Below are 69,448 nucleotides of genomic sequence, written 5' to 3'. Positions count from 1 at the left end.
ATGATGACAATAAAAACTGATCACAATCTATCTGAAGTTTGCATGAACGATTGGGCAGATCTTATTAAAGAGTATTTGCCAGATGATAATTTGGCTGCTGAAACGTATTATGAAATTCAGAAGCTGGTTTTTAGTCTTGGATTGCCTTCTGAGATGATTGATGTTTGTGTTGATAATTGTATGCTTTTTTGGAGAGATGATGAGAAGCTTGAAGAATGTCGTTTCTGCCAAAAGCCAAGATATAGACCGCAAATTGCTGGACGTAAGAAGATTCCTTACCAACGAATGTGGTATCTTCCTATCACTGATAGGTTAAAAAGACTATATCAATCTGAACGATCGATGAGATGGCATGCGGAACATTCACAAACAGATGGCAAAATGACTCACCCGTCTGACGGGAAATCTTGGAAACATTTTAACACCGTACATCCAGACTTTGCTAGGTCTAAGCGAAATGTTTATCTTGGTCTTTGCACTGACGGGTTTAGTCCATTTGGTATGTCTGGTAGGCAATATTCATTATGGTCTGTGATTCTTACGCCATATAACCTTCCTCCAGATATGTGCATGCAAAGAGAGTTTTTGTTTCTAAGTATATTAGTCCCTGGTCCAAATCACCCGAAGCGGGCCCTTGATGTGTTTTTGCAACCACTCATACATGAGTTAAACCAGTTGTGGCATGTTGGAGTACGAACATATGACTGTTCGAGTGGTAAAAATTTTACGATGCGAGCGGTGCTTATGTGGACAACAAGCGATTTCCCGGCATACGGAATGCTATCAGGTTGGACAACGCATGGGAGGTTATCATGTCCTTATTGTCTTCATAGGACTGATGCATTTCAGCTTAAACATGGTAGGAAAACCTGTTGGTTTGATTGCCACCGTCGGTTTTTACCACCAAACCATCAATATAGAAGAAATAGGCGTTTGTTTATAAAGAACAAATTGGTTCGTCTCCCTCCACCAGTGTACCTAACTGGAGTAGAGCTTGAAGCGCAAATAGATCATTGGGGTGGACTTGAAACGGTCCCCCTTGGAGGAAATTGGCACACTCCTGCGAATATGCCTGAAGGATATGGGGTTCATCACAATTGGCACAAGAAAAGTATATTTTGGGATCTGCCTTACTGGAAAGATCATTTGCTTAGACATAAACTTGATGTTATGCACATTGAGAAGAATTTTTTCGATAACATAATGCATACTGTTTTGAACGTCCAAGGAAGAACCAAAGACAGCGTTAAATCACGGATGGACTTACCCGATATATGTAACAGAATTGAGTTGCATATGGTGAGTAATGGGAAAGCACATGTTCCTATATTTCGGTTGGGTGCTGAACAAAAAACAGCATTGTTTAATTGGGTATCATCAGCCGTGAAATTTCCTGATGGATATGTATCTAATCTGGCTAAATCTGTGGATAAGGGACAAAAGTTTTCAGGGATGAAAAGTCATGATTGTCATGTGTTTATGCAACGGTTACTTCCTTTTGCGTTTGCTGAACTCCTACCGGGACATGTCCATGAGGCACTAGGAGGCATTGGAGCTTTCTTTCGTGATCTAAGTACAAGGACATTATCAGAAGATGTAGTTGCACAACTGTCTACAAATATTCCAATATTGTTGTGCAATTTAGAGAAAATATTCCCACCTGCTTTCTTCGATGTTATGGAACATTTACCTATACACCTCCCTCATGAAGCAGAGTTGGGAGGACCTGTTCAGTTTAGGTGGATGTATCCGTTTGAACGATTTATGAAGCATTTAAAGGGTAAGGCCAAAAACTTAGCAAAAGTTGAAGGGTCTATCGTGGCGGGAAGTTTGACAGAAGAAACTTCTCATTTCACGTCTTATTATTTTGCTCCGAAGGTTCGTACACGCAAACGGGCTACAAGACGTTACGACGATGGGGGTGTAGGACAAAGTTACGCAGTAGAAGGTGTGCCTGATATATTCTCACCAATTGGACGTCTAAGTGGGAAACTAAAAGAAACTTGTTGGTCAAACGAACAAGACTACCACAGCGCACATACATATATACTTCTGAATTGCGAGGAATTGGCACCTTACGAGAGGTACATAATTATAACCATGCATGATTAAAATTTGATTGAACAGACGAAATGTCCTTAACAATGTTTTAAAATTTCAGCACTTTCGTCAGTCAAGTCCGAGAATGCATTGACGGTGTTTCAGAAGATGAAATTAACAAGCGGAAAGACCAACATTATGCATTGTGGTTAAAAGAATGCATTGACGGTGTTTGGGCAACTACAAACTATGGAGTTTGTGTACGAGGTGAAGTAGACTTTTATGGGATCATCAAAGAGATAATTGAAGTGGAATACCCCGGATTAGTCAGAATGAAAACTGTTCTATTCAAATGTGATTGGTTTGATCCTACGGTAGGTCGTGGAGTGCGAATTAACAAATTCGGAGTGGTAGATGTAAACGCATCTCGGCGATACAATAAGTTCGAGATTTATACTTGCATCTCAAGCAGAACAAGTCATCTTTGTTCCATATCCTTGAGTTCGGAATACGGGAATTTCATGGCTGGCGGTTGTCAAAGTTGCTCCAAGGGATATAATTGATGGTGTAGATCTCCCGCCAATGCAATAAGATGATTGTGTGGACATTACAGAACCGGATGTTGAAGAAAATGTTCTTTTAATTGATCCACGTAATCGACAAGTTGAAGATCTACATGGGACGAAACTGAAGAAGGTGCTGACGAATTTCAAACAAGCAGTGATGATGATGACAATGATGATGAGGACACCGAGGAAAATGTTGATGAAGACTAATTAAATATGTTGACATTTAATTGCATGCTTTGAACGTTTCAATGTAATATTTGTCAAAATTAAATTGTTGAAAAATTAAAGCCAATTACTGAAAACTAATTAAATGTTGATGAAAATTTGTTAAAGTGTTGACTTGGACATATGTTGACTTTTACGACGAATTTACGACGATTATTTGGAATTCGTCGTAAATTCGTCGTAAAATGCAAACCCTAAACCCTATAGGGTTTAGCTTTCCCAACTTACAGAATGGTTTTTGGGTTTATTTTCCTAAGTAAACTGATGTATTATATAAGGGTCTGTAGTATAAGGTTTAGGAACTTGTAGAAATGTGGTTTTTATTACGACGAATTTACGACGAATGGGAGTGATCGTCGTAAATTCGTCGTAATATACCATCGAGATTACGATGAAATGTAACCCCTAAATCTTATAATCAATCTTTTATGGGGTTCAGGGGGGATTTTGATGAAGAGAATGAAATGGCTTACCATCTCATTAGGTAAAACAACTTTCTAAACAAAAAAAAAAAAATTTCAAAATTTGACATATATGTGTTTATCAAGTAATCTTAAGGTGTTATATACATTTACACAAGATGTATGGATTTATCTTACATCTTACTAAATTTTTCATTAAGTTATGTAAACATGCTAGAAAGTTATACAGACCACATTTATCATGAATAGACATACTTGTATGTGCTTATGGATGTTTTAATTTTTGAATTTCATCAGTTTTGGTATAATTCGTCGTAAATTCGTCGTAATATTACGACGAATTTACGACGATTTGTGGATACACAGCCGTCTTAATTTTTATGATTTATACGATTCTTCGTAAAATCGTCGTAACATTACGACGATTTTACGACGAATAACACGGATCATCGTAAAATCGTCGCAAAGCCCAGATACAGCCACGTGTGTTTGTCTTATTCGCTTTGTTATACGGTGGGACCTTTGCGACGAATTTACGACGAATTCGTCGTAAATTCGTCGTAATCGTTACGTCGAATTTACGACGAATATAAATTCTATATATAATACCTCACCCCTTCCTCATTTCGCCGCTTATCTCTCCTTCCTCTCTCTCTGCTTCCTCCTCTCTTGCATTCCTCCTCTTTTTGACGCAAAAAAGGTAATTATTTTTTTTTAATTACTTTAAATTATTTTATTATTAAATAGTTTAGAAATTCAAACGGTTTAAGTCGGGAATTAGTTTAGGCTCGGAATTTGTTAGATTTAGGATCGGAATTTCTTAGATTTAGGATTGTAATTAAAAATTACTTGTAATTAACTTGAAAAATAAAATTTTATCGGTTTTGCAGACGATGACTCGACGGAGGACGCATTACATCAATTTCATGGCGGATGGACACTCTTCCCGGGCGTCTGCCTCGGGAAACACCGGGACCGATGTCCCTTCATCTTCCGGAGCCTCCCAGGTTCCGAATACCGCGGAGCCGTCTCCACCACCGCCTCCATCACCGCCTCCACCACCACCTCCACCGCCGGCTGCCGAACCGGTACCCGCCCCTCCTCATCCGTATGCCCAGTTTACGGTTGAGGATTTACTAGCCCTACCGGGACGGGGGGCTTTACGACGTCTGGTTCCCGGAAAAGCGGAATCAGGCTCTTATTGGTAAGTAAACTTTTTAGTTTTTTATATTTTTTTAAATTAATGCTTTAATTTACTTAAATATTAATGTAATAAGTTTTTTTTTTGTTTCATAGGTTTAATTTGGATAATTGTGTCGATCGGAGCGTTTCCGACACAACTAAGAGTCATTTCGTGGAGCCGCACTACAATTGGAGCAAGGTGTCGCAAGAGACGTTCGACACCTAGTACAAATGCTTTGTGGTAATATTTTTTAAATATTATTTATATCATTTTAAATTATAGTAAAATTCAATTAATCTTACTTTTATATTATTTATCTAATTTTTTGTTTTCTTTTGCAGCAACGGTGGAACTGGGACATTGGGATCAACGAGACGGTCCGCGAAGCTTTCCGGCTGAAGGCGCAGAAACGCCTAGTCAACACCGTTTCCGATTGGAAGCGGAAATGGGAGACCGACGGCGACGACGCAAAGCCGAGCTCCATGTCCACTACCTGTTGGAACGGGTTGAAGGCGTACTGGCTGGACCCGCATGCCCAAACCACCGCTGCTAAGTGTTCGGCCGTCCGAAACCGGGTCGATCCGATGACTGGTGAGAAGTTAGTGACCCCGCACACTTCTGGCCAAATATCTTTTGCGAGAAGACGTCTCATGATGGTAAGTAATTATTATTTTAATTTAATTTTATTTATTGCTATAATTTATTAAATATTTTTGACTAATGTTTACTAATTCGTAGGTCGAGGAGAACGGAGGAGAACTACCTCCAATGACGAAGCTCTTCGAGACCATTCACCGGAAGAGGGACGGGAGCTTTGTCGACGCTCGGTCCGAGGAGATCTACAATGCCGCTATGCAGCAGATCGCCGAGCGGGAGACCCAGGCCACACCTGACGGTACTATCCAAGTACCGTTGACCGTCGCTGAGCAAGACCAGATTTTCGAAGAGGTATGATCTATTTCAATTTTTTTAAAATTTATTATATTTATTACTTAATAAATAATTAACGTTTTTATTTTCCATTTGTAGGTTGCTCCGAAGAAGAAGGGCCGAATCTTAGGAATGGGCTCTATTAGAGACTGTCCTGCCGCCTCGGCTTCCGGATTCCGCACGCAGGAGGATCCGAGTCAGCTTCGCCAGGAGCTTGCTACGGCCAATGCTGAGATCACCACTCTCAGGCATGAGCAAGTGGCCCAGAAGCAGGAGCTCACCGAGATACATGATCTCTTCGACATCGTTGCAGAAGCGGTTCCGCAGTTGGCCACCGCAATCCGAGCGAGGCAACAGCGAGCACGAAGGGTTTTTGAGACCGGTGGTACTTCCGGTACTGGACCATCGGACCAGCAGACGCAGGGCGGTCAGTCTTCGGTTCCGGTAGTGCAGACGGGAAACGACGGCCCAGCAGCGACGGGCGGCCAAGAGGGAGAGCCTCCTCGTGACGTCGATATGAACCTCGACGATTACGAAATCACATTGTAGATTAGGTTTTTTTGTAAAAAACAATTTGTATTAAATTTTTTTTTTTATAAATTATTTTTGAATTTAAATTTCAATTTAAATTGTTTTTTTCTATTTTTAATTTTTTATTATTTTCAAAATTCATTAATTAAATTAAAATCGAATTAAATAATTAATTTATAAATCGACGTAAATTCGTCGTAAATTTACGTCGATCTAACGTCGAATATTTAACGACGAATTTACGTCGAATAAGTTTACGTCGGATTTACGTCGAAAATTTACGACGATTTAACATCGACAATTAAAAAATTAGTTTCCCTTAATTGAAATTGTTCGTCTCCTAATCGTTGTTAAATCGATGTAATTTTACATCGATTTTACGTCGTTCTTATGATGGAGTTCTTTCGTTGTACTTCCGTTGGAAATTTTACGTCGCATTTACGACGAATAGTTTCCGACGATTTTACGACGATTTTCCGGAGTTGGTAATTTTACGACGATTTTACGACGATTTCGGTTTTACGACGATCGTTTTACGACGATTTTTTTTTCGTCGTTAATTCGACGTAAATGCTCTTTTACGTCGATTTTACGTCGATATATGCCGACGTAAAACCCGATCTTTCTTGTAGTGCCTCCAAACAAATGTATCAAATGCAGTTCACACCTTACACAGCTTCAGATTCAAGTCATTCCAACAAATCTCCACTTTGACTTTAATCTTCCAACATATGTACCAGATGCACCTTTACGATGCCAGATTTCTCCTTTGCCCCAGACGTTCCAAAATGCACTCTTACTGTGCCAGAAATACCAGACGTCCCTTGTATCTGATGTACCTGATGCAAGCTTACTGTGCCAGATGTACCAAACGCACCATTATTGTGCCAGATGTACCAGATGCACTCTTCGTGTGCTAAATCTACTTGGTGTTAAGTAGAAACAGATGTATCTACAGACCAGATGTCCCTTTGGACCAAATATCCCGTTGGACCAGACACCCTTGCGGACTAGACGTTATTTCAGACCATACGCCTCTTTGGATTAGACGTTCTTTCAGATCAGACGTCCTTTCGGACCAGACACCCTTTACCAGGCTCAGATGCTCCTTCGGAGTCAGATGCTCCTCCAGAGCCAGATACTCCTCATCGGGCTCAGATGCTCCTCACCGGGCTCAGATACTCCTTCAAGCCAAACAACCCTCATCGGGTTCAGACGCTTCTTCGAGCCAATTTTCACCTGCAATGCATAATTCACCATATCTTTGGAACCATATACCTCTGTTGATCCAACCTCATTCCTTGTAAGTTGATCATGACTGGTACTATGGTGTGTAATCTTAGATGGTGTCAGTTTTGATAGATCAACTTCTGTCTGTAGCTCTTGACTCTCTTCGTGTAGCTCCAAATCAGTCTCGTCACGACCTATATGCAGCTCCACCTGCATCTGTAGCTTCACCCGCTTGTCAAAGCTACTGTTCTCTGTAGCAGCTGTGGTTAAAGGTTCATCTTGGAACCTTATTTTTGAATCAACATTAGAGAACATGCACTTCGCTCTCTGCAGCAGCTTCTGATTCATCTGCTCAGATACATCATTCGATTGTGATGTATCTATAACTACATGATGTCGGACAACTCCTTCATCCTTGTATAGCTGACTGAGCTCTGATGAACAGAATTTCTCACTTTTCTCTGACAGAATTCGCTATACAACCAAAGCTCTTATGCCACAGCTTTTTCATATCTTTCTGGTGAATTTCTGAAGATGCAGCATTCACAGATCATGTAGCTGTGGAACCTTGCAGCAGATACAAGGTACCACGTTTGACACCTTTCAGAATCACATCTGAACCCTTGTAGACATTTAAAGCTCCACCTTCACCTGAGTACTTGAAACATTTTTTGTCTAATAGACTCAAAGATATCAAGTTTTTCGTCATTGATGAAACATGTCTAACTTTGTTAAATGTGCAGATACTGCCATTATATGTCCTGAGCTTAACCAAACCTATTCCAGCAACCTTACAAGTAAGACCATTGGCCATCTCAATGCTGCTATAAGCTACGTTCTCATAAGTCGAAAACAACTCCCTCCTTAGACATATATGATAAGACGCTCCAGTATCTAGCACTCACACCTCAGAAGAACAGGTGTGTCCTTCAGCAACTAGAGCAACGTCTTCTTCGGACCTTGTGTCAGCTACTGCTACAGCAGCAGATTCAGATTGCTTCTTCTTCTTTGGACATTCTGATTTCTAGTGTCCTATGTCCTTACAGTAATTACAGACATCACCTGGTTTATGACCTTTTGCAAGCGACTTCTTCTTGTTCTTCACATATATATTACCACTGCTGACAAATAGTCCAAAGTCTTGACTGTCCGTACCTGTACCAGATGCTCATAACAGCTCCCTACTGTGAAGAGACTACCTAATTTCCTCTAGTGAAACTGTATTTCTACCGACTATGAACGATTGCACGAAAGTTCTCGTATGATAACAGCAGAGATACCAACAGAAGCAAAGCAGCATCCTCATCCTCCACCTTAACATCGATATTACGCAGTTCTAGTAATAACGTGTTCAACTGATCTAAGTGATCTCTGAGTTGCGTACCTTCCTGCATTCTTAATGCGAATAGGCGTTGTTTCAGAAGCAATTTGTTTGTTATAGACTTTGTCATATACAACGTCTCCAACCCCCCCCCCCCCCATAGATCAGCTGCAGTCTTTTCGTTTGCAACCTCGATGATGATATCATCTGCAAGACATAGCAAAATCGTTGAGTATGCTTTGTCCTCCAGATTTGTCATTGCAGTAACGTCGTCCTTGTTGTCTTTCGACAGCGCCGCCCACAAGCCTTATTGCTTCAGCAACGCTTGCACCTAGATTTGCCAGAGACTGAAGATGTTCCTCCCTGTGAACTTGTCGATACTCACGTTTAACCCAAACATCTTCTCACCAGATGCAGAAACTCCCAGAACCTGGAGCTCTGATACCAGTTTGTTATAAACGGATGCGAAAATATAAAGCTATAAACGTAAAGAATACGACACAGAATTAACGTGGTTCATCAACGATGTGTTGGCTACCTCCACGGACAAAAAGAAATCGATTTATTAAGGGAGTCAGAAGGTTCAGAAAACCCTGATGGAGGTTCTAAATCAGAATCGGAATACATCAGAATTAGGTATAACATAGATATTTATAACTACCTAGTTAACCCTAACCATATTTGTACCTTTCGCTCAGGCCCACGTAACGTCCTTAAGCTGATAGCTTCAGCCCATTACTCAAACTGATAATCTGCTTCCGAAGCTCACATGCATCTCCTCTGACAGGTACGCAGCTTACACCTCTTGAAAACAGCTATGCAGCTTACACCTCTTGTGATCAGTTGTGTATCTGCACCTTCTGCAGGTCGTACATTCCGCAGGTCGCACTTTCTGCAGATCGAACCTTCTGCAGATCGCACCTTCTGCAGGTCTCACATTCCGCAGATCGCACCTTCTGCATGTCGCACCTTCCGCAGGTTGCACCTTCTGCAGGTCTGCTCTGTAAGTTCGCGCCTTCTCACACTTTGTGCAACTTGCACTTTCTGCAGCTTGTACCTTCCACGATTTCAGATTCAAGACATATTAACAAATCTCAATCTTGACTTGAATCCTCTAAACAAATGTATCAGATGCAGTTCATACCTTACACAGTTTCAGATTCAAATCATCCCAACATAGATAATATATAATTTATCTTTTTATATATTGTATATCTTATCTTATTATATAAAGCCAATTTTGTCAACGATAGCATGATACGTTAGATCATTCTTATTCAAGAAATCATAAGATCGTGACATAGTGATATGTATGTAGTTGTTATATAAAGTTAGGACATGTGTTAAATGTAATAATATAAACTTTTCTAATAGGTAATAGAAAAAATAGAAAAAAGAAAAAGAAAAGAAAAATTGTATTTAAAAGGAAATGAAAACTAATTAAATTGAAAAAATAAAGTACAAGAAAAAGTAGAAACTATATATAAAAAAATAATAATAAAGAACTGTAAACTATGAAAAATATATAAAATTCATAATATATAAAATTAGATTTAGATTGAGACAGACGATTTTCTTTTAATAAATATAATTCAAGAAATCATATAGGGTTATATTACAATTATTCGATGAATTTTTTTTTCCTCTCTCACACTGTAATCGGTAAACCTAACCGCCCAAACAATCCCCTTCTGATCCAGATGATTTCAATACTTAATTGAAGAATTGAAGGATTGTTATGCTTAAAAGATACTCACTCTGTTTCAAACTTTCAATATACAATTTGTTTTGATTAAAAGCTCAAAGATGAAGAAAAAGTACTTCTCTTCAAAAAGTATAAATTAATATAATTTAGCCAATTAAAAAGAAATTTAAAATATAATTGATCATACATTTTTTCATAAAAGTAAAAGTTGCGTAAAATTTTTAAACAACTTATATTCTGAAACAACAAAAAAAACAAAAAATTCAAAACAACTTATATATTGAAATCAGAGGGAGTATGTACTGAAGACCAGCTGCTGAAGACTAATGCTTTAAAATATTTATAATAATAATAATAAAGATCTTTTCGTTGATTTCAGATTCTCAGACAAACCCAAGAACCCTAATCGTACAAATCCACCAAATTAGTAATTAACATGACTTGTATAATGAAAAAAGAATAAAAGAATCAATCGAGAAAAAAAGGGACTATCTTTTCTTTCTTTTTTTGAACATTTTTAAAGGGACGATCAATTATAATGAATCAAGAAGTTTTCATTACTACATCAATTATACATTGATACTGAAACTAAACAGACTTGAATCTTATTTCTTACAACTTTAAAACTAATCAGCAAACTCATAATGTGATTCAAAAGACTTTATCAAATCAGTCATACACAAAACCATTATGGAACTACTCAACCTCAAAATCGAAAAAGGGATGGTTAATGAGTGAACCGATCCCGCACCTCAAAGCAGGCTCCTTAACCAAGCATTTTCTCAGTAAATCTTGTGCTTTAAAAGACATCCAACCCGGTATGTAAGGAATGAAATTGCTTTGACCGATGAGTTTCGGTAAATCTTTAGAAACAACAAGACCACTATATTCTCCCCAAGGATCTCTGCCGGTCAACATCTCCAAAACCGTGCATCCAAAAGCCCACGTGTCGACACCATAATCCACAATGCCATGGTTCATAAGCTCCGGAGCCATGTAGCTGGTGGTGCCTCTCTTATGACCCCAACCGTTCCTGTACTCGATCGAACCTTTCTCCATTGCTAAACCAAAATCCCCGATTTTGGCCAAATACACGTTTGTACTTAACCGGTTAACGACAGGGGTCAAAAAGATATTATCCGGTTTAATGTCGCAGTGAATGATTCTCTGCCCGTGGATATAGTGGAGACCATAGAGTATATCTCTAGCGAAAACTTTAACATTCTTCTCCGACAATACACCGTTAGTCTTGATTAACTTGGCGAGGCTTTGACCGGAGCAATACTCTAGAACCAGATTGTAACTAGTTCTCTCGCCATCGAACAGAGTATTTTCACGAGCGATCTCGTCGCCGTAACAGCGAACGACGAAAGGAGATACAAGACGGGTTAAGATTCTTTTCTCGTACATAAGGGTTGATGCTTTTGAGATTTCTGCAGATTTTATCGCCGCGATCGTGGTTTTGTCTTCGTCGTTTGTGGCTAGATAGACCAAACCGTAGGAGCCTCGTCCAAGGAACTGAGATTTGATCCAAGACGAAGACTTTTTCACTTCTCCGATGTGGGTTTTGCCGGAGGAGGAGGAAGATTTGAGAACGGCGGCGTCGAATGATTCTTTTCTTAACTCCATGAGACTGCTGCTGCTACTCTTCTTCGAAGGCGGGGACACTCTCTCCATCTTTTGTTTTTCTTAAGAAAAATCTCACTTTGTGTAATAATTGTGAGAAAAGCGAATGAAATTACACTGTCGAGAAGAAGAAGAAGAAGAAGTGTTATATACAGATTAGGTTAGGTGTGTTTACAACAAAAGCCAGATTGGCTTTGTCAACGCTAATAAAAAATTTCCTCTTTAGTCATGATAGTGTTTCCTTTTTTATATTAGTAAAAGATACACCGGTCAACAATTCCTAAAAGATATTTCCTTTTTGGCTTTGTGATAATGATTAGCTTGTTAAGTTATTTTGCTTATTTTTAAACTTGTCATGTTAAAAAAAAAAAAGTTAAAAATTATATTTAACCAAAACTAACCCTAGGGTTTGTTTGTTTGTGCATTTAGAAGATATGTTTAGATGCTATATCTAAACGTAATATCTGAACTATCCTTTTGAATGCAATATTATTTGTTTTCATTTGTTTGGGTTGCCTGTGTAGTTAAACGGTGAGGGATCATGGATCACGGGGAAAATCTGGAAAGTACACTCTTTGAGACTGTCCAAAATAGTGAGACTGAAGAAGAGCTCGTGTTGGTATAGCGAAAGAGACGTTGTTAACTGAAGCAGCAAACATTGTGCCGTTAGGTCCCTGGCATGTATAATATCTGAACTATGCATGTGTCTTCAGAAGAGCTCGTGATGGTTGCATGTGTGTGTTCTCAATCCTACTGTGAAATTTCTGATCAACCTTTGGAGGCACATTTACGGAAAAATTCTTGTGTTCAAACTACGCAGCTTAGCGCTGAAAAAGGTTGCAAAATTTGTGTCTTCAGAGCTGGAAGCACTGGTTTAAAGACCTGAAGGTTCATTATTGAGGTCTTTAAGGAAAAGCCGTTTGCGTTTATAGGTGGTCTGTATTCCTTGACCTGTGGCATATGGCCTTGCAGTCATGAAGAACCAGACACCCGGATAGTGAGGTTTTGTCTTAATCAGGACGTTTGTGGTCTGACCAGGAGTAATTAAGATGGTGTCAGTTTCAAATAGCTTAACATAGATTGCATAAGCTTCAACAACAGTAACCGTATGATTTGCATTGCTGAAGAAGAGCTCTTCATTGAGTGCAGCGTTGATTAGCCGTAGAAAGTATATTTTCCCTGTCTTTACCCGGAGCATGTATGTATCTGTTTGTCAATAAAACCTTGATAAGCTCGTACTGAATAAAGATAAACTGAAACGTTAAGAAACACATTAGTGAAGCAACACAACACCTTTAGTTGCGCAGTTGTATAATGGTCCTAGGAGTCCATTGATTGTGTATGCATCAGAAACATTTGGACCACCTCCTGTTTATAGTGCCTGGCTGATAATTGCCTCAGGATCTGACTTAAATCACTCCCCTGAAAATTTAACAGAGTAAGCTTAGTATTAGTAAACTTGAATCCGTAAATTCAGTGTTGGCTTGTCTCAGGATTTTCTGAAATATTAATCCGTAAAGCCTTACCAAAGATCATAGGAACTTCTTTGTATGGTCTGGCAAACGGGTAAGGTACTCCGTGTCTCAGGATTTTCTGAATGGGCCGTAGATGGTTGCTCTTAGCCATAAAATGTGTGCATGAAAAACAGTGTGCCTCTCTGACCGACAATGGTATAGTTCTCTACATAGCTTTGTCTAGTCTCAATAGGGCATTGTGTTATGTAAGCTGGTCCATCGGCCCAACCAGATCGCAACTGCCGGATCCCATGCCTGAAAAAATGAACTCTTAGTCATTACGTTTAATTTCATAGCATTCATGACGGTTAAGCGTCTTAGGCTTAAACATTACGAGTGGATATAGATATGAAGCTACTCAAAGAAGGGAGATTAGAGTAATTAGATGTCAATAAAAAGACATGTCATGGATGAACAGTTGGCGAGAAACTTAGAAGACGCTAGCTATTCCTCAAGCAGGTAAACTAACTCTATTCAAAATCTTGCTCTCAGGCATGTCATATCAATTAATAGTATATACACAGATGATCGTTGTGATGTATCTATTTGTATTTGTACTAAATGCACCATCTGTGTACAATATTTTCTTGTACATATATATATATATATATATATATATATTCACGTCACAAAAATAATATTATGTTATAATTAGTCTAATTCATCATATAGAATATAGTATGTTACATTATTTAGAGCTGATACTCTATTCTTGCCTCTAACTCTAATTTTAGAGTAAAATCATCTCTAATTGTATTCTATTTTTATAGTTCAACTTTTTTATTTATAAAAAAATCTCTAATTTCCATATATTTTCATTTCGTACCTAAACATTAACAGACAATATTGTACTTAATTAAAACTGCATCAACAATAAGTAATTCTATAATCAATTATTTTAATTTATCTTTATTTGTTAGTATTAGATTTTGGTTATCTCAATGTATTTATTTTCAATTAATATATGTATTTCTTGATAAAATTTCTCATTACAAGATTAGCCAAAAGTTGCTAGCCAAACACACAACTCGCATCAGAAAAAACAAAATATTGAAAAGAAAAATAACCGATTGAATCATTCGTTAGCAAGTAAGGTTTTATTTTGAAAAACATCGTCAAATTCACTTTTGATTTTGATGTTATGTCAATTCTTAACCTATAGTGCATATATCTGCATATATAATAATTTGTTTTCCCGAATTTTTGTAAATTGACTTTGTAGTCCCATTTTGATATTAATAAAATCATTTGCCATAAAAAAAGGTCTTCGTGAAAGATAAAAATCCCCAAAATAATTATCGTAAAAAAAAAACTTAACACGACTTATTAGACTAGTAATCTAATAGTTCTCTAAAAAAACAGACTAGTAATCTAATAATTTGGTAACTCGCTTCCACATCTATGACGATCATTAAAATTTTGCTCGGCTGAAGTGGATGCAGAGAGAGCTTGTTGACCAACCCTTTTCTTTAAGATTCGTGTTTGTTCAGTTCGAACATATTCACGAAGATTTAGATCTTCTATGGAATTTAAATCTTTAAGTAAAACTTTGTTTTCTTCTTTGAGTTCTTTTAATGCATAATTCTTACTCTGAATCTCCAAATGGTGTTGTCTTTGAGCACATATCTTCTTTAATTGTTCCAAAACTTGTCTATTTCCTTCTTCTAAAGTCTTGATAACAGCTGATGTTTGATCATCACTTTTTCTTTTCAATATGGACTTTTCCACTCCAGTTGGTTGTTGAGATAAGGATCCGCCGATAAAATTGTCTTCATCACCTAAATTTATAGAAGATGAAGATAAACCTGCAAATGTTTGTATAGTAGGATCCAACATAGGCTTTTCTGAAGAAGTATACCCGAAACCACATGTATTCGATATTTTAGGAGAAGTAACAACATCTTTAAACTTTTCTAAATTCTTCATAATATTCCATACATGATCAAATTTCCAACCAGATTTGAATTTTGGATCTTCCATTAGCATTTCTTTAGCTTGATTGAACTACAAATAAATATTAAACAAAAATAAATAAATAGTCAATTAACAAAAAGAAATAAAAATTATATATTAATTAATACTTACAATATTATCATTTGAAACACCAATTGAACGTCTGTTTTCACATTGTTTGATGCATTCATTTAGTTTCCTTGTTGCTCTCTCCATAGTTTGAAATCGACATTGAATAGATTTTTTTGTACGATCACTCCAAGTTGTACTTTTCCCCTTTTTAAAAGCTTCTACGACACGATCCCAAAACTGATCGGCTGTTTGATTAACACTTTTTATTGGATCTTGAAAAATGTCTATATACACTTGACATAAAAACTTATCTTCTTCTTTAGAATACCCAACGGAACGAGAACCACGTTCAGACATTTTGGTTTAAAAAGTAAGAAAATGTCAAGATGTGTATAGAAATTTATGGAATGATTCATTGTTCTGAACTGAAATAAAAATCCATGAGGTTATTTATAGATGTTAATTGGTAGAGTGATTCAACGATTCTTGCCTCTAAATTCTGCATTAAGACTCTATTTTTGCGTTTAAACTCTTTTTTATAGTAAAACCAGTTTTAATGGTACTCAAAATCTAACTCTAAAAATAGAGAAATGAATATGTTACTCTAAATTCGGAGTGAAACTATTCACTTTTCTATTTTTAGAATGCAACTGTTTTTTGACAAAATAAATTTCTAATATTGTATCTAAACAAATATTACATGTTTTAGCCTTTTAGATTTATACGTTAATACAATGATAAAAACAATAACAAGCTATCTAATTAACTAAAAATAAAATATATCAAATTAAAAAATATAATGACATAAAAAAGATTAGATAGAAATACAATGACATAACAAATTATAATTTATCTAAATATTTTAAAAATCCGTATATAAATGGATAAAATTTGTATAGATGTAAGTATAAGCTTTGTAATAAATTAAAAAATTAATAGAAATATATTATATTTTGAATATTCTTTTTCTTTTAAATAAGAAACAGAGAGAACCACTGAAGCACAACCCCTTCTCTATTTTTGAAGACTATATTTTTAGAGTAAAAATAAAGTACACTAATGGAGATGCCTTAAGAAAATTTTACATATCAATATATCCTTTTGTTTGTTTGTGAAGTATTTAATTTATAGTAAAGACGTTTGAAGGATAATTTTTGTAAGAGTCAACTGGTTCTAATGCTGTAAAGCATATACTGATATGCACTTCGTTAATTTACTAACTACAAACTGTTCGTTAATCTAATTAGTTAACTGAATTTCAATTTGTTGTTTAATAATTAACCGAAATTTTTTTTGAGAAAAAAGTCAGAAATTCTCTTTGTGGAAGGTAAAGCGAGTGGACGACTCGAGACTGAACTCCTGACAAAGTGATTTTAGTGGCCGGACAAGCGTTGGACTTCCACAGTAGAACACACCTGAAACCCGTACAAATTCAGTTTTTGTTCTTATAAAACATTAACAAAACAAATTATACCACAAACTCCCTAAAGGTTTATATATTTATCAAAAAAAAATCATCCGAAAAAGAATTGACCTATAATATATATTTTTTAACAATTAATAATAATATTTAGACATCTTTCTAATTCTAGGTAGAAAATTTCAAATAAATAGGGCCATAAATTAGTATTATCAATCAATTAAAGATACCTAGATTGTTTGAACTTTGTCTTTCTCGAATATTTCTTAAATAATTATGGTACAGCATATAGGTGATAAACGTCATACATGCAATGAGAACTAAACTTATATATATATATATATATATAACTATAGCTAAAACCAAAAAACTAAAAAAAAAAATCTTAGATATCTAGTTAATAAACAAGTCACTCAACACATTTTTCTAGCAATACTAAAGAATGTTTAAAGAGAATTAAGAGAATCAATTACCTATGCGAGAAGTTTCATGCTTGCTTGACAATTCAGAAAAAACCTTTCTCCAATTGGGTCTTGCGAAATGGGTTCGTATCTGAATTGGGTGGAATATTGGATATATATATTTATATATATATATATATATATATATATATATTAACAACAACTAATGTCAATAAAAAATAATAAGTGGACAATAAAGAAATTCATTTTGCAAAAAAAATTGAACATACTCGGCTCTCGGAGACAATGTCAACACCGTTTTTGGCATGTTGAAGTTTTTGGACCATAGCTATTAGAGCAGATCTTGCATCTCCTGCTTCGTACATACTTGTTAGGTAGTTATGCATTTCTATCACATTCTGCAAATTCAATATACAAATTCTTTATTACAAATTTATATATATATATATATATATACAAATTCTTTTTAAATAAGTAATACATAACAAGAACATACCTGTAAATTTCATCACATAATTTTTTTTATATAACACAAAAACATATAGGGAAATTCTCTAAAATCACACTTTTAAAATGGCATAGGGCAAAGATATATTTTCACACAAAAAAATCTGTCATTTTGAAATTTTGATTTTAGTGTCTAGATTTAGGACAAAAACTAATTTTGTGTTATATTATGGTATTTTGTTTTCATCATACATATTTATATTATTTTTTTGATGATCAATATCTATATATATATATATATATATTTATATAATAATATTAGAATTGGACAATATTAAAAATATTAAAAATGTCACATTTTTGTGGTATCTTAGATTCAGTAATTTAAAAAAATGGATATAAACTTACGGTTTTGTCATACACTGCGATATCATCCATAACTCCTTTGAACCATTCGAAAGAAGCTTGCTCTCTTGTCACCCAATAAAAATATGCTCTTTGTGGAAACTTCCTACCTCCATTTACAGTAGATCCTCCAAAGCTCCCACCTCCCACACTTCCTTCATACCTTTGCCCCTACATTTTTCAAAATTTTAAAATCCACATCAAATCACTTTGCCTTATATTCTTCTTTCTTCAAGAACTCTTCACTATATGGTTATAGATTACTTACAGTTTTTGGAATACCCGGTTTGAGATTATTCAACATGTCTTTTAGTATACTTATGAATGGGGTTGCACCAATACCTAGTCCGACCAACAAAAGGATATCAAACTTCTCATAGTTTTGCGCTGGAGCACCATACGGTCCTTTGATGAAAATTCTTGGAAATCTGGTTTTGAAGATATGTGGATATAATGAGATCCTCATATAATTTGATCATCTTATGTAAGAATATCCTGGATCGATCGGGTATCAAAGATATTCACTTACAAGACTTGCGATTCTTCAATGAGAGGATTTGCACCTCTTGCTCTTGTTTCCATCCTAATAAGATTATTTGGACTAGGTTTCGAAGTTTGAGGAGGCTCACATGTCTATAAGAAACAAAAACTAACTATATAAACTTTAATTTTGGTTAATTTTTGACAAATTGTAAGATTTGAATTTACCAACTATTATTTCGAGACTATACGTTCTAAAAATTATTATAAGATCAGATGTTAAGAAAATATTGACCTCTGCAAATCTGTTCCTAAGCTCACTGGTCCAATCTCCTAAGGCTCTTATGTGAACACTCAAATATTCATCTCCGGGCGCAGAAGTGACGGAGAATGGATGCCTAGTTAAACCATAATAAACTAAATACAATTAAATTTTATAATGATAGAAAATATTATATATTTAAGGTAAGTTAACGTATTTATTAGTTAGAGTTGATTTGATAATTATTACCATTCGAATTTGGAGATATCAGGGCACTTGACAAACATGTACATGCCACTTTTGTACTTGAACCCTTGAGGTTTTGTCATATAGAGAGCAAGAACATTGCCTGAATACACAATTGCCTAGGCACAGAATACATTCGAGGAAACCAAACACGATCAGATTTTTAGAAATATTTCATAATTTTATAATCTAATAATGTTAGAATAAAAATAAAAAATTCTTAAATTACCTTGATAATGTGGACACGATGGTTGTGTTCTTGAACTCGTGAGAACAACCTTTCGCTCGCGTACAGCGCCATTGGTACGGCCACGTACATCCATGTCTACATTTTTTCAACACAGTGAAAAAATATTGTTAAAACAAAAATCGAACATATACACAAAACAGTTTTTTTTTTTTACACAAAACAGTTAATTTATAAAGCTTCTATTTCCTAATGTATATATTAGTTTTAGTTCATATAAAGGGTTATTAAATTACCGTCTTTTGGTACCAAGGCTTCTTGATGATAAGAATGTAACCATGGATGATGAGAAGAGCATAGGCAATAACTAGCAAATGATGAGCGTACCAAAACGAATTAAAACCAGCAAGAACGTTAAACGGCTTAGGAAATTTCACTATGTTCCTTCTGAAGTGATGCATCGCAAGTGTGAATGAAATTCCCATGAAAAAAATCATCAGAACTCCTGTGACCGAAACCGGGGTCAGCATTAGACCTAAATAGGTCGGTTGCTTGAGCCCGAAGAGTTCTCCCGCATACTTGGAGAACACGTCGTAAGGGCAAGCGGCTAGCCTAGGGTAGTTGCATAGCATATGTAGTGCCGTGTGGAGCAAGGAAATAACCGCTATCGCCACAGCTATCATCTTGTGGAAGTTGATATTGTCGTCGAATGGGATTAGGTGGCTCAAGAAAGTAGATCTGAGGAACGTTAGGGTTCTTCGTAAAACGGGGACCAAGATTATAGCCATGTTGAATTTAAGCATTTCCGCGGTTCCTTTGGCGACACAAACGCAGCGTCCGGCGATGTTATAAAGTGGGCTTATGGTGAACTCTTTGTATTTCCATATGAAGAGATAGGCATTGACTGCGAGCCACAATGTGACGACCCAAATCTTCTTCCAGTGCTCGTGCATTAGCTCAGCGGTTACTGAAACGTATTTGCTAGCCGGCGTTCTGTAACGTTCTGGGATCATGGCTCGCGTTAGCGTTTGCGATTTCCTCGCCGTTTTATGTGAGTCAGGGTTCGCGACCATCCCTGTTAATAGCACCTCGAGTTGCCACATCTGGTCGATGTAAACTAAAGAAATGTCAGCGTGTAAGAGGTATGCAATATACAAAAAGGAATAGTATTGCCACAGAAAACGTTTGTTATATTAATAGTGTTTGTTTTATTTTTTGATTAACTTGTAAAATATACAGTTAACTTGTAAATAATAGTGTTTCTTATATTTTCTAAGAAAATAGACTTGCCACATCTGGTCGATGTAAACAGATCTGTTCTTGTTTGAAGTTAAGAAACACATTATACCATCGATATTTTGTTTTAGTTTGTGTTTCTTGAATGTTGAAACCTAAAGTTACCTTCTTTTGCAATTTTTTTTTTTATATAAAAACTATATAGTTATGATTTTTAAGAATGAAACCAAAAATTTAATATTCTTATTATTTTTAAGAAACTATTTCCATACAAACCTTATTTTTGGGAAACATAAAATTTTCTAAATTCAGGGAAAAAGAATTGTTGAAGGTTGCTAATTTTCCGGATCCAAAATTATTAGTTTTTTGAATTCGATCCAACCAGGTTTTCATCATTTTGTTATTTTTGTTTTATGAATAGTAAAAAAGTTTATGTTGATTGATGAAATCCTAGCATCGCAACTATGAGCCTATCATGTCATTAGCCAGTTAATCTACTTATATTTGGGCTAATTAGTTTAGTTTGATATGTTCACATGTTCACTCTAATATATATTTCATAGATTATCTTAATGGCATTAAGATGAAACCTCAATGTAACCGTGGTGATCGGGGTCGAGTTCTTCCATGATCAAAGAAGCATAAGAGGCAGCATTCTTCTTGAGATTCGCTAGCCTATTAGCACATGCACTCAAGACTATGACCTCTTTAACCTCCTCTTCTGTTAGCTTACCGTCTCCGTCCTTGTCACACCTAAACTGCAATTATTAACCTCATTTGCTATATGTTTTAAATCAAACCCAAACATAACCAAAAAAAAGTTGATTACATGTCGAAGAAAATCTGGAGTCGACAGTCAAGATCTTTCTTAATCATGTCTTCCCAAAACAACTTGAGTTGTTCCTTGTCAATCCCATTTTCTGTGTTTATTTTTCTTCTCCTACCCAATGCTTCGTATACTTCTCCCGCAAACTCCAATGTATCTCCCATTCCTAATAAAAAAATTATAACATTTTTTATTGCAATTTGAAGAATAGCCTTATGTATACGTGAAAAGTCAATTACTTATAGTTTTACCAATGCAAACGCCAAATTTTTCCTTGGGAAGCTTTCCATCAACGGCGAACTGATTGAACCGGTTCTCGATTGATCTCCACGAATCACGTTCTCGTCCTGTGACTGCCCGATCAAGGAACCGCAGACTTTGTAGTCCCCTAGCCGCGCTAGACGTTGTCCTCTTAACTCTTTGTGGCCCTATTTTCTTTTCTAGGGCCACGGGGAGCGGGGATCCCAAGTTTCCGCTCTTCCTCGTGCTTGGGGACCCGAGATTACCGCTCTTTCTCCATTTTGACACGCTCATCGACCTGATTGATCCCACACCGAGATTTTTTGAAACATTCTTCAAGATCCCACCACCACCACCACTACTCTCCTGATTATTGTCATTGGTTATGTTTTCAGATTGTTTCACCGAATGCTCACCATTTGGATGTATCTCGACACTCTCTAACATCCATTTCGTGGAATCTTCGTTCCCGACTTTCCTGTTGTTTTTCATAATGGCTTATAACTTTTTATCCTTTCTTTCTTCGTCGATGATTTAATTATCACGGAACATGAGGACATATCACTTCTACTTCTTTTTGTTGTCTTGCCGGTAATCTACCGATCGATCCTTGGTGATCTTTGTTTTTGGTTGATAAAAAGGATCATGAGAGATCTTGATTTTCATCTCTCGTTCTCTCTTAGTTCGTGTGAGTTCTTGCTTTCTTTCTTTTTTATTGGTGTTTTCGATGTCGATAATTTTACGAGACAAGACTAAGAATAGCCTCCTTAATGTGTGTCGTTCGTAACATTGTGCATACTGCATAGTCTATTTAATTGGGAAGAGAGGCACATGACAAGTTACTAAATATAGAAAGTGCTAGGGAAAGTTTATCTTCAAGCGATGTCAACTACACAAAAGCCACTTATTATTGAAATGCTTATAAGATCACCTAGCATACAATCGATTTAATTCATTTTCTTCCGAGACTTCCACAATTGCAATCTATGTATTTATAAGAAGTCACTGCTAATCTATCGTCTTCCAAATATAAAGTAAATGTAGCCATGCATCTATTTCCAATTATAAATGCCTTTTTATATGCTTTAAAGTATGAAGTCATATTATAAACAAACCAAACTGTAAAGAAACATAGTAATCAAATAGTTAAATTAAAATTAATAACATCGTAAAATATATCATTTTAGTTAGAGTTAAAAATAAACCAGTGGTTAGAGTCTAGGAGATAATAACTATACAAGGTGATGCTAGGCAAAGTTGTGGTTCAAAACAACTTGAGGTAAGATGCTTTTAGGAGTCTTGTAAGAATGTCATAATGTCTCTAGAAAAGGATCTAGAAACTAAAATTGACATATTACCAAATGGTTTTGTGTTATACTCCCAAATAGGATGGCGTAGTACTCTAAAGTGTCTTTTTTTATATGTTTTTTTTTTTGGTCCATTTCATATGTTTTTTCTTGTCTTCCAGTTTTATATGGGTTAAATTCCATTATTTTGACAGAAAATATATGAATTTCATTGTGGTTACTAGTTTACTACTAAAAAAAAAATTATGTTGACAAAAAATAACAAAATTTTGAAGAAAAAATAATTAAAAAAATATAATAACGACGTGTGTTTTAAAACGACGTCGGTGGTACTAAAGTGAAATCTCACACGCTGGATCGTCTTTCTTCTGGGATCGACTCGCTCTGAGTCGACTCGTCTAAACTCGGTCCGCTCTTCCACTCTTTTCCTAACAACTTTTTTTTTTTTTTTTTTTTTTTGCGAAATTCACCGTCTTCTTCGTCCTACTATGCCCTAAGTCTCTGTGGCTTTACCCTTTTTGGTCTTTTCACATAACACCCAGTAATCTGACGGCTCTGCTTCCGTCCACGTCAGCTTCGTCTTCTTCAACCCTCTCTTTCTCTCACGGTCACCGTCTTCTTCTCCCCTCTTTAGTTTATCGCGTTATTTATACGGTTTCTTCTCTAGGGTTTCCTCCAGATTCATCTACCATTCTCTTCTCCGTTTTTCGTTTTTTTTCATCCCTCGAGTAACCGAAGTTTCGCCGACGCGGAGGCATCGGAGCTCCAGTTTTGTTCAATTCTGGAGAAAATTTGAGGTAATTTGATCGTAAATCCATCGAAAAACTGAATTTTCAATTGAATTGGTACTGTAGAGTTTACAATTCTTCTCTTGATTTTTGTACGACTTCTGAGTTTTTAATTTTCTGGCGTTTATGCTTCGTTTGTGTTAGGGTTATCGAGTTCTGTGAGTGGGATTGGGGGTTTTATGTGCGATGGCGATTGAGAAGAGTAACGTTAAGGTTTCTAGGTTTGATTCAGAGTACTCTCATGGCAGTGGTGAATCTATGTCAAGCTACGAAGGAGAAGAGAGGCTTGAACTTCAACGTAAAATCTCTTCAGCAGCGGCTAATGTTGATTCTGAGGATGAGGAAGATGATTTCGATGAAGATGATTCAGGAGCAGGCTCTGATGATTTTGATCTGCTCGAGCTGGCTGAAACCGGAGCCGAGTTTTGTCAGGTTGGGAACGTGACTTGTAGCATTCCTTTCGAGCTCTATGATCTCTCTAATCTAGAAGATATACTCTCTGTTGATGTTTGGAACGAGTGTCTCACTGAGGAAGAACGTTTTAGCCTCTCGAGTTATCTTCCTGACATTGATCAGTTCACGTTTATGCGTACTTTGAAAGAGCTTTTCGAGGGTCGTAATTTCCACTTTGGAAGTCCGATCAAGAAACTGTTTGACATGTTGAAAGGTGGACAGTGCGAGCCGAGGAACGCGCTTTATCTCGAGGGACGTGATTTGTTTCTAAGGACGAAACATTATCATACGCTGAGGAAGTATCATAATGACATGGTTGTGAATCTTTGTCAGACGAGGGATGCTTGGGCGAGTTGTAAAGGGTACAGCATCGGTGAGAAGCTCCGAGTCTTGAATATCGTCAAAAGCCAGAAGACTCTTATGCGCGAGAAAAAGGATGATTTTGAGGAGGATTCCTCGGAGAAAGAGGAACCTTTTGATGGGGTTTGGAGCAGAAAGGTTAAAGATAAGTCTGCGCAAAACAAAATGGCACGTTATGGTGTTGATTCACATGATAGATATGCCAAACCAAAGTCGAAACCAAAGACAGGAGCACTGAAGTTTAAAACCTCTAATGGGCCATATGCTTCAGGTTATAATGGGTTAGGTATGAACTCTGCATACAACACCTCATCTCTAGTTAGGCAGAAGAAGTATGGTTCAAGTTTGGTTCTTGGGTCAGAAGATATTATTGATGACAATGATGATGATCAGGATCCACTCTTTGGAATGGGTTCTCGACGAGATCGGGATATTGATGCTAAAGAGAGATCTGGATTCTTGAGGCCTGGAAAAAAACATAAGTTTCCAAGAGAGGGAGAACCGATTTCTGAACATTTCATGAGTCCACCATATTCGTCAAGGCAGTCCCACAGCAATTTTGCAAAATCAAGTAAATATGCAAATCATATTCAGCCTCATGGATATGCAGATCAGATGAAGCCTGTAAAAGGTAGTCTAGCAGACCTTCGTGGGGAGTTTCATCGGCATGGAAAGAATCATGGAGATGGCTTTTCTGTTGATCCCAGATATATATCTGATGACTTGAATAGTAAAAGCAAAAAATTGAAGTCTGAGAGGGACTCACCTGATACTAGTTTGAGATCTTATAGAGCTTCTATGCAACAAATGAACGAAAGGTTCTTAAATTCTGATTTTGGTGAGAACCAAGTCCAGGAAAAGATTAGGGTGAATGTGGTACCAAATGCGAGGTCTGGTATTGCAGCGTTCAGAGATAGCAGATTGTTCATGAGAAATGATGATACAGAGTCGGATTCATCTGACGGGTATGATGATGAGGAGGAGAGACATCACATTATGCGGAACAAATCATCCGTCTCTGGTGGTAGGCTAAATAATTCTCATTTTGCAATACTCAAATCCGGGCAAGATAGTAAAAAAAATAAATCAAGAAAGAAAGATATGCTGGAGAATGAATTGCTTGATCGACGGGGAGATTACTTGAAATATTTAGGCCCACCTGGAGAACACATCTATGCGCCAGGTACAGAGAAACATTCCTTCAAGTCAAAACAAAAGGGTAAGATGCGTGACAGGAGTCCCTTGAATAATTTCTCCCCTCGAGATTTTGAAGATGGCCCTATCACAAGCTTGAGTGAATTGAAGGACAGGCACAATAGGAAGGAGTTTTTCAGGCCAAACAAGAGTAGCCAGACAAGAGAGCAAATGACTTATAGACCACAGTTTCAGAGATCATCTGCAAAACAAAATTTGTCTGGTAGAAAAAGAGGCTTTGATGAAGATGACGAATCACCTGAGATGAGAACATTGGTTAATGATATTGCCCGGGATCGACATAGTAGGAAATATCAGGTCTCTGAGGGGGATGGTAATAGTGGTGATGAAAATTCAGAGGCCAGGTTGTTGGTTACTTGCAGTGCTGTGTCCAAAAAGAGGAAGACTAGAGAGTCTTTGATGGACATTGAGAGGAGGGAGGATAATGGTGAGCTGCAGCTTTATTCTGACATTCAACAGCCGGTTGATGATATTATTGCCTTAAAGAGAAAGGGAAAGAAGAAAATGGAGGTTGATGTTGATTTTCTCGATTTGGAAACCTCTGAAACACCAAAAGCAGGAAAAGGTGCAAGTGAAGCAGAGGTGGAAACCAAGCCGCAGAAGAAGCCATTTGTGTTGATCACACCAACAGTTCACACTGGCTTCTCTTTCTCCATTATGCATCTTCTGACAGCAGTGCGTATGGCAATTATTAGTTCGCGTCCCGCAGATTCATCAGATGTTAGCAAGCCTATGGCAGTGGAGAATGCAGAACATGAAGCTGGAGAAAATGGTGCTCCCATGTCCAAGGATGCAGAGGATAACAAGTCGCCACAGCAGGGAAGTGGGAACTTGCCATCGCTCACTATCCAGGAGATTGTTAGCTGTGTGAAGTCAAACCCGGGAGATCCTTGCATCCTCGAGACGCAAGAGCCACTTCAGGATTTGATTAGAGGAGTTCTCAAAATCTTCTCCTCGAAAACCTCACCTCTAGGAGCAAAGGGTTGGAAGCCACTTGTACAATTTGAGAAACCCACGAAAAGCTGGTCTTGGATAGGGCCTGTTCTAAGTCCTTCTGATCAAGAGAGTGTTGAAGAGGTAACATCGCCTGAAGCCTGGGGTCTCCCGCACAAGATGCTTGTCAAGTTGGTTGATTCATTTGCAAATTGGCTGAAAAATGGTCAGGAAACTCTTCAGCAAATCGGAAGTCTTCCCGAACCACCGCTGTCACTCATGCAGTGTAACCTTGACGAGAAAGAAAGATTTAAGGATCTGAGAGCCCAAAAGAGCCTTAACACAATTCTCCAGAGTTCCGAAGAAGCAAGAGCTTATTTCCGCAAAGAGGAATTTCTGAGGTACTCAATTCCGGACAGGGCCTTTGTGTACACGGCTGCTGATGGTAAGAAGTCGATTGTTGCCCCTCTGAGAAGAGGCGGAGGGAAGCCAACCTCGAAAGCTCGGGATCATTTCATGTTGAAACGTGAGAGACCGCCACATGTTACAATTCTGTGTCTTGTGAGAGATGCTGCCGCCAGATTGCCTGGTAGTATTGGGACAAGAGCTGATGTTTGTACCTTAATAAGAGACTCGCAGTATATCGTGGAGGAGGTGACCGATATACAAGTGAATCAAGTCGTGAGTGGGGCCTTGGATCGTTTGCACTATGAGCGGGACCCTTGTGTCCTATTCGATGCAGATAGGAAATTGTGGGTCTATCTACACAGAGACAGAGAAGAAGAAGATTTTGAAGATGATGGTACTTCATCCACTAAGAAATGGAAGAGGCCGAAGAAGGAAGCTGCAGAGCAAACAGAGGAACAAGAAGCTGTCACAGTAGCGTTAAATGGGAATGAAGAACAAACCGGGACTGAGATGGGTTCAGACCAGAAGACTGTTGAGTCCGCTGGTTTAGACGGGGATCAAGGAGCAGCAGACCAACTGTGTAATGTTACTGAACAAGCTGGAGAGGAAATGTGTATTGAGACTGAACAAGCTGGAGAGGAGCAAGATGTTGAGAACACTGCACATGGTAATGAGACAACGATGTGGGAGCCTGATCCTGCTGTGGTTTCAAATCCTATTGAGGATAACACGTTCATCTGCCAAGAGAACTCAGTGGATGTTGATTTTGACGATGAAACATGATTGGTGAAATTCTTTAATACCAGGTTGGTTCCAAACGCTTTCTTTCATGATTGTCAGATCAATAAGTTCATTAGCCCTGAGTCTAAGTCCGTTTCCACTGTTTGATATTGAGTTTGTTTTTTTTTTTTTTAATCATGGTTTGGCAATGGTGAACCCTTTTACAAGACGACTCATTTTTTTTCATTGATTTCTAGTTGCAGGTGAAAATTCCAGAGGGTAGTGTTCTTTAACAGAAAGAGAGGCTATGGATTTGTATAAAGACATAATTGGTTTGGTCCCAAAAGAAATATAAGAGTTGAGATCACACAAGCTCTCTCACAAACATGTTGAAAGGTTATTCTTTTTGTTCTCAAGCCATCCATCTTTTTTATTCTTAAACGTCAATATCTAATATATATAGATAGGTATATAGCGAGAAATACATGATGGTATTCATCTAAAAATGGGTCGACGAAAGTCAGAATTTATTATGATAATTGATGACATTCATACTGCTCGTTAAAAGAGAGGCACAAATGGCACTACAAATGAATTTGTGTGGATATTTGCGTATCATTTTCATGATTTGTGTATAGTATAATGCAGTACGCAGACGCATTGAGGCATGATATGCTGTAATATTAGCTAGCAATCCGGTATAATCTAACTTTGAAATCGACCCGGGTCAATTGTGGTGGGTTTTAAACAGTTTAACACCCGTTTAAAAATATTGTTGTATATATGTGAAGATTGAAGAATGAATGTATACCCGAACTCAATTGATCACATGTAATATAGCTAACGTAGCATATATTTATAGCGTCATGTGCAATTTAGTGATTGCGACATAGCTCGACCCGGTGGCCCTCCATAAGCTTGAAACCGCATTAAGGCAATCAATAAAAAGTTGAAAATCTCACACATTATTTCAAATCTCATCATTAAAAAAAAATGCTTAACTAATCTTAATTCTGCCTTAACAAAACGTCTTTAAACTTATATTATTACATCTTTTCATATATAATATAACCTTCGAGTAAAAGAAAAGAGTAGTAAAATATTGTATCTCTCATATATTTAAGGAAATTTAAGTATTGAAAGAACGAAGACAATTGAAAGAACAAATAAAAATATCATCAGTTTGTCCAAGGGCTTTTAGAAGGAAAGGCGTTTTACATCGAGTGTGGCATTGGTCACACAATTGACGAGTTGTATCTTTGGTAGGAACCACTTGAAGTTTATAATGCATAATGTCGATTGTGGATCCTAGCATGAAACGTGAGAAGTCCCCAAAAACACACTCAACATGTAAAGTGACCAAACAATCAGCACATGTGTAGAACCACTTGCTTGGATCCAACGCCGTCTCGCAAATATCACACCAATATTTATCGCTCGTTTTCTCACCATAACATAGGGAGAGAGGGTGTCTATCGTATTTATGCTTCACTGTTTTAGGCAGATTTGCACAATAGAAATCCAGACTAAACTCAGAAACATCACAACCAAGCACCTCAGAATAATTGAACTTGTTGTGACATGAATCACACGCGCCTGTACTGAGTTTGCCTTTGTAATATAAAGGATTTAAATGGCCATCATGTATAAATGGTTCAGAAACTGAACTGCAATGAACATCTAGAGTTGAATGTCTAGAGATGTACCTGAAACCAGTCGATGGTTTTTCACAAGCGCCACACTGAAACCACTGCTTTTGGGGATCTTCACCTCTGGCATGTAAGGTAAATGGTATGCTGGTTGTTAAGTGCCGTCTCTTCATTGGGAGATTTGCACATTTTTCATGAAGAAAATAATCACATTGCTCACAGCTATATATCTGATCATAGTTGAGAGGAAAAACGCATGCTTCACATCGTTTACGTTCATCACAAATAACGTTTTCACTATTAAGCCTTAGATTATGCTCCTCGTGACTGAAATGGTTTATCAAGTTATCACCAACCACCTTAAATGGAAGAACTTCGATTTCTTCAGGTATCCCTTCGAGTTCTATCCCATCCCATACTTTGTAGCTTGTTGCGCATTGTGAATGAACAGCATATTTGGGACAAATGGAGCAAGAATAAGCCCCATAAAACTGATTTAAGGGTAGACGACAAACTCCACAATTTGAATACCCTGGACCAAGATGATTAGTGCGAGAAATGCGATGATCATGACGGTTGATGATTATGACCTGCGGTAGATCAATACAACTTCGATGGACCATGAAACCACATGGAAGACATAAATAACAGCTTCCTTCGTCTTCATGCATCCCACAAACATTACAAGTAAATGAGATCCGTCTTGATAAGAGAGTAAGATGATGCTCATGGGTCTTGGAATGCTTGATAACAAGAGGTGGTGGGATTTTCACACAATCTAGGCATATGCTGAAGCCGCATATCGAGCAATAATACAAGACAAATTCCGGTCTCACTCCGCACAAAACACATGCCTTCTCAGCATCATCGGAGAGGGATTCGGATATGATGATGAACTCAAGAGGGTGACTAGGGTGAAAAGGAAGATTTACCTTCATTTTAACATTGATACACTCCACGTGAACGTACTCATCACATGAAGGACGTCCAAAATGATATGTACCAGAAACTCTTTGCTTACATACTCCGCAACTATCTTCGCTTTCTGTTTCCTTTAAAAGGAAAAATGGAAGTTCTTGGAGATTCAGTTCAACAACAAGGGGAAGTGGTGGTTTCCTTGCACATGACGTATCAACGTTGAAGTCGCATTTGGAACAATGATAGAGATACGTCACATCAACAAAGATATTGTTGCCGCACAAATCACATATACTTCTTGGGGGATTCTTTGTGAGCCGGAGAGGATGGTCCGACCGGTGAGAAGGATGGTTGATTTCAAGTGGTGATTCGGCGCATTCCTTGTGAAAGAAAGCACCCTCGCAGTCAGAAACGTTGCAGCGATAGCCTCCATAGTAACAACCACCATGGTTCGTACTGCAGCCGTCACACGAGCCGAGAAACCGAGATGTTGAGATCAAAGGATGTTCGTGAATGGGCAGCTTAATAGAAGATGTACCCATGGTTCTTTAAAGAGTTTTTCTGTTGAGAACAAAGAGTTTTTTTTTTTTTTCCCCTTTGTTTTCTGTATTGTTGTGATCTCGATTTAAGTGCATGTATATATGCATTTCTAATTTTTCAGAACATATTTTATTACCAATTGCCTGAGATGATCTGTTGGAGTGGCATCATTATCCACCCACCGCACACATAAACATATAATTTATTGATTTATATAGTCGTTGTGCATGCCATTAATCAAATTTAAATTCAGTGTAGGGTATTGTTATTGAAAAAAAAAAGCCTATCATAACCAATAAATAAAAAAAGACCACCTTTTATAACGAAAAAATGATATTAGTGTTGTCTTATTGTTTTTTTTTTCAACCACACATTCATTAAAATTTGTTTCCTTGATTAGTTAGCCAATTAGGAAAAAAAATGGCTACATAAAAAACATCCAAAAACTTCACTCTAAATAAAATCGGCTAAACAATTTGCTTATAAGCTTAAAGAGCGAGAAATCAGAGAGAGTGAAAAATCTGGAAAAACAATTGATTGACATTGCGGTCTAGCCACTTCGATGATCTGGTGACCCAAAAAGTTTTTGGTTTGGTTTCCATGACACAATTATGATAAATGACCACTGTAAAAAACAGTAAAATACTTAGCAAATAAACGGATTATATAATGAAAGTAGGCTGAAGTTCAATGGGTCATGTGAACGATTATATGTTCAAGTTGGTTGTTAGATGACGGTGACTGATGGCGGTAATTTTTATCTATACCAATTAATTTTATAGTTAGACATCCATTTTATCAAAAATTACAAGTTTAATAATACTTAGAAAATATTAGTACACGTTTATATCAGTGTTGTTGTTTTTGACAATATAATGCATTGCCACTTTCTTAAATAGGTTGTTTCTTTTTTGTTAACTCCCGCAAATATTCTTTTAAAATAATAGAAATAGATTCTATTCTATTCACTTAACAACAACAACAACAAAAAACCTGTAGCACATTAAGGATGGTAGTTGAATTATTAGTTAACTTTAACAACTAAGAATTGAGTCATAATACATTAAGTTTGGTTTAAATATTAGGTCATCTATAATACTGTCATTAAAGCGTTGTAACTTGTTTAAGTCAAGTGTCAGCCCAATGATATATAGCCGCCGGAGGCAATACAAAGCCATGGAATAATAACAACAATAATTATAGTTTGATGTGTGTGAGGTTATGAGCTGTATCACAGTGGACATCTTCACACACAAACACAAGTTGCAAAACCAAACAAAAGTAACTTAAAAAGTGGCGAACTAACATGAAAAATGAATGAATATAATGTTTCAAAGTATTTCGACCAAAAATAAAAAAATAATAATGTTTCAAAGTATTGATTGATCTTCATGTAGTGGCTTTGGCTTCACTTAGGTTTTTACAAAACCATTTTTAATAGGAAATGCCGTGTCGGATTTTGTAGTAAACGGTTTTTCACTTCAGAAATCTATCGTCCCAAGCGTTCGGATAAAAAGATTAGAAGTCTCCAGTTCTTTAGGACGAATATCCGGGCAAATTTCAGCAATTTCCAATAATTTTTAATTTTCAAAAAGATCCAGAGTAGAATAAAAAGATTTATCGACAAACAAACATTTGTCTATGTTGCGTCAAAATCGTAAACGGTTGCCATTAAATTGATATTATGCATTTTGGTTTACTAAATAACAATATATTAAGAAAGTTTCAAGTAATTAAGTTAACAAGAATGCAAAGAAGATAATTAAAAAAAAACAAAGAATAGGATGCCAAAAAAATTAATTTAAGGGTGTGAAAAACAAAAATAAAAATGGTCAATTGAAGAAGTTCAAAAGTAAGAAAAATATATAAATATTAAAAGAAAAAAATGAGTGAAAGAAATTACTAGGTCATTAAAATTTCTTTAAAAAAACACAAAATAAGACTGATAATCGAATTGAAATCTAAAAATCTATGCGCAGATTTTTTCCATAGTAAAAAAAAAAAGATAGAAACTAAATGATAATATAAAGCATAGATGAATTAAAAAAAAAAAGTCTTAATCTTAGAGGGAGACTCCTGAATGCGTATGGCTAAGTAGTCTAAATCCTAGCCTCCCGTAAAAGAATTGAGTTCCCCACTCATCTGCGCCCAACTTCTTGACGCCATATTATATGTACTATCTGCATCTATAAATAATTTTTGGATTTGCTAGAAGTTGTTGTTATCCAGTCTGAAATAGCTTGCTTTCCCAAAATATGGAGAAACTAACCTTCCATACGAAAATGGTAATTTTATATTGTCTACCTCCAACAACAGAAATATGTAATGGGGTCTTCAAAAACAATACTGGTTTGTACAAAACCAAGGCATCGAAGGTTATAAGAGCATCTCTATCCATGAACCCTTCTTTGGGGTTCATAGGTATTTAATATAATTTTTTTTTTTTTAAGGGTGATGAGCCCCAACCCATTTTGTCCTTCCAACTATGAATTCATGTGTGAGATTTATATGATTAAAATAATAATATTTTTTTAATTTTGTTGGAAATCAGAAAAAATTTTAAAAAGTTAAATCGACGAAGAACGCGAAGGAATCTGAGTTTACGTAGACGAGGATAACAAAAAAAAGCAACCTTTGAACGAAATTAAAAATACGCCAAGATGAAATTATATAGAGACAAGAGTAGCATAAAAACGAGAGAAATAAAATGATTAAAAGCTAGAAATTGGCAAAATCCGAAAAGAAAGGAAAAATCGAGAGGCAAATCCAAAATTTAGGACATGAGCAAAAGGAGAAGAGAAAGAGGATTGTACCGTTTTCTTCTCTTTTTGTCTGAAAAGAAGAAAGAAAGGAGAAGAAGAAGAAGTGGAAAAGCGAAGAAAAAGGAGATGTGAAGAAATCCTAAAATTTCTCTACCCACAAAACCAATCAAATTTCACCACGTTTCCAGTGATACTCAGTCATACGAGTTCAAAAGTATGACTCCAGTCATATGGGTTCAATGGAATTGAGCTTATTTTATTATTTTTAAACCCAACAAAATTGACAAGCCCCACTTGTAAACCTCTTATAATACTCTCCGTTGGAGCTGCTCTAACATCCTGTCGTTTGGTACATATCAGTTTATCACTCTTGCAAATAATTACACTAAGCATTAAGCATTCCAAAAAAAAATTTAAAACCATGTTGATATATAACACATGGGCTTTTAGATTATAATTCTGTAGAACAATTTTTGAAAAAGCAACACTTGTTGATAGAATACTTGCAAACTAAAACTAATAATTGGCCTGAATATAAAAAGTTATGTTCGATCATCAAGTGAATATTATACATGTGGTAATAGTTTTAGCTTATACCAATTTTGTGGAGTATGTCAATGGTTTTCTCCTTTTTTGTCAACCGACTTCATCAAATATATTTATTTTGCGTTAACGTAACCCGATCCATAACTATTAATTAGTAAAACTAAGTGAAAATAATATAAGCAAAAATAAGTAAAAATAAGTAAAATATAAGCAAAATATAAGCAAAAATTAAATTAATATTCAATTTATTTTGATGTACGTGTTTTATATTCTAATTTTCAATTTGTCAAAACTGTAATAACAAACATTTCAAGATCAAATATACATTACTCATGGTAACTTCATTTTATACAATGAAAAGTTAATTCGCAAATCAATACATGTAATATATAAATCCATAAGATGTAATATTATAAAGATGAATGGAACTCTCCAATGTTTGACACTTTAATTTTAAAAGCAAATGAAAAACTGAATGTGCATATTTATTTATTTATCTAAATAAAAATATTCAAAACGGAGTAACGGAAACCATGTAATGTGCATATTTATTTACTGTTTACAATTCTGAGTTTCCAGATTTGAATCTTGGTATACAAACCACTAGATTACAAACTCTTTAAGAAAAAAAAAATACTAAACTACAAACTTCAGTATGTTAAAAATTATATTTCCAAAGAATAAGGTTATACATATATAAGTCTCTCCACATATACTCGGAATGTTATACCAGCTCCAACACGGATTCAATAGTGGGGTTCATCAACTTTTTGGGTGTAAAATAATATTAAAAAGTTCAAACTTAGAACAACTCATCTTTTCTTGAAGGACCTGAAGAGTTTGTCTCTGTTTGGGGTCAGGATATGTGGTCGATTGTGGTTGGTCCACAGAAAAAAGTTTTGAGATCTCAAAAATATTAATAACAAAATACTTTGCTCAAAAAATTAATAAAAAAGCCCAAAAACCTAATTATGAAGTTCAGGGTTGGAGCTACTCTTACAACACGTCTCGTCCGAAATTTAAGAGAAGAAAGTAGTTTGAATTATAAATCATTTCACATATGAAATATAAAATCAGTAATCACTAACATTCTCGGGAACAAATCGCTTTGACAAAAAAAAATGTATATCGTAGCCCTCAACGATGAACGAATAAAACTAATGGACCTTTGTGTAAGAGTCGTGACTCCACAAGGCAAGATGGGTTACACATGGAAGAGCGGGAATAACACAAGTTTGCAAGTGACACGTAGGATGCATGATGAATGCTGACGTGGCACTACTGATCCAAGGAAAGGAAGAAGATCCTCATAACAAGAAAGGAAGATCAGAATCTTAACAGAAAATGGAAAGGAGATATACTCGAGACAAAAGGGTATAAATCCCAAGGGAAAGGGGCTCGGCAGGTTTGGCCGTCCCGAGCAAGAATTAAGAGAGCAACATTCACAAGAAGCTGAGTGAAACGTGAGGTTCTTGGTGAGTGATTGTAATCTAGTTGCACAACTGTTGTTGTGTTAGGTTGGGTAGATTAGGAATTGGTCAGTGTCGAATTGCTGTGCAAGGTCGTGTAAAACTGATTAGACAGATCATTTATGACTGTCTAAGTGATTTCTAATAAGAGGCAAAAAGGTGTTTTGCAAAATCAGTGTGTTCAACGTATAGTCTCTGTGTTATATCCTTTACATTTGGTATCAGAGCCGGTTGCCTATCTAGATCAGTGGAACTATATCAGGTTTAGATTCTGTGGTGACTGTGGATATCATGGAGACCTCCAAGGAGTTGATTGCTGTGCATAAGCCACTGATACTTCGTGCAGGGAACTTTGGTCATTGGAAAGCTCGTATGCGACATCATATCAGGGCCATTGACGAGGACGCTTGGACCGCTGTGGAACAAGGATGGGAGTACCCAACTGTTGTGTCTGAGGATGAGAATGGGAAGAAAATCCTGATTCAAAAACCCAAGAACACCTGGACTGAAACTGAAAAAAACCTTTCGAAGTTTAACTCTAAGGCTATTTCTGCTATCTTTGCTGCTGTTGATCTGGACGAATTTGGGATCATCCAAGGGTGTGATTCAGCAAAGGAAGCATGGGATACTCTGGTGAATCATTTTGAAGGCGACACAAGTGTTAAGAGGACTCGAATGATCATTTGGCTTCTGAATTCGAGAACCTCAAAATGAGTGCGGATGAGTCAATTGCGAGTTTCACCACCAAGCTGAGCACTATTGCGAATGAGGCTGCTGTCCTTGGGAAAACATACAAGGACAAGAAGTTGGTCAAGAAGTTGCTTAGATGTCTACCTCCGAAATTTGCAGCTCACAAAACTGTTGTGAAATACTCTATGGATACAGACAACCTGAAGTTTGACAAACTTGTTGGTCTACTTAAGGCAGAGGAAATGGAGGCAACAGATGATCAGAAGAGTGGTCAGAAGGGTATTGCCTTCGCAGTTACTGATGACGATAAAAGGATGATGCAGGTGGAAGAAAACCTTAGTCTTCTTGCTAAGAACTTCAACAAGATGCTCAAAAGAGTTGAAAAGGGGCAAAATCGATTCACCAAGGTTCAAAGATCAGACTCGGATCGAGGAAATTACAAGAGGACCGAAAGTGACCGTTCTGGAAAGAAACGAGACCTGCAGTGCCATGAGTGTGAAGGTTTCGGCCACTTCAAGAGTGAGTGTCCTTTGACTAAGAGGAAAGAACTGAAGTGTGGAGAGTGCAAAGGTTTCGGACACACCAGTGCCGAATGTCCTAACAATCTGAAAAGCAAGGACAAGTCCATGATCGTGTTTGAAGACTCTGACACTGATGAGGAGGAGGAACCAGAAACCGAGAACCTTATGCTTAACTTTATGGCATTAACGGTTCAAGATGAGAAGAAATCTCAATCGGCACTTACAGATTCGGAGTCTGAATCAGAAGAGGATGACATAGATCCCAAGACAGAATACCGCAAACTGTACGACAACTGGGTGAAGTTGAGCACAGAAAATCTTCAGTTAGTAAAAGACAAGGCACTGTTGAAGGCACAGCTCAACATCTTTGAAATGGAACGAACGCCTCTATCAGCTGATGAATCTGACAAGTCAACCGACTTGAAGGGTGAAGTGGACTTGGACCTGAAGGATGAGTTAGCTAAAGAGCAAGAAAGAAGGAAGTTTCTTGAAGATAAACTCGACAATCTGAGGGAGGTTGTGTGTCTTGAAAAGGAGAAGGCAAGAGAGCTTCAAAGTCAGCTGGTTGAGAATCATAAAAAGATCAGGATGCTCAACACTGGAGCTGAGTCTCTGGACAAGATTCTGTGTGCTGGACATCCTCCGAAGAAGAATTGGGGTTTGGGATATTCAGGAGGAGTTCTGATAGATCGTCCCACGACACAAGCTGGTACAATTCCAGTTTTTGTTTATGGAGGAACATCTGTGAGTGAACTGTCAAAGGAGTGTGCTGGAAAGTCATCTGTGAGTGAACCTTCAAAGGAGGGTGCTGAAAAGCCCCAGGTTATAGAAAAATCTGTCACTCAGGAATCAAAAGAAGAGACCATGTGTCTGAAACAAGAGACAAAGGTCAAGCCAATCAGTGGTGGGAAAAAGAAACGAGTCTGTTTCTTTTGTCACAAACCGGGCCACATTAAGAGGAGATGTTTCAAACTGAAGAAAATTATAAAAAAGGCTTGGAGCCAGCGCCAGTGTTACCCAGAACCAAAGCACTTTGGAAAGGTGTGGATTGACAGACGAATTATGTACGGAGATCAGGCGACAATTTGTGAGACTCAAAAGGACTTAACTGAGGAAACTGTCCTTTGTAACTTGTCCAGGATCTCAACCACTGTTCCAAAAGTTGTGAGCAATGTTGCCTACACCTCAACTGATGGTGAAGTAGAGAGTGCATGGTATTTTGATAGTGGGTGTTCGCGACACATGACCGGAGACCTGGAAAGCTTTGATCAATTACAGAAAGTCAAAGGAGGACAAGTTACCTTTGGTGATGGAGGACATGCAAAGATTCTTGGTGTTGGCAATCTTTGTGGTGAGGAACAGCCACAGCTGGTCAATGTGTATTATGTTCATGGCTTGAAGGCAAACCTAATCAGTGTCAGTCAACTTTGCGATGAGGGCTTGAAGGTAGTATTTACACGTAAAGAGTGCCAAGCTCTGGATGAGAATGGCAACGTGGTTCTTTATGGTATACGGTCTGGTAACAATTGTTACATGTGGAGTGCATCGAACAAGTGTCTTTCAGCTCGTGAATCCCAGTTGGACTTGTGGCACAAACGGTTAGGTCACATGAATGTCAAAGGATTAAGTAAACTGGTGAAGGCAGAAGTCGTAAGAGGAATTCCAAACCTTGAGAACTCCACAGATACCGTGTGTGCAACATGCCAAAAGGGAAAACAGATAAAGGTCCAACACAAGCCTCTGAGTGAGATTCGTTCATCACGAATTCTTGAGCTACTGCACATGGACCTCATGGGACCAATCCAGACTGAGAGCATTAATGGTAAAAAGTACATCTACGTACTTGTTGATGACTATTCAAGATACACATGGGTCAGGTTTCTGAGAGAAAAATCTGATGCAACTGAAAGCTTCAAGATACTTGCGCTGCAGCTGAAAACAGACAAAGGTGGCATTATACAGATTCGAAGTGATCATGGTGGTGAGTTTCAGAATGATGCATTTGAAAAATTCTGTCAAAGCCAAGGAATCAAACACCAATACTCAGCACCTCGCACTCCTCAACAGAATGGTGTAGTGGAGAGGAAAAACAGGACTCTACAAGAAATGGCCAGGGCTATGTTACACGGAAATAATGTGGCTCCGCGTTTTTGGGCTGAAGCAATAAACACAGCGTGTTACATCATTAACCGTGTGTACGTGAAGCCTGGAACTCAGTCGACTCCCTACGAAATATGGAATGGCAAGACACCGAATCTGAGCTACTTTTATATTTTGGCTGTGTTTGCTATATTCTCAATGACAAGGACAATCTTAGAAAATTCGATTCAAGAAGTGACACAGGAATGTTCTTGGGCTACGCAGTGAACAGTAGAGCTTTCAGAGTGTATAACTATCGAACTAAGATGGTAGGAGAATGCATAAATGTTGTGTTTGATGACCAGAACACGTGTGTTCTTGAAGAATTCATATCTGATGAAACCGGAACGTTTGACAATGGTGTGTCACACACTGAAGCCCAGGTTGATGAAGGATCTGCCGAAGGTGAAGAACTCAGTGGTGCACATGACCATATTGTGGAGCAGAACCAAGAGTCGGTCCACAAGAATCACTCCTCTGATGATGTCATCGGTGATGTTTTTGGTGAGAGAAGAACCAGAAACAAAAAGATTGACTTCAAAGCCATGGTCAAGCTAGCCTGCTTCATATCATTCTCTGAGCCTACCACAGTTCAACAAGCTCTAGAAGATGATTTCTGGGTTGCAGCATGTCACGAAGAACTGGAACAATTCGTGCGACTTGATGTGTGGGACTTAGTGCCACCACCACCCAATGTCAACATTGTGGGGACTAAGTGGATATTCAAAAACAAGTCTGATGAGGACGGCAATGTCATCAGAAACAAGGCACGACTGGTTGCACAAGGCTACTGTCAGATTGAAGGGATTGATTTTGACGAAACTTTTGCTCCGGTTGCTCGTTTGGAATCAATTCGCCTCTTGTTTGGGGTTGCCTGTAAATTGAAAATCACTCTTTATCAAATGGATGTGAAGAGTGCATTCTTGAATGGTCTGCTTCAGGAAGAGGTATATGTGGCTCAACCCAAGGGCTTTGAGGATCCTGAATTCCCGAACCATGTCTACAAACTGAAGCGGGCACTCTATGGTTTGAAACAAGCTCCTAGAGCTTGGTATGAACGACTGGCTCAGTTTTTGATGAAAGCCGGATTTCAGAGGGGAAGTGTGGACAAGACGCTGTTTATCCAAACCATGCGCCGAGACATCCTGATTGTTCAAGTGTATGTTGATGACATAATCTTCGGTGCCACACAACAGAGCTTGGTTGATCAGTTTGTGGTGACAATGACCAGGGAATTTCAGATGAGCATGGTTGGGGAGTTGAGCTACTTCCTTGGGTTACAAGTCAAACAAACTTCTGAAGGCATCTTTGTTTCCCAAAGCACCTACTCGAAGAATCTTGTGAGACGGTTCGAGATGCAGACAAGTAAAAGTGCTACCACCCCCATGAGCACTACGAACAAACTGTCCAAGGATGAAGGAGGACAGCATGTTGATGAGAAACTGTACCGTGCCATGATAGGGAGTTTGTTGTACCTTACTGCAAGCCGACCTGACATCTGCCTGAGTGTTGGCCTCTGTGCACGCTATCAGGCATCACCGCGTGTGTCACACTTGAATGCTGTCAAGCGTGTGATCAAATACGTTAAAGAAACCTTGGATTATGGGATGCATTACACAAAGGAAACTAATGTAAATCTTGCTGGTTTTTGTTATGCAGATTGGACTGGGTGTCTAGATGACAGGAGGAGCACGTCCGGCGGCTGTTTCTTCTTGGGGAACAATATGGTATCTTGGCACAGCAAGAAGCAGAATTGCGTGTCATTGTCCACTGCAGAAGCTGAATATGTGGCATTGAGGAGCTGCTGCACTCAACTGCTCTGGATGAAGCAAATGCTTGCTGACTATGGTATCACTTCTGACTCTTTCCTTGTTAAGTGTGACAATAAAAGTGCAATTGATCTCACTAAAAATCCTGTTCAACATTCTCGCACAAAACATATTGATACCAGGCATCACTTTGTTCGAAGTTTAGTAGAGGATAAACTTGCAGTTATTGAACATGTTGCATCTGAGTCACAATTACCTGATATCTTTACAAAACCCTTAGACCTGAACAGTTTTCTTCGACTGCGAAAGGCCTTAGGGGTGTGTGAGTTTTGAGTTTGCGTGTTACGCAGGGGGTGGTGCACGGTTCATGTATATTTGGTGTACGTTCTTCAAAAACCTCTCTTGGTAAATCACTTGTTGAGCACCTCTCCTGGACTCTAAGTCTCTGCTGGTGGGGAGATGTGTCCCGGTATGATTGTCACTCAGATTGGACTGAGGTGTCACCACACTTTAAGTCTGACTCTGATCACTGGCATGATCGGGGAAGCCGATGTGAGAGTGCATGCCACGGTGAGAATGGTCTTAACTACCAGCCTGTTTTCGATCTGTTCGTTTGGTGTGTGTGAAAGCTACTCAGCTGAGAAAGCTGCACTTAGTTGGGCCAGCAGTGATCACAGAGATCTACCTTCAGCATGTGCAAAAGAAAAAAAATTAATAAAGAAAAAGGGGGGTTAACACAAAATTAATGCACATCGTATGGTGTATCACTCAATTTGAGTAAGTGTGAATGCTCCTCAGCTGGGGGAATGCAGCACTGTGATGATCTTGCATAGAATCTGATAGTACATCTCTGTGATTCATTGTTGCGGTAGGACCATTCGACTGTGATGGCTGAAGTGCACACCTGGCAATGCTCTCCTGTTAGCCTCGATCAAACACGTCTTCTCTTGACTGCAGTGACTGAAAAAGAGAGAGATGCTGGACAGCTGATGGAATGTGTGAAGGCTCCTTGGCTAAGGGTATGCTGCACATTCCCACCCAGAGAGTGAGTTAGCTGATAAATATTGATTTCTGTTTGCTTATGGTGTACCACCCTCACTAACTAAAACCGCTGTGCTTACTCGCTCACACATAGAAGCAGGTGATATTCTTGGTGTGTGTTACTCAGGGTGTGATGTGTTCCAATTTCGAGCCTAGGGTCCTCCTATCTTGAACCTTGTACATTTGTGGGCCTTGTAGATTTTTTTTGGGCATCGACATTTGTGAGGATTTTTGGTTGTTGCACTTATTCTGGGCTTCTGGCCCATTTGTTACACTAACTGTGGGCTGAGTTTGTGTTTAACTAGGGTTCTTTCCCGCGATCCTTTAAAAGGTGGAGGGTGACGTTTCGTGTGTCATGAACCCTAATCGTGTGGTACTGTCTCGAGCCGCTTCTGTCTCTCCATCTTGGGTCACAATGCCGCGCAACACTCGCTCCGCCACTGCCAAGTTGCTTGCCTCCGCAATCGATGCTTCGCGTCGCCGTTCCCCAGCGGACGAAGAAACTCTCGCTGAAGCCCGTCTGCGTCTTCGAGCTAAACGGAAGGCTCTATCTCGCTCCGGGAAAGCACCAATTGAAATTCCAAGTGCTGAAGAGGACGAGAGTGAGGATTCCTCTGCTGCCGATGAGTTCGACCATCTGTTTGCCGGATCGCGGGCATCTCCGGAGGATTTCTCAAATCCCTTTGCCCCCTCTGCTGGTGATGAGATGGACGAAGACTCTGCTGAGGACCTTGAGGCCTTTGTGGATCCCCGTGAGGCAGATCACCCGCTTTACCTGGCTCTTGAGGCTCGCTACTCTGAAAATCGTCGTGAGCAAGTGGTGCGGGATCGCATGCATCCGGAACTTACGCGTCCACGCTTGCGACCCATCGACAACTTTTCCTCTCTAGCTGCTAAGGACAGGTTTGTCTCCTTTCGTCTTCGTTCGTTCCACAATCAGAAGTATCTCCCTCTCGATGATTCAAAACTCGTGGGAGCACGCAAGATCATTGATGATGCAGGTTTGATCTATACGGTACTCGATGTGGAACCCTACAAACCAACTGTTGTCCATGAGTTTTATGCCAATCTGGGGGATTTGGAATATCACCTTGGCACGAACCGCCTTTATGTCCGTGGCTTGATGTTTGAATTTACACCGGAAATCATTAACAAGATGTTCTTGGTTGATGACTCATTGCCTCATGGTGAGTGGGAACGAATCAACATTGATGAAGCTGTCCAGTGTGTGTCCAGCGGTCGTAAGCATCGGTGGGAAGGCTTTCGCTCCCGGCACCTTACTCCTCTCCATGGGGTTATCTACAAGCTGTGCTGCTGCAACTGGATGCCGACAACCAACAATACCACCATGGTTAAGGATCGCATTCGTCTTCTCGCTCACATTGTGCAAGGACATAAGATCAATTTTGGTCGGTTGGTGTACGACCAAATTCTGACCGCCGCTCGGACTCCTGAGATGGTAACAACAAGCTGATGTTTCCCAACCTCATCTTCCAACTCCTCAGTTTTCAGCACACGGTTACGGGCCATCGAGGCGATCAACCTCTTGCTGGTTTTCCTCTCAAGATCACTTTGGATCCGAAAGCTGGGAAGGGCTCTGGCGATGATGAACCTCAGACGGCTCCGTCTCTTGCTGCTGATTTGGACCAGCTGGCTACGTGGCTCAAACGAGTTCAGCTCCGGGTTCGAGGTAAGTGTCTCAGATTTGGTCATCTTTCTATGTTTGTGTGTTTTTATCTAAATGTGCACTCAAGCAGGGGGAGAATATGCTGAGTTAAGGGCGACTGCAAACGGTGATGGAGATGAGGATCGTTCGGTTGAAGGGGAGCAGAGTGGTGGCGCATCAGCTGAGGGGGAGAATAGCGACGACACGAGTGATGATGGAAACTAGATGCATTTTAGATGTATTTTAAGTTTTCGTTACTATGTCTCATCCCTGTGTCTTATGCGTGAACCTTGTTTGAGTTGTTGTGCTTTTGGTTTGATTTTCGGTTTCTAAAAGCTTGTCTGGACTTATGGATGTTTGGCTTTAAAAGGTGTTGGAATGTCCTTCTGGCACATTGAATATCTTTATTGTTTTGGATAGTTTGTATGTGCGTGTTGGTTGGTTTTTTCAGGAAAGCTTGGAGTATCACATTCAGATAAAAAGGGGGAGATTGTAAGAGTCGTGACTCCACAAGGCAAGATGGGTTACACATGGAAGAGCGGGAATAACACAAGTTTGCAAGTGACACGTAGGATGCAGGATGAATGTTGACGTGGCACTACTGATCCAAGGAAAGGAAGAAGATCCTCATAACAAGAAAGGAAGATCAGAATCTTAGCAGAAAATGGAAAGGAGATATACTCGAGACAAAAGGGTATAAATCCTAAGGGAAAGGGGCTCGGCAGGTTTGGCCGTCCCGAGCAAGAATTGAGAGAGCAACATTCACAAGAAGCTGAGTGAAACGTGAGGTTCTTGGTGAGTGATTGTAATCTAGTTGCACAACTGTTGTTGTGTTAGGTTGGGTAGATTAGGAATTGGTCAGTGTCGAATTGCTGTGCAAGGTCGTGTAAAACTGATTAAACAGATCATTTATGACTGTTTAAGTGATTTCTAATAAGAGGCAAAAAGGTGTTTTGCAAAATCAGTGTGTTCAACGTATAGTCTCTGTGTTATATCTTTTACACTTTGCATCGTGATTGACATAGGCAGAAACGATAATCAAACTTTCTAGTGAGAGTTAGAGTAAATTAGAAGAAAAACGTAAATTTTGGAGAGAAAATGTATTGAGGCATTAGAGTTTCTTTATTATTGTGTTAATGAATAATACAACCCTAAAAATCTGTATTTATAACGCCCCAAAACTCTATTCTAATAGGATTCTAATCCTAATTAGGATATCGTACCATGGAGGCCCTTTAGCATACTTTCTCAGATTTTTCTCATCTTAGAATCAACACTTTCAGCATCAAGAAAATAACAAGTACAATAGTTAACAGCCGGTTCAATATAATTGACATTTCTGACAATAATAATCATCATGAGTTCGTCACTAAGAGATACAATGTAGACCAAAATGAGGATGTTTTGTTCTCGAGAAAGCTTGGACAAGAGATTAAGAAGGCCAATTAAAGAGTAAAATCTGAAAGCAAGCCCTACTTTATTTATTAAGACCACACACAAACACACACACATCCTTATTAAGTAAGAAAGTCGCAGATATAACTTACATAGACAATTTTCCTTAACAAGTTCAGACAATTATAACGACAAGGAAATCAATTATGCCTGACACTCATGCACAAAACAATCATATCGTTAAAGAGTAAACAAATGTTGACAAGTTTAGATGATCCATTTGCTTGAAACGAGCCTTTGCCATGTCTTCCTAAAGACTAAGAATATGATCAAATATAGAGAACGCAAGAAGGTGTTAATAAACTTTTCGATTCGATTTGTGACGTAAAAATTATGCATAAAGATTGGCACAATCAAGAAGGTATTATAAAGATTGGCACAACTCATACATAATCTACTGATTCAGAAGATAATATATTCCTTTGGTTCCAACTAATAAACATTACAAATAAATAAACAAATAAAGAATAGTAATAAAACTGAAGTTTTTGTAAATTCCTCAAACCAAAACTCAATAAATAAAAAAGAGTATTCACGTGTATGCAAACAATACTCTCTCTGTACAGTGTGACACAGTAACCTTCTTCTCATCTTGGCTTCTGTAAAACCAAATCCTCTTTAAGTGTTTCAGTTTACAGCAGAGAGTGGAAATCTTGACTCTGACACAGCTGCCTCGTAAACAGAGGAAGCACGTATAACGTGTTGTTGCTGCTGCTTTGCAGCATCTCCATTGGCTTGCTTCGACAGTTTCTCATCTCGAAACGCTCTCAGTAACTCCTCAGACGCTGGAGTTCTAAGTTCCTCAATGGACTCAATGCTCGGTATGTCGATTAGTCTTTTCCTCGGCGTTGAACACGAAGGTTCATCCACCTGTTGGAACAAAAAAACACGTTCCCTATCGTTACCAGACTGTAAAACCAACAATAATGTCTGATATGTTGCGGTTTTCACGATTTGTGCGAAATGAAACCTTAAAACTTACCACGTATTCATCAAGAAGACATCTCCCTGCGTTGTCTGTGATCTCTACGATCTTGTGATTGTGATCACTCTTGAGCTCTATCAAGTCTTCACAGCATGGGATGATCATGGAGTTGACCTTTGCACATGCATCGTTATCGAGTTTCAACGAATCTGAAAAATAGGATAAACTTTCAGCAAACAATGGAGGATTTTTTGTTTGTTTCGAATCTGTATATTCCAAGAAAATTAGTTAGCTCTACTCACGATCAATGGAAGTAAGGAGGCTGCCATTAGCAGCATCAAAAACATCAAGAGAGGACGATACAGCGGACGAGAACTGAGAGCGTAGATTCTCATTGGCATCCATCCCTCCTCTGTTTGAGAGATTGAAGTGATAAGTGACTTGAAACAGATCATAAACGGATTTATCTCGGTGAAAACCATACCTAACGATTGAGTCAACAGAAGCTACGTTGTTTCGTTCTAGACTGACCAGTGATTCTTGAGCTTTCCTCCATTGATGTGCACTCATCTCTGCCTTCTCCAAGCTACAATTATCCATTTCAAAAGTTCACGCAAAAGCATGAAATAAACTTGGGAAGATATAATGTTATGTGCTTTTGTAATAATGAAACTGTGAGATCTTACCAGTTCAAGAGAACTTCTTGCATCGCTTTCTTCCCGCTCTCAACCGCTGAAGTGTCCTCGTGATAGTTTGACTCTGTTTTCACCATGTGAAGGTTCCACTCAGATTTAATGGTAGAGGTTGAATCTTGCATCGTTGACATCTCATGCTGTAGGGTGGTTGTTCTGGTGGATGCGCTCTCGCGTAGATCTTGTACAGCCATTTGGACCTAAGAGAACGATTGAAGAGTTTACTCAAAGCCTTAAATCAATTGCATTTCCTAAGAATTAACATATGGAATTGCATACGTACAAGGTTTTTCTTCCTAGCATTAGAATTTGCCAGAAGTTCTGCTACTTTCTCTAGCAATTGTCTCTCTTCATTCGCAGCACATTCCTACATGACAGAGGAAACAGCATTAAAGCCTACCCAAGTCATTTGCAGCTGCACATGTGTCAAGAAGCCAAGAACCGGAATCACCTCAAACTTGTTTTCAAATTCGCTCAATTTCTTGTGGTTAACTGTCTGTGCCTCTTCCACTATCCCGGTAAGTTTGGTAGCATGTGTGTCTAGAGTCTTGAAGAATTCCACTGTTACTTTTGAAACTGACCTTGCTGAATTCATCGCTTGCGAGTGTGCCTGCAGATATCAATATTTCGACTGAAATGTCTGATATCAAGATTGTAACCTTTAAAAGATCATAGAAGATTCCTAAACCTTCCGTTGCTGCTGAGCAAATGCAATAAGCTTCTCTTCCTGTTTGTTAAGGCTACTTTGGAGATCTTGTAATAAGGTGTCAGCCTCAGAAGCAAAACCTTTGAAAACCTGCACGAGACAACAAAGGAAGGAGATTGACTCAGAACAGAGATATCACTGGTATAGTCAATTGTCTAGTGGGATAGTTAAAGTGTTAAAGTTACATTTTCTAGTTCATGCGAATGTTTCGAAACTTCTGAGTTCAGGCTACCAAATGTTGATTGAGAATTTCCATCTAGCTTCACAGCTATGTTATCAAGAGCTTCGATGCCAGAACCATACACTGCCTTCAATTTTGAAAGCCTCTCACGGAGTTCTTCAGTAGCCTTTAAAAGAAAAAAGCAAAGAGTGAGGCCAGGATGGGTCACTGAAAACAAAAAGGCCACAAAGACAAAAACAATAAATCTCTCACCTCAGATTTTGTCGACACAAAGGACTCCATGTCTTCCTCCATGTGTTTTAGTTGAACCTCTTGGTGATTCACAGAAGAAGCTACAGTCTTATGCAATAGCTCAAGCTGTTGTGTGAGCTGTGACTGGAAGTTTTGGATGAGACATCTGTTTCCGTCCTCGATTTTGTCCTTTCTTTCTGCAATACAAGCGCATTTATAAACCAGGGAACATACATTAACAAAAGTTGAAAATTTTGATCCGTGATTCGTTTACCTATTTTAGAAAACAAACTGGAAACATCTGATGCTGCACTTTCTAGTTCTGTCCGCAGCTGAAAGGCTCGCTCCACAAGTGATTTTTCTAAATGTCACACAGAAGTGTTATCAGAAACTTCAAACACAAACATAGGCTTTTCTCCTTGTGAGAAGGCTTGAAAAGAAAATCAAGTACCTGACTTGAGGAGATTAGATATCACAAATTCCTTCTCTTTAATTGTTGCATTCGCCTGTCTATATTTTTCTTCAAGATCAAACAAGGAGTGCTCCGTTTCCTCAAGCTTTTTCTGATATTCGTAGAGAAAAAACAGTTACCTTTTCGTGCATTTCAATCAATAGAGACAGAAATAGTTTCAGGAGGAGTTGGAAGTCTACCTCAGTTTTCTCAAGTTTCTCACTCAACTCTGCAGATAAAAGCTGCTGAGAATTGTATAGCTCCTGAAGATCAATTACTTGCTGCAGGGCCAACACAATTGTTATAAAAATGTCATGTGAGGTGCTAATGGGATATGAAATGTGGGTTTATACCTTGTCCTTGGATTCTGATTGCAGTTCTAATCTTTCTATCTTTTCAGCCATTGCCTGTGATTGAAACACAAATTTCACACTCAGGATTGGAAACGAGGAAGGAGATGATAAGAACCATTCTGTTCAGAGAAAACTTAAACCTTTTTCTCAGCCTCCTCTTGAAGATATCGGTCTTTTGGAATATATATCCCATTTTTCTCTCTCGCAGCATATACCTCTAAGAACATGTATGACAATTATTAAGCAGATGGGAAAACGAGTTAACATTACAATACCAATCAAAGAATGCCTTGAAAAACCAGTACATAAAATGATCATACGCATACCTTGCTTCAGTCGGTCAATCTCAGAGTACAGATCTTTCATGACAGCAGATTTCATCATCTTCTGGTTGATCTGGAATAAAGAGGAAGTTTTAGAGCCGTTCGTTTGCGCAAGAGATTATATTGCAGAAGAATGACCCTCACCTCTGGTTTGTTCTTGATATTCTTAGCGCGATGTGCATAATCCAAAGTGCTTAGAGTCTCTTCTAAACAGTGGATGGAAGGTGAAATTGTTGCGATTACACACGTTTTAGTCTTTCCTCCCAATGAATCCCTCAAGAGCCTCGTCAATTTGCTATCTCTGGAAAAATTCAAAAGCAATAGCTGAGTACCCTCTGATGTCAAGCCTTTAATTGAAGACATCCAGAAGATTACAAACTATCAGTTGCTTACAACTGACAACTTGTACCTGTAAGGAATATGACCAGAATGCTCAACAAGCGCATTAATGACACGGCCAAGAGTAAGTAAACTCTTGTTGATCTCTCCAGCTTCCCTGGCTCGTCCCTGCAACAACCGTTGTCATATTAGTTAGCACTAGGTTCATGACTGCGTTGAAGACACTGCCTCTTTCATTGTTCAAGAACTTACATCAGGGACGATGATAATAAGATAAGTATACCTCTCGTGCACCAGAACGTGAGATATTCTCGGAACCAGCAAGGTCAACAAGATTAAGTTTCCCACATTTGATCATCTCTTCTCCCTCTGGAGTGTTTTCCTTGATGTGAATGGTGATAGAAAATATTGAATGAGAGCGACTACTTTGCTTGTTCAAAAGAGTTTCAGCTGTACGCCTTTTCGCCGAGCCTTTTTCCAAGATTTTGTATATTTCATTCGCTGTAGTCACTATCTCTTCTTCCAACCCACGGACAAAGACACTTCCTTTCCCGTCTTCCATGAGAGCAATCGATTTTTTAGACTTCTCATCTACAAATTTTGTAGTCTCTTCTGGTGCTAAAAGATCTGAGATTTCCTCATTATATAGTTCTAGGAAGGTAACTTTCATGCTATACTCAGCCCCCTGAGCTTCTAATATGTCGAAAATCTGCTTAACAGCTCTTGGAATAACACCTGCGTCACTCGGGAACTCACCATTCTACAAAAACAGCAATCATAACTATTTATCACAAACACATGAAAAGTACACTGAATCATACTGAAGCATACAACGTTCGTTTCATCAGGACTGACCTTTTTCCTTGCACCTCCTTCCATTGTATATGTCTTTCCAGTTCCGGTCTGACCATAGGCAAAGATGGTACAGTTGTAACCCTCAAGTACTTCAAACACAATTGGACAAATGGCTTGGTCATACAAGTCCTTCTGTTGAGATGCTGGACCAAATACCTGAGAGTTTCAGAGAGAAAACGACACAATTGAGGGATAACGCACAATCAAGAAACAGGCTTAAGACAACATTTATCAACTCTGTAACCTTGTCGAAAGCAAAATGTCTATCAATGTGCTTTCCAGCAATACTCTGAGTAGCAGCAACTTCTCTACGATGCTCGTTACAGGAAATCACCACCGGTGTATGAACTCTGGCCTCGTCCTCGCTCAATGGCCTATAAGAACCAAAAACCGGTGAGAAAGATCTGACTAAAACCCAAAAGAGGCAACAAAAAAAAAAACACTCCGAGAAAACTTAAGAGCTAAAAAGCACACCTGCAACGCAATAAGACCTGCACATTCACACCCTTTTCTTTATCATTTCTATTGGTGGAGTTTGACTCAGAAGATCTCGATTCTCTGGCCGATTTATCACTTGATCGTGGTGTCTGAGCTGGAGAGAGAGATACAATACCACCTCTTCGTTGCTGCATCGAATCCATTCTGCTAATATTGTCTACCATTTAGGTGACTCCCCTGCACAAACAAATCAGTCACATTTGATTTGAGTATGTATCCAAACGAATTTGTAGTGACACTAGAGAGATGCCCAGAAACTAAAGTTACAAAATTTATAAATTAAAATCCAAAATAGTCTCGCGGTTTGACCCAAATTTAGCAACTTTCCTGACTCAATCCAACGTCCATGAATCAGCAAACAGAGACAAAATCACTGAACAATATGTAAATACATTGCTGAATCTACTTCAATATCTAATTACTCTAATACCAAGCTGTCTTTAGATCTTTCTCTTAAAGACGGTGACTCGAAATCGGATCAAACGATCAGAGTAATAAAAAGGAAGAAGCTTGGAATAAGAGTAGTAGTTTTCCGGGAAGCAAAAGGCACTATGGAAAAACGGGCAGTGAGATTTGAGGACTTACAGAGAAGGAAATGCTTTAGCAATGGCGGATTCGAAAGAGAGAGAGAGTGGAGGAGACTTGGAGAGAGAGAGTGTGTGTGTGTGTTCAAGTGCATTTATTGATCCTTCTTCTCAAAGCAGAGATGAAGTAAAAGGCACAAAACATTAAATAAATAAAGAGAGAATTTCCAAGTTAAAATTGTTAGACGACGTCGATAAACAGTTTTAGGATAATACCGCATCAAACCAATATTTCGGTTCCGGTTTAATGATTTATTATTCCTCATTATTTATCTTTTTCAGGTTTTGTAATTTCGAACAAGAAACATACATTAAAATACATAATTTGATCAATCCATTTTTACAGTTTAATATAGGAAAAACATAAGAATTGGGAATACTGGTCTGGTTTGGTTTATTGTTTCTGTCGGTTCAGTTTGGGTAATTTTGACCACAACTTTTTGTTTTTTGTTAACGGCGTCAAAGAAATCGTTTACATGAGTTACGCATAATCGCATATATCACTAAACCACTGCTTCAAAAAAAATTAAGTTATTAGAAAAAAAAATTCTTCCTTTTTTCATTTCGAAACGTCAGATTAGAAAACAATTTTGTCTTCCCGTATTGAGGGGAAAAGTTGGAGCCTTTTTAGATTTTCTTTGCTACTCAATTTATAATTAGCTCACTCCTAGTAACTTAAATTTTAAATTTGAATTCGTAACTAACGGGCTCTTTTATTTATTTTTAATGCTAAATGTTTCTTTTTATTCACATAGAGATCAAACACATCAGTCTATATTCTCATATAAATATTTATTTCCTCCATTTCAAAATAATTGATATTTAAGATTTTATAAATAGATTAAAAATTTAGTTTTTTAAAAACAAAATATCATTTATTATTTACGTAAAAAACAATTCAACTAATAAAAAAATAAATTTCAGAATATAAATGATCATAAAACATAACGATAATATAACAAAATTTTCATCAAAAACTAAAACATAGTTTGAGTCCATTTTTTCTCAAAAATATCAAATTTTTTTGAAACGGATGAATTTTTTTTTTAAAAAATCACACTTGATTAGAACCATATGTAATTAGATATCTAACAGATAGTCGAAATTTATGTATCAAACTGAAAACTATTTTCTGAAATTTCAAACCGTTCTGATATCCTAAGAAAGTCAACTATATTGTTCATCCGATGAATTTGATACCGTGGACTTGTCGAAATTTCATATATCAAAGAATGTGGTTTTCAATTATCCTATCACATCTCCGAACACATTAAATTTAATATTTACTGCTTCTTCGGAAACTACTCCAAGTGTCAAGGTAATTAGACCACAATTAATGTCCTTGGAATTAGTAAAAACAAATATAGATTTTTTTTTTAATAGAACAAATATAGATTATTAGCGAACAAACCATTGTATGTACATACATGTTTGGCAAATATGTATCCATATCTTTGGCAAATGTGTATATATATGTTTGGCAATATGTGTGATAATTCTATATGAGCTATGTGCATATTTAGGAGTGAATAAAGAAGAAACAAAGAAGCTTGAGGAAAAAGGAGAAGAAAAAAGTGGGGTTAAGGAGCATGTGATATGATCCCTCAACATGTGGTCTTCTTTTTCAAACCTTTTGCTTTCTTTCTCCTCTCTCATTATCAACACACACACATGTATCCATATATATACATAAGTACATATAATATATTGATTAGTGTGTGTGTGTTTCTCAGAAAACTTGTGTTTCAAACTAAGTCTCGCACTCATATCTACGCAGCATCTTTTGGTACCAAACACATGTGGGGATACTTTTATGGTATCGATAGTTCATCTTTGTTGGAAAAGATGATGTATGAAATTTTTAGAGAATTAAAATAGAGAGTTGCATAAAACAGTAAATATATTATATCTATATGACTTTATCATTTATCATATCTATATGACTTTCAAATTAACAAATAAAATAAAAAATTCACTATTTCATAAATCAACAAAAAAAAGTTCTAGTTACAAAAGAATATGAGGGCTTAATTTTGTTTTGGAATTAACAAGACCTTTTTCAAATTTTAAAATCATTTTTTTTTATATCTGAATGTAAGTTTCTAGTCTCCCAAAGCAGGGGTTAAAAAATAATTGTTTGCAGTATATGGATTGGAACTCGAACTAAGTAAGAATCGCATGCATTCCGAGATAATAAATGATTTTAGGCTTACATGTGTTTTTATACGTACATATGGATGCATCACATGTATGTATATTAACTTTTATATTTAATACATATTGCTTGCAAGACAATCTTTCAAATAGAAGTAACCACACATCTGCTTGTGTCTTACTTCAACTGTCTTGTTTTTCCTCTAAAAATATACTAGAAAAAGGAAAGTTTTCACATGCATTGTTTAAGAGGTTTCGTCGATTTATTCCTCTCACCGTCACCATTACACATTTTCTTTTCCAGTACTTATTACACGTAATACTTGCTTAATTTGATCTTAAAAAGATAGTTAAAGTATAGTATTTAACAAAACTAAAAAGGATAGTTGGAGTATACACACACTACTATAAAGAAATTCCGCAAAAACCGAAGGGATGTTTATAGCTATAGAAAATTAATAACAAATTTTAATTCACAATGGATTTACAATGATTTATAAACTGTCTACAGTATATGAGTTCGTCGCATATGAACGATTGAAGTAAATTTGAACAGATTTGTGAGTCGTGACATTTCATGCTGCAATTTGCGGCATAATTGCGACATATTTTCTAATCAAATTTGTAACATGTGTAGGAATTTAATTGAATTTTCTAATAATTTAGAAGTTTGTTTGTCCCACTTCATCAGCAAACAAACTCCCTGAGTCAGATCTTTTTCATACAACTTCTTCTTTGGAGAAGCAAAACAAAAACAACTTCTTCATACAAATATAAATCTTATGAATCGACCTGTAAAATACTAAAATGTCACGACTCAATAATGAAATTAACCTTGTGGCTTAAAACAAAATATATATTGCAGTTAAATGAACATTCAAAACTTTGCACAAAATTTTCACTAAAACCAGATTTTGTATTTTATCATCAAAAAGAGTATAGAAGTTATCATCTACTTGTCTTCATTAGTAAATTTTTGTTTCACCAAATCATTATTTATATACCTTATGGTTAAGAATTCTGAAAAACTGAAGTTATGAAAACACATACCTATTTAAACAAATTAAATGAAATTAGAACTCCTAGAAACAAACATGAAATTATAAATATGAAAACAAAACAATATTAATTTGGTTTAAAAGTTTTGTTTTATCGTTTTATCTATGACTAATTTTTAAACCAAATTAATTTTGAAAACGTTGAAGAAAACAATGTTTCAAATCTCGTCAATGTGCAGGGGAGCTTTGAGCAGCCACTATGTGCGCAAAGTTCTACATTTGGAAACAGATTGTGTTGTTGAAGAACATGTGTGTCAAAAAAAATCTAGTAAGAAATAATAATAATATGATTAGATAGATAGTTTTAATTATCTCTAATAATTTAGCGGTAAGACAACACATTTATGATTTATGTATTCATTCCTCTTATTTATCACTAGATTTTTGTATGATTTTTACAATGCTGTATTTAATATTTTAGGTTCTATATGTGTACTTATTTATCTATATCTATAATAATTAAAATATGAAAATGAAGCTAAGTCTAGTGATCATGGAACGGCGGGTAAATAGGATCAATCGCAATGCATGCTTGTGTCCGAAGCATGATGTCATCATTTATTGTTCCTCTGTCTCTGTTCAATCGAAATCCACATTTTGACAGAAGAACAGATTCGAAGTGATAATCAAGCAATCAAATTTCAAGTTTTTTTAATATCTTTTTTCAAAAAAGTTCCTCTTTTTGATTCATTCACGCTGGCTTTCACCTCTCTCTCCGGGAACAAGACTCGTCGGAAAAGAAAAAACCGGCACATGGAGAGTGCGGTGGAGAGAGAAGCGTGGAAGGCACACGTGGCGATGGTCGCTGTACAATTGTTCAACGGAGGTTATCACGTCATTACCAAAGTTGCACTCAACGTCGGTGTAAACCAACTCGTCTTCTGCGTTTTCCGTGATCTCATCGCTCTCTCTATTCTTGCTCCTCTTGCTTATATCCGTGACAAGAAGACAAGACCTCCTTTGAATCGACGCTTCCTCTTAGCTTTCTTCTTCCTCGGCTTAACAGGGTAATTACAGTTTTCTTCTTGAACCCTTTTCTCTGATCTCCATGATATGTGTAATCATCAAAAGGTCCTATGAATGTTGTTAGGATATTTGGCAATCAGCTTTTGTTCCTCATTGGTCTCAACTACACCAATCCAACTTATGCTGCAGCTATCCAACCGTCTATTCCTGTTTTTACTTTCATCTTAGCTCTCATTATGGGGTAAAGATTCCACTGTATCAGTCTCTCTTTCTTTACTTCTCTGATTCTTGCAAGATCAGAGAATCAATGCCTTGTTCTCTTTCCGTTTTCGTGTGTTGTTGATGCAGAACAGAGAGATTGAATTTATTCAAACTAGAAGGTCAAGCTAAGGTAGGAGGTACGGTGGTCTGTGTCGCTGGGGCGGTATTGATGGTTTTGTTTCGTGGACCGGCTTTGTTTGGGGAAACAGAGGCTGAGTTCTTGGGTCATGTTGATTTAAAACACCCTGAAGCATCTGGACACTTCATGTCTAGCTTACTAGGACTTGGGAGATGGAATTTGGGAGTTTTGTGTTTGATTGGGAACTGCACTTGCATGGCTGCTTTTCTTGCTATTCAGGCATGTGTCATTTTTGCTTACATATTATCCAAAACACTTCAGTTTCAGATATCTTCTTGTCTTTGGACTGACCCCGTTTATTTATCGCTTGTAAACCATCTCAGGCTCCAGTCTTAAAGAAGTATCCAGCAAACCTTTCAGTCACAGCATACTCGTATTTCTTTGGGACCATGTTTATGGTGACATCTGCTTTTTTCATGACCAATGATTCGACGAACTGGAGTCTCACGAGATCAGAGTTCTTTGCAGTTGTCTACGCAGTAAGTTCCTAACACCATATGTTTGCTGTTATAAACTAACTTTTGGGCCATGTTAGGTTTCTCCAAATGAGTAACTTTACTGCCTCCTCTGTGCAGGGAGTTATCGCGTCTGCTCTCAACTATGGTCTCTTGACGTGGTCAAATAAGATATTGGGTCCTTCCTTGGTTGCTCTTTATAATCCTCTTCAACCTGCAGCCTCAGCCTTCTTGTCCAGAATCTTCCTTGGAAGCCCTATCTACTTGGGGAGGTTCAAAACTCTCCATTTCTCTCTAGGCTAATCTCAGCCATTGATGGGATGTGTCTGAAGTTTTCCCAACTGACTCAGTTTCTTTTTATTTTTCTCCTTCTATCTTAGTGTTTTAGGCGGATGTGCAATCATCGCAGGTCTTTACAGTGTCACCTGGGCCACATACAAAGAAAAGAAAGCAGTAGCAGCAACAAGTATCATCCCGATCACCTCAAAGGAAGCTGAGCCTTTGATCTACAAGGACCATAAGAATAAATCAATAGGCCATCTATTCACAAACACTCCCGCCTCTGCACCAAAAACTGCTGATTAAACAAACACTCCCGCCTCGGGTGTGCTACAATGTTTTCCTGATCTCCTTTTGCGAACACGAGCGACTAATATACTTTTTGAACAGTATATATGAGTAGACATCATTATTTGCATGTCTTGGGCACAGTAGAGTCTAACTATCAGGTACTCATCTAGCAGTAGAACAGCTAGTCCGCTTGATATAATTCAAGAGCTTATCCTGTATCCTAGACTTCGACGCCAGCCGCTTGCATTTTATAGAGAAGCTTAATGGCCTTAATGTGAAACCCACTCTGCATATAACTCACAACAATAATCCAGCAGCTAAAACTTCTCTCACCTTCCATAGCTCTGAACATCTTTTCTGCATCTTTCACCAACCCATACTTCTTGTACATTTCAATCAACCCCCTTTGTATCGAACCATTTGACTCAAATCTGAACTTTTTGGCATTCACATGCACTCGCTGTCCAAATCAAGTATCATCACTGATCCAAACGCAAGCCTTTAAGACACAAGAAACTAATCCCTTTTATACTTAAAGTCATCAACGAAAGAGATACAGTTCAGAAATTTTCAATGATTCTATGGTTCTGTAGACTTTCTGGGAGACAAAACTCATGGAATAGTACCAATGGGCATGACAAGTGATGAAATAAACAGCATACAGACACTTCTCCTTAGTCCTAAATGAAAAGTTAATATCTTCTCCAGGCTTTCTACTATGACTAATAAACTTAGCAAACAAATTTTTTTCATCTCTTCATACATCTGCATCACCGGATTCCGAATCTTCGTCTTCTCTCCACGACAAAATTGGATTGAGTGAAGATGACTCGTATGATACTGATTGCAGGAAGTTGAAATAAGCGTACTTTATGTCGAACTGCATGTCATACCCTACAAAGTAGATGCATTAAGTAGATGCATAAAGTAGATGCATAGGTGACTAATTAGAAGCAGGAGAGCTGAAAAAAAATACTGTTTTGCCACCTGAAGACAAATAGAGGAAGTACAACTCTTACAATAGTTCACCGCAATAGTATAGCCACCATCTCCTGGGGTTTGACTAACATGGTGAAACCACATGCTTGGCCTGCCATATCCAGATCGGTCATGTGTCAGAATCATGTTTTTGTAGGTTTATCACCCATTTATTTAAGCAAAAGTAAGACTGAACTGAAGTGGATACAACAGTGAGACCTGAAGCCGATCCCATGTCCTTGAGGAAAATATGTTCTGAAATTTCAATAAGTGGAACATGATAATGATCAAGAGATTGAGAAGCTTACAGGTAAAGAATCTCTCCAGCCTTGACAGTACAATGAAACGGCATTGGCCCTTCAAAGAACAATGGATATATCAATCTCTCACTTGCTTCCCTCTCTGGTGAAGGGTATGGATCAACACTGCACCATGGCACATGCCTAACTGGCTGCTCAAGCTCAAGCTTGAACGCTTCACTATCCTACAAAGATTCAAACTTTATCTCAAGTTAACAGCATTCAACGGAAATCAAACTCAAATTGAAATGTAATCAGAGAATCTCACAGACTCGGTAGTAAGAGTAATTGGCGGCTGGGTATCGTCGGACATAGAGGCGGTGTACATCGGTGGGAGGGAGGAGAAGGAAATGTTTCTCCCCTGAAACGACGGCGTATAGGTTCTCGTAGTGGTCTTTGTGGAAAGAAGTCACGGAGAGATCAGTGCCTATCCAAAGGTTCACAGCTTCCGGCGAACAACCAAGCGCCTCCGTAGCCCACGAGATGTCGCCGTCGCAATCTGAAGCAACCGTCGAATACTCCGTTCTGAAACAATCGTTTTGCTGCTGCAGATAAGCGACACTTTTTCCCTTAGACGACGATCGAACGGCCTGAAGAGCCTCCGGGAACGGAACCTTCTCGACGTGAGCCGAAGCGAAACAGAGATCTCCGGTGCTCCCTTGACTGACGGCGTCGGCGCAGCCGTTAGGGGTGAGGTGTAGTGAGACGAGGTCATTTGACAGAGCTCCGGTGAGGTACGCCGGGTCCGACCAGAGTTTTAGAGCCGGCCAATGAGCGATTGCGTTGGAGATTACGCAAGGCTTGCTCTGGGAGACGTAATCTCGGAGAAACTGTACCGGAGACGGCGGAGAGGCAAGATGATCGATTTCAGTTCCTAAGCTCAATTCTCTCACTTCTCTCCACAAATTCTCTATCTGATTAGCCATGGACGATCTCACACACACAAAAATGGCGGGATAAATTTGGGGGGGTTTTTGATATATAACCAAGAGCCCTAATTTCTTATGCTGTCTAATAAAAACTGTTTATTATAAAAATGGGATTTTGAAATTAAATTTGAAGTCTTCGAGAAGAAGATGAGTTGCTCTTATCTATTTTCTGGCGACGCTTCCGTCGTCTCACGGCAGTGGAGTAATGTTTCTTTCCGGCAGCGAGTTTTTCTCCCGCGGCAATTTCTCCGGCAACCGCTTCCGTCGCTTTCCCAATTTCCCGGATTAATCGCCGCCGTAAACGATAGCTTCAGTAAACAATCTCTCGGGACGAGAAACTGCTTTCCTTCGCTATTCATTGGAGATACCGGCGGATTTAACGGCAACAATGATAATGGAAATGGCGGTGGCGGAGACGGTGACTGGTGGGATAACAGCGACGGGGGAGGCGAAGATAACTCCGATGGCTCTTCTTCCCCTTTGAGATTTCTCTGCTTTCTGTTTTTGGTCTATTCCTGCTTCTTCCAATTACGATTATCAGCCGCCATCGCTATAGCCAAAGCTCCAGAGTCCGATAGTAACGGCGATACCGAGAAAGAGACGGTTTGGGAAGTAAGAGGAAGCAAAAGGAAGCGACTTGTCCCCGATTTCGTCAGAGATGAGTTCTTCGTCTCTCCGGAAGAAACTACTTCATCTCCTTTGACTCCTGAGAATCTCCTTGCCCAATGTAGAAACCTCCTGACTCAGTTCCTCCTCCCCGAAGGTTTCCCGAACAGTGTCACCTCCGATTACCTCGACTACTCTCTCTGGAGAGGCGTTCAAGGAATCGCCAGCCAAATCAGCGGCGTTCTCGCTACTCAGGTACTGTTCAACAGTTAATCATCTCTCTTAGGCATTGTTGTTCATTTTCTTTGGTGGGGGGGTTTTTTTTTTTTTGGTAGTCTTTGCTTTATGCGGTTGGGTTGGGAAAAGGAGCAATCCCTACAGCTGCAGCAATCAATTGGGTGCTTAAAGATGGAATTGGGTATCTAAGCAAGATAATGCTATCGAAATATGGTCGACATTTCGATGTTCATCCCAAAGGATGGAGGCTATTTGCTGATCTTCTTGAAAACTCTGCCTTTGGGATGGAGATGCTAACCCCTCTCTTCCCTCAGTTTTTCGTCTTGATCGGTGCTGCTGCTGGTGCTGGTCGATCCGCGGCTGCGTTGATACAGGTTCACTTCCCCGTCTCTTAAAACTCTTTTCTTTCGTAGCTCAAGAGCAAGCATTGTGCTCATCATTTACTTGTTCTTGCAGGCTGCTACTAGAAGTTGCTTTAATGCTGGCTTTGCTTCTCAAAGAAACTTTGCTGAGGTTAACTCAATAAGTTCTTTAAGTCTTAATCACTTATTTACATGTAGTGTATGCATTAACAGTTTCTTTTGTAGGTAATTGCTAAAGGTGAAGCTCAAGGAATGGTGAGTAAATCAATAGGTATCCTGCTCGGGATAGTTGTTGCCAATTGCATAGGGACCTCAACAAGTCTTGCCCTTGCTTCTTTTGGAGTTGTGACGTCGATTCATATGTATACCAATCTCAAATCTTACCAATGCATCCAACTCCGGACTCTAAACCCATATCGCGCAAGTAAATCCCTCTCTCTCCTGCACCCACCCACAAATCATCAAATTCTTCTGACTAAACAAAAATAGCATCTTTCTGTTTACTGTATACAGGTTTGGTTTTTAGTGAGTACCTCATTAGTGGCCAAGCTCCTCCAATCAAGGAGGTTAATGATGAGGAACCGCTCTTCCCAACTGTTCGGAGTTTAAACATAAAATCTGCAGAAAAGGTGAAAATGTCATTCATTTTCCTTAGTAAACCCTCTGAGATCTCTTATCAAGAAAACATTTGCTTGAGAGCCTGATTCTTATAATCTGCTTTGTTCAGAGGCAAGATTTTGTCTTATCATCAGAAGCCAAAGCAGCAGCTGCAGACATAGAGGAACGGCTTCAATTAGGTTCAAAGCTCAGCGATGTTGTCCACAACAAGGAAGAAGCAGTAGCACTGTTTGATCTGTATCGTGATGAAGGCTACATCCTTACAGAACACAGAGGAAGATTCTGCGTAAGCAATAATAAACCTTTTCATCATTTTTTATATCCGGTGGAATCTTCTCACCATTTTTTTATCTCCTCTCAGGTGATGCTCAAGGAAAGCTCTTCTCCACAAGACATGCTCAGATCGTTGTTTCAAGTGAACTATCTCTACTGGCTAGAGAAGAATGCTGGGATCGAAGCTTCAAACACGTACTTAGACTGCAAACCGGGTGGTCGCCTTCACATTTCTTTAGATTATGTGAGAAGAGAGTTTGAACTCGCTAAAGAAGACAGCGAATTAGTGGGTTGGGTCACTGAAGGACTAATAGCTAGACCTTTATCGACCAGAATCCGTCTAGATTATGATCGTGAACCCTCATCTTCTCCTTCCAGCTCATAAACTCAGAGCAAAACCAGGGCCAATGATGCATTAGAATAGATACATTTTGTCTTTGTTCATCTGCCATTGAAAGTAAGCTTTTTTAGAGATTTACATCTCTCAAGTCAGAAGCATTTTGTCTTTGTTCATCTGCCATTAAAGTGCTGTAAGCTTTTGTAGAGATTTACATGTCTCTCTAGTCAGAACATTCCTTAGCTCAATTATAATTCGACCTCATATGAGAAAACCAAATACTTAATATTATGATACTGACGTATATTAGAATTTGTTTTCATGTCATAAATTCCAACAAAACAATAATGCGTTTGTGCATATGTGAGCATTATATCATTATGACTTGAGATTCAAATCTTCTTATTAAATTCATTGTGACCTACAAACATGCCTGACTTTTTTCACATTTGACCCCACGAAATTGGGAATGATTGTTACATCAAGTTTTCTACACAATTGGTTTATTTATCAGATCGAATCTAGACTTTTACAGTGATCCGTTGCAGGCTGCTAACAAACAATTACAGAAAAGATGAAACAAAACAAATTGGCAAGTTAGCCTAAAGAGATAATAGATTTTCTGATTTCTACTGAACAAAAGGATATCGAGCAACGTAGAATTCTCTTACACGCGAAGCCCCATCTCGGGCAAGTATGCCTTCGAGATCTCCAATGATTCTAGCTAGCCAAATCTCGAGGTTTCTCTGAACTTCTTTCAAGTTGTTTTTGATCAATTCCAATGACCTTCTTGTGTTCATCTTTGCTTGGTTTAGTTGTTCTCCTTGATTGCTCCTAGTGATCTCCGTCTGCAACGCAACTAGCTTCTGCCCTGTCTCTGATGCTCGCTGCTGAAGTCTAAAACACTCGAGCAGAAACTCGGTTTGTCTTTGTGTCCTAAACTCAGGTCCTAGCGTCGCATTAGAAGGATCACTACTCTGCTGAAAAAGGAAACATATAGCACCAAAAGGTTAAGCCTTTTTAGTTCTTTGAGTAACTCAAGAATGTGTCATAGACTTTCAGTGTTAAAGTTGTACCATTCTCCTGCATAGATCATCGATCTTCCCTGCAAGAGCTTGATACCTCTTTGCTTGTTTTCTCAACAAAGATGGAACCTTTGAGATGTCACTACGACAAACTTTCTCAAGATTTAATAACTCCTCTTCTAGTAACCTCAATTTCCCAGAAACACCTGTTGCTTCACTATCGATCTTCCATGGTGATTCCCTTCTGTGGAATGAATACACATTACTGCTCATTCATCATCACACAATCTAAATTCAAAATCTGTAGATTTCAACAAAACTTTACCTTGGCACAAACTGCTTCATACGGTACACAGATTCCAGAGATTCATACTGTACATCCTGCAAAAACAGAAGCAAAACCCTAAAATCAAGACCCCAATTCTCTCTCTCTCACTCTAAATCACCATGAGTTATAATAAGAAACAAAACCTGGAAAGGGTTAGTATTATGCGACTCTGCCCAGAATTGAGAGCTTGGAGTAAGCCCATAAGCAGTGGGAGTAGAAGATACAGTGAGGTGATCCACACCGTAACGCTCAGTGGAATTCTCATCATCTCCTTCTTCTTCTTCTTCTTCGTCTACGATCCCTCTTCTCGACATAAACCCAATCATCTCATCCCTCTCGCTCACTTCTCTCTCCAAATCGTTAATCCTGTTCATGAACTCTTCCCTCTCTTCCTCCATCTCATGAATCCGATTCTGCAGCCGTTTCTCCTCTTCCTGCCAAGCGTTCCGATGGCTAGCGAAGATCTCAACGACGCGCGCGTTGGCCTTCGAGTCCTCCACGCGCCGAGATTTCATCTGACGGACTTGTTCCTCCGCCGCCGCGAGCCGCCGTTTCAGCTCCTTGATCTCCGTCGTCAATCGAGGAACGAGAGATATCGCGTCGCTCGGGAGATGAGCTAGCATCACTGAGAAGCTTAGACCTAGGAAGGATCTCGATAGCCTCTTCAAATCATGCTCGCTTTCTTCTTCTTCTTCCTCAGTAACGGTTCTCATTATCGACTCCTCTTCTTCAGCTTCGGGAACAGTCGCCATTTCTGAGCTCAGGAATCGGAGAAAGGGATACAAAGGAAAAAGACAAACTTTTTATTTCGTCAATCTTTTTTTTTTTTAAATCTGTTATAGCTGAAAAAGAAAGGCCTCTTTTGATGTATTCATCAGATTTTGACGAATATAAAAATTCAATAAATCTTTATTTTTGTAAGAGATAAATCCCATCAACAAGTTTAAATCTGATATTGACATGATGACAAAAAAAATAAAAAATCTGATATTGACATAGATGATACAATAGTACTTTATGCCACCCAACAAACTCATTATAAATTCTGGGATTAGTAGAGACAGAAGATTGTTGAACAAAAAAAATATAATAAAGGAGATAGAAGATCTAAATACAATGGTAGTTAATTGTCTCTCTCTTTTTTTTGTTATTGTTGTGAATTATGGTTTGTTGTAAATAATATCACCTAACAAGATTTGTTGTTTTGAAATCTAGGAGGTGGTTTAGTGGAAGTTGGATTAAGATACACAGTTGATTGCTTTCAACTTTTAAGAGTCAAGATATTTGTTAAACTTGTAGAGTTGTGTTGAATTTGTAGAGAGTTGTGTGTATTTTAAGAATTCAACAAAGGATATACACAGTAAGTATTTTGAAAAGTTTTTTTTTAATAAATAAAATTGTAAAGAGTTCATATCCAAACAACACTAAAATTTGATAAATAAAAAATCATTAAAACCCAAACATTTTAAATAACAATGAATTTTGAAAAGAATTCAAAAGTTATCAAACCAATAACAAGTAGACTTATAAAAGAGTGTTAGAATCCATAAACCAATATTAGTAGAATCTATTAAGAATGTTAAGATTCGTAAACGGTAAACCAATAATAGCAACATATTCTACAAATTCTAACAATCAGTAAAATATTCAACTCCCAACCCCCCACCCCCAACATCTCGTAGATCGTATATTCTATAAACTCATGTAAATTAATATATACTTAGATTAAGAACTACTAGCACATGTTGTAACAGAATATTTTAGTTTAATTTCTGATGATAAAGATCTGATTACCATTAGAAAACCCATCTAGTTGATTAGAAGAAGATGGATTAGAATATTTCAGTATTTTTTTCTTGCGATATAATCTATAGTTTACAAATATATACATAGGTGATGAGTAGTCGTTTGTCTGACTTGAATGAGGCTGGACCATGTAGATAAAAAGAGGCATCGTCTGTTCAATGCAACAAGAAGATGGACAAATCATATCACGGACCCGACCAATCTCCACCTCCCAAACCACGTGTCACGTGATATCTCATCATGTTCTTAACACAATTGTTGCTCATTTGCATTATGACTCTAAAGACTTGATCAGGTTTAAGTTGTAGTTGTAACCGTTTTGTCGTATAAATTTTTCTAGCAGGACCAAATCTGTTAATGGCTAAAATTTAGATGCTTAATTTTTTTTTATTTTCTTGCATTTTTCGCTGACAAACTACACAACAAGAGAATACAGGATGAAGAAACATTTTGCAATTTTTTTTTTTCAATAACATGTGAATATATACCAAAAAAAATGTTCTGATTACAAAGCTGGCGAAGCAGAAGATGATATGGACTCAAAAAAGAATAAAACACCCAGATCAATCTTTAACATCCGAAATTTCGAATAGACTAACTGCTTACAGTTCAATTAGATATGATTAGCAATAAGTAAACCAAGAAGAAAGCAGATTATGTGGCTTTCGGCGGTTCCAAGCTAGAAGGATGTCTTTGATACTGCGGTTAATCAGCTTGAAAATGGCATCAAGTGGCATCGCTATTCCGGAATGAAGTCGAGCATTTCGTTCTTTCCATAAGGTGTAGATTGTGGTCTGGGCAGCTATGCATCGAAGCAAGCGGACGTCAGTTGGGGTCGAGGAAGACAGCCATAAAATGACAGAATCATAATTTGGAAAGGTCACAGAATTTATCCCAAGCTTGCAAAGAGTCTGAGTCCACACCTTGGAGGCAACGTCACAGTGGAGAAAGAGATGATCACGCGTTTCTGGAGCAAGACTGCAGCAGCAGCAAAGGTCCGAGACATTCTTTCCCCAACTCACCAGGCGAGTTCTAACCGGCAAACAATCCAGCTGAACGATCCAAAAGGTGAAAGCTTGCTTGGGAACAAAACCTTTGTACCAGAAAACTTTGAACCATTGAACCGGGGGAGCCAAAGGCCGGAGTCTGTCCCATGTTGCTGCAATTGAAAAGTTGACCTTCGATTGAGTCCCGCAGTCTCATAAAAACGAATCTTCACCAGCAAAAGGAGTGGGAATGGGGGTAACAAGGAGTAAACGCCGACTCAAGGAGCTGAGAGTCTCTGCATTTAGAGCCAGGAACCTTCCATTGACCCTCTGAACAAGCGTCACTGACCTTGCTCTCTCGCGGAATGCCAAGGAGTCGCGGACCATTGTCACCAATACGATCAAACAGAGGGCCAATAGGTAACCAGTTGTCAAACCAGAACAAAGACTGAGAACCATTTCCGACGGAGCACCGGATAAAGAGCCTTGCAAGAGACCTGAGCTTCAGCAGAAATTTCCAAATCCAAGAAGAGGAGGCGGACTCATCGCAGGACCAAAAATTGGAGCGTTTCATCCGATGTTCCTTGTTCCAAGCTACCCAAAGGGAACCACTATTGGTAAAAAGCATCCAAATCAGACGAATATTTAGAACCTTGTTCCAAATAGAAAAATTGCAGAGACCCAAGCCCCCTTCCTGCTTTGGGAGGCAGGCTTGTTTCCAAGAAACCTTCACCCCCAACCTTAGTGATGTCCCCTTGCCACAAGAATCGGGTGCACAAACTCTCCAAAGCTCTGATGCAGCATTTGGGTAACGAGAAGGCAGATATCCAAAAGTTAATAATCCCATAGATTACCGAAGAGATCAGCTGCAATCGACCGACGAAAGAGAGAGTCTTAACGGTCCAGCTGGAAAATTAGAAGACACAGCTTCGAGCAAGGGAGAGTACTCAGTTTTCCGAAGCTTTCTATGCATAAGAGGCAAGCCGAGGTATGTGATAGGGAGATAACCTGTGAGGAAACCGAGGGAAGACGATTCCTAGGTTTCCTCCGGGTTCAAACCCGCTGTGAACAGAGCCGACTTATCCCTGTTCGTAAAAAGACCTGATAGAAAAGCAAAGTCATCAAAATTGGTCACAACGCCTATAAGGGAAGACGACTTACCATCATAGAATATCATGACATCATCTGCAAAAGCCAGATGAGTAACCCGAGGGTTTCTCCCACGCAGATGTAATCCAATAAGCCCAGCAGCAAAATTTGAGTCCAACATGCTAGCAAAAACCTCCATTGCCATGACGAACAGGTAAGGAGACATAGAATCACCTTGACGCAGACCTCTAGTACCCTGAAAATACCCACAGAGACTCCCATTGACACATATAGAAAAACTCGTGGTGGTGATGCATTGCTCGACCGATCCAATAAACTTGGGAGGAAAATTTGCTGCATGAAGAACCGAAATGAGGAAGCTCCAAGAAACTGATAGACCCATGAAGGAGAAGATTGAAGGATGAAGAGAAGTAATAGCTGAAGAAGAGTCACGAACGCGTGAGGGAGACTGGGACTTCTCAGGATTAGTATAAATAAACAGTAATGGAGCTTAAGGGAGATTATGCTAATTGTGTGTGTTTAGATCAAGCGATATGAGCTTGTGTAGACTTTCTGTTACAGTTGCCATGAAACTGTAGATAGAGAGTTTAGAGAGATACACAATTATCATCATCTGCCATTGTAATCCATCTTCTTCGTATCAATATACAAGAGTTACAGTGAAATACAGAGAGATTCTCAGAGATAACTACTAAAAATCTTATCAAATGGTGCGCTTGTGACGGGATCGAACACCGCGATGGATCGATGCAACGCGTCAGAGAAGTTTAACGAAGAATTCGATGGAGGAAATCCTGCAATTAAAGAGCAATTGGTAGTTCTTCAAGGAAGATTCACACGATTATGTACTTCAAAGGTGGAAGTGGAAGTTCGCATATCGTCAATGGAGGGAAAACTCAACTCGATCATGTCGACGTTAACGCAGATAAACTCACCACCGATTTCCAGCGGCAGCGCTCAGCCGATTGAAATTACAGAGTTTTTGCGATCACAATTCGAGGTAACACCTAATCTTGGAACGAACTGGAATGATCATTCGCTAGGGTATCGATCTGGGCAATTGAATGTATTGAATCGTGATAGCATGTTAAAGAAGATAGAGATGCCGATGTTTGATGAATTGCATTCGTCTATGTGGATTTCTGATGTCGAGAGTTTTTTTCTTATCGGTCGACATTCCAATGAAGCAAAAATGGACCTCGTTTGGTTCTGCTTAAAAGGAGATGCACGAAAATGGTTCAACCGAGAGATGCGTCGAAGGAGATTTATAGACTGGATTGATTTTAAGCACAGATTGCTAGATCGATTTGGATCAGTCCAGAGTTGTTCTCCACCAGAATTGATGCAAAAGAAGGAATCACGGCCTGAGATTGTTCAAACGACAGCTATGAGCTGTGAACTAACATCTTTTACTTCTTTGGAGTTGAATGATTCGATACTAGAGCATGAATTGAATGTCTCAACAGCCTCACATTTGGACACAGCAGATGTTAGAAAAGACCAGCACACTGAGAGTTCAATCCTGGGGGACAGTGTTGCAACATCTCGGAATTGTGACAAGGATACAATACAAGTGGTGAATAAGATAGAATCACCAAGTGTGGCAGAAAGTTCTGAAAAATCTGGTGCTTGTGTGTCTTCTTTGATGCAACCATGCTGCCTTACTGTTCTGGGTTCATCGGAGGAGAGAAATCTGAAAAATAAGCTCGTTGATGTGATTGAAGTAGAAGATAGTGTGAAGATGTCTCTAAATGGTATTGATATATCGAAGCCTTATTCTGCTCACCAACTGTGTGCACACATGCTTAAAAGAGTCAAGAATAAACGGCTGAAGTATCCTAAGGCTTAGAAGTTCAAGTTCAAAAGAAAGAGGCAACATCAAGTGTATAAACGAGGTGGACATCAATTGAGTGATAACGGGATCATTAAATGCAATCTGAGGTTGCTGTATGTGATTCTTGATTATGGTTTATCAAGTGTATCCTGCAGGAGTGACGAATTGACATCATTTGTGGGAAGAACTCTCATACCACAACTGGATCCCCAGAAAGTCATTGTAAACTGGGACAAAAAGTCTTTCAGTCCTTATTCAAGTGCTCAAGTTGGACGAAAATGGTCAAGAAACAACTTTAAGTGTTGGAGACTGATGAAAGAGCCATACATATCAATCCTGAGGGAACAGAGACAGCTTTGTTTTGCTGGATACATATTGGAGTGGATAACTGGCATACGCTATAATGGCAAAAGGAATGGAGAACCATTACAGTGTATACGATGGATGGAGTATCAGCTGTGGCACAAAGGGAAATCTCAGCCTAAGTGTTTTAAATCCTATGCAAAGTTCTCGGTAGAAAGGAAATCAATTGAAGTGGATATCTCAGGAGTAAAGGAACACCTGCAGCAATTGGCCACAGTTTTGATTCAGAATTTTTGTGTTGCTGATATGAGCCTTGTTGGTCACCAAGTTTGTCATAGATCACCTGATTTGGGAAAAACACTGACGCAGCGGTGGAAGAAACAGAAATTTCCCAAATCTTGGTTCAAGGGCACGGCAGAAACGAAGCAAAGCAAGCTCACAATCTCACTTGGCCAGTCGAAGAAGAATATTCAATCAAGAGATTTTCAGGAGCACAAAGTTGTCTTAACAAGGGTTGCTGAGTTAGAAACAACTTTAATGGACAGAGTTACAGTGGGGATGCAAATGGAGGATTTTCCCATGGCCTGTGTTCTTGTTTTTATGGATAAAAAGATGAGGGAACAGATCATAAAAGCAAACCTGCCTGTTATGCACCATTCTCCAAGTACAGGTAATAAGTGTGGGACGTATAAGAGATTGAATGTGGTTGGAGTGCTACGCTTCTGGAATTGGAGAGATATGAACCAGCCTCACTTGTCATGTGAAAGAAATTCAACATATTCGGCATAAGTCGGGTGTTGAATCAAGCCTTAAAATTCAGTATCAAGAATTTTTT

General features: G+C 38.3%; 10 protein-coding genes and 1 pseudogene across 13 annotated transcripts; 4 read left to right on the top strand and 7 right to left on the bottom strand.

Annotated features, from left to right (window-relative positions):
• Positions 1–10,825: 10,825 nt before the first annotated feature.
• Positions 10,826–11,833, bottom strand: LOC18014157 (mitogen-activated protein kinase kinase kinase 18). The gene is given in 1 exon segment (XM_024153626.1): positions 10,826–11,833. A coding segment is annotated over 1 exon segment (1,008 nt).
• A 448-nt stretch (positions 11,834–12,281) lies between these two features.
• Positions 12,282–13,792, bottom strand: LOC112084481 (annotated as a pseudogene).
• Positions 13,793–16,626: 2,834 nt separating this feature from the next.
• On the bottom strand, positions 16,627–21,984 carry LOC18013896 (putative respiratory burst oxidase homolog protein J). The gene is made up of 13 exons (XM_006418930.1): positions 21,504–21,984; positions 21,256–21,418; positions 21,017–21,179; positions 19,487–20,293; positions 19,233–19,328; positions 19,007–19,122; positions 18,791–18,893; positions 18,545–18,648; positions 18,284–18,443; positions 18,019–18,186; positions 17,433–17,561; positions 17,215–17,293; positions 16,627–16,736 (listed from the first exon to the last, which is right to left on the bottom strand). Exons 1-13 carry the CDS (start codon positions 21,982–21,984, stop codon positions 16,627–16,629), a joined length of 2,679 nt encoding a protein of 892 aa, XP_006418993.1.
• Positions 21,985–23,269: 1,285 nt separating this feature from the next.
• Positions 23,270–28,094, top strand: LOC18013895. Of its 2 annotated transcripts, none has more exons than XM_006418928.2 (3): positions 23,270–23,596; positions 23,732–27,762; positions 27,940–28,094. In XM_006418928.2, the coding sequence occupies exon 2, from the start codon at positions 23,774–23,776 to the stop codon at positions 27,737–27,739; it is 3,966 nt and encodes a 1,321-aa protein (XP_006418991.1). In that variant the 5' UTR covers positions 23,270–23,596; positions 23,732–23,773; the 3' UTR covers positions 27,740–27,762; positions 27,940–28,094. The 2 variants fall into 2 exon arrangements, with proteins under 2 accessions (XP_006418991.1, XP_006418992.1); XM_006418929.2 differs by having other exon boundaries at positions 27,934–28,094.
• A 1,634-nt stretch (positions 28,095–29,728) lies between these two features.
• On the bottom strand, positions 29,729–30,785 carry LOC18013840. The gene is given in 2 exon segments (XM_006418927.2): positions 29,729–29,806; positions 29,808–30,785. Coding segments are annotated over 2 exon segments (1,056 nt in total).
• A 5,066-nt stretch (positions 30,786–35,851) lies between these two features.
• Positions 35,852–43,977, top strand: LOC112084480. Its single transcript, XM_024153624.1, is given in 9 exon segments — positions 35,852–36,233; positions 36,236–39,037; positions 39,040–41,001; positions 41,122–41,249; positions 41,552–41,698; positions 42,052–43,179; positions 43,233–43,410; positions 43,478–43,594; positions 43,838–43,977. Coding segments are annotated over 9 exon segments (6,984 nt in total).
• Positions 43,978–45,236: 1,259 nt separating this feature from the next.
• On the bottom strand, positions 45,237–51,042 carry LOC18013839 (kinesin-like protein KIN-5D). Its single transcript, XM_006418926.2, has 23 exons — positions 50,981–51,042; positions 50,372–50,572; positions 50,142–50,271; positions 49,898–50,053; positions 49,326–49,802; positions 49,113–49,210; positions 48,848–49,004; positions 48,707–48,776; positions 48,521–48,597; positions 48,381–48,434; positions 48,228–48,308; positions 48,028–48,139; positions 47,851–47,937; positions 47,598–47,773; positions 47,350–47,511; positions 47,147–47,254; positions 46,910–47,068; positions 46,742–46,825; positions 46,453–46,658; positions 46,251–46,352; positions 46,069–46,178; positions 45,824–45,975; positions 45,237–45,711 (listed from the first exon to the last, which is right to left on the bottom strand). Exons 2-23 carry the CDS (start codon positions 50,557–50,559, stop codon positions 45,469–45,471), a joined length of 3,189 nt encoding a protein of 1,062 aa, XP_006418989.1. The 5' UTR covers positions 50,560–50,572; positions 50,981–51,042; the 3' UTR covers positions 45,237–45,468.
• A 3,800-nt stretch (positions 51,043–54,842) lies between these two features.
• LOC18014128 (WAT1-related protein At3g45870) lies at positions 54,843–56,760 on the top strand. Its single transcript, XM_006418925.2, has 6 exons — positions 54,843–55,198; positions 55,282–55,398; positions 55,506–55,776; positions 55,881–56,036; positions 56,133–56,284; positions 56,393–56,760. The coding sequence occupies exons 1-6, from the start codon at positions 54,945–54,947 to the stop codon at positions 56,595–56,597; spliced, it is 1,155 nt and encodes a 384-aa protein (XP_006418988.1). The 5' UTR covers positions 54,843–54,944; the 3' UTR covers positions 56,598–56,760.
• A 322-nt stretch (positions 56,761–57,082) lies between these two features.
• On the bottom strand, positions 57,083–58,861 carry LOC18014127 (jmjC domain-containing protein 7). Of its 2 annotated transcripts, none has more exons than XM_024153880.1 (4): positions 58,132–58,861; positions 57,869–58,044; positions 57,570–57,672; positions 57,083–57,476 (listed from the first exon to the last, which is right to left on the bottom strand). In XM_024153880.1, exons 1-4 carry the CDS (start codon positions 58,783–58,785, stop codon positions 57,453–57,455), a joined length of 957 nt encoding a protein of 318 aa, XP_024009648.1. In that variant the 5' UTR covers positions 58,786–58,861; the 3' UTR covers positions 57,083–57,452. The 2 variants fall into 2 exon arrangements, with proteins under 2 accessions (XP_024009648.1, XP_024009647.1); XM_024153879.1 differs by having other exon boundaries at positions 57,602–57,672; positions 58,132–58,860.
• On the top strand, positions 58,815–61,515 carry LOC18014101 (protein root UVB sensitive 1, chloroplastic). Of its 2 annotated transcripts, none has more exons than XM_024153878.1 (7): positions 58,815–59,649; positions 59,946–60,005; positions 60,088–60,144; positions 60,219–60,417; positions 60,507–60,622; positions 60,721–60,897; positions 60,973–61,515. In XM_024153878.1, the coding sequence occupies exons 1-7, from the start codon at positions 58,936–58,938 to the stop codon at positions 61,267–61,269; spliced, it is 1,620 nt and encodes a 539-aa protein (XP_024009646.1). In that variant the 5' UTR covers positions 58,815–58,935; the 3' UTR covers positions 61,270–61,515. The 2 variants fall into 2 exon arrangements, with proteins under 2 accessions (XP_024009646.1, XP_006418986.1); XM_006418923.2 differs by having other exon boundaries at positions 59,730–60,005.
• A 197-nt stretch (positions 61,516–61,712) lies between these two features.
• LOC18014100 lies at positions 61,713–63,398 on the bottom strand. The gene is made up of 4 exons (XM_006418922.2): positions 62,718–63,398; positions 62,572–62,627; positions 62,298–62,490; positions 61,713–62,201 (listed from the first exon to the last, which is right to left on the bottom strand). Exons 1-4 carry the CDS (start codon positions 63,324–63,326, stop codon positions 61,851–61,853), a joined length of 1,209 nt encoding a protein of 402 aa, XP_006418985.1. The 5' UTR covers positions 63,327–63,398; the 3' UTR covers positions 61,713–61,850.
• Positions 63,399–69,448: the final 6,050 nt, after the last annotated feature.

Source organism: Eutrema salsugineum, unplaced genomic scaffold (genome assembly GCF_000478725.1).
Source record: "Eutrema salsugineum unplaced genomic scaffold, Eutsalg1_0 scaffold_4, whole genome shotgun sequence".
Classification (NCBI taxonomy): Eukaryota; Viridiplantae; Streptophyta; class Magnoliopsida; order Brassicales; family Brassicaceae; genus Eutrema; species Eutrema salsugineum.
Note: the sequence above shows the minus strand (reverse complement) of the source record. Positions and strands in the feature narration are given on the sequence as shown.

Bases quoted from the DNA above. Each gene is read 5' to 3' on its own strand.
- LOC18013896 (XM_006418930.1), bottom strand. From the start codon at position 21,984: ATGAAAAACAACAGGAAAGTCGGGAACGAAGATTCCACGAAATGGATG. The intron at 19,329-19,486 runs GTAATTTAATAA...GAAAAAATGTAG, and splicing joins AGCCTTGGTACCAAAAGACG to ACATGGATGTACGTGGCCGT. The intron at 16,737-17,214 runs GTAATTGATTCT...TACGGGTTTCAG, and splicing joins GCATGAAACTTCTCGCATAG to GTGTGTTCTACTGTGGAAGT.
- LOC18013839 (XM_006418926.2), bottom strand. From the start codon at position 50,559: ATGGTAGACAATATTAGCAGAATGGATTCGATGCAGCAACGAAGAGGT. The intron at 47,774-47,850 runs GTAAACGAATCA...CTTGTATTGCAG, and splicing joins CAGTTTGTTTTCTAAAATAG to AAAGAAAGGACAAAATCGAG. The intron at 46,659-46,741 runs GTACGTATGCAA...TCGTTCTCTTAG, and splicing joins ATGCTAGGAAGAAAAACCTT to GTCCAAATGGCTGTACAAGA.
- LOC18014128 (XM_006418925.2), top strand. From the start codon at position 54,945: ATGGAGAGTGCGGTGGAGAGAGAAGCGTGGAAGGCACACGTGGCGATG. The intron at 55,777-55,880 runs GCATGTGTCATT...AAACCATCTCAG, and splicing joins CTGCTTTTCTTGCTATTCAG to GCTCCAGTCTTAAAGAAGTA. The intron at 56,037-56,132 runs GTAAGTTCCTAA...TCCTCTGTGCAG, and splicing joins TCTTTGCAGTTGTCTACGCA to GGAGTTATCGCGTCTGCTCT.
- LOC18014127 (XM_024153879.1), bottom strand. From the start codon at position 58,785: ATGGCTAATCAGATAGAGAATTTGTGGAGAGAAGTGAGAGAATTGAGC. The intron at 58,045-58,131 runs GTCTGTGAGATT...GAATCTTTGTAG, and splicing joins CCAATTACTCTTACTACCGA to GATAGTGAAGCGTTCAAGCT. The intron at 57,477-57,601 runs GTAAGAGTTGTA...TCTACTTTGTAG, and splicing joins TACTATTGCGGTGAACTATT to GGTATGACATGCAGTTCGAC.
- LOC18014101 (XM_006418923.2), top strand. From the start codon at position 58,936: ATGAGTTGCTCTTATCTATTTTCTGGCGACGCTTCCGTCGTCTCACGG. The intron at 60,006-60,087 runs GTTCACTTCCCC...TTGTTCTTGCAG, and splicing joins CCGCGGCTGCGTTGATACAG to GCTGCTACTAGAAGTTGCTT. The intron at 60,898-60,972 runs GTAAGCAATAAT...ATCTCCTCTCAG, and splicing joins AACACAGAGGAAGATTCTGC to GTGATGCTCAAGGAAAGCTC.
- LOC18014100 (XM_006418922.2), bottom strand. From the start codon at position 63,326: ATGGCGACTGTTCCCGAAGCTGAAGAAGAGGAGTCGATAATGAGAACC. The intron at 62,628-62,717 runs GTTTTGTTTCTT...CTGTTTTTGCAG, and splicing joins ATAATACTAACCCTTTCCAG to GATGTACAGTATGAATCTCT. The intron at 62,202-62,297 runs GTACAACTTTAA...TTCCTTTTTCAG, and splicing joins ATGATCTATGCAGGAGAATG to CAGAGTAGTGATCCTTCTAA.
- LOC18013895 (XM_006418928.2), top strand. From the start codon at position 23,774: ATGGCGATTGAGAAGAGTAACGTTAAGGTTTCTAGGTTTGATTCAGAG.